This window comes from Phaseolus vulgaris, chromosome 8 (genome assembly GCF_000499845.2).
Source record: "Phaseolus vulgaris cultivar G19833 chromosome 8, P. vulgaris v2.0, whole genome shotgun sequence".
Taxonomy (NCBI): Eukaryota; Viridiplantae; Streptophyta; class Magnoliopsida; order Fabales; family Fabaceae; genus Phaseolus; species Phaseolus vulgaris.
The window spans coordinates 33597759-33669314 of NC_023752.2; the positions used below are offsets into that span (position 1 = coordinate 33597759).

General features: G+C 47.8%; 3 protein-coding genes across 3 annotated transcripts; all 3 read right to left on the minus strand.

Annotated features, from left to right (window-relative positions):
* Positions 1-34304: 34304 nt before the first annotated feature.
* On the minus strand, positions 34305-34907 carry LOC137824980 (uncharacterized). The gene has a single exon (XM_068630654.1). The coding sequence runs from the start codon at positions 34905-34907 to the stop codon at positions 34305-34307; it is 603 nt and encodes a 200-aa protein (XP_068486755.1).
* A 121-nt stretch (positions 34908-35028) lies between these two features.
* LOC137824981 (vegetative cell wall protein gp1-like) lies at positions 35029-35787 on the minus strand. Its single transcript, XM_068630655.1, has one exon. The coding sequence runs from the start codon at positions 35785-35787 to the stop codon at positions 35029-35031; it is 759 nt and encodes a 252-aa protein (XP_068486756.1).
* A 13574-nt stretch (positions 35788-49361) lies between these two features.
* On the minus strand, positions 49362-51116 carry LOC137825869 (glycosyltransferase family 92 protein RCOM_0530710). The gene has a single exon (XM_068631664.1). It carries the CDS (start codon positions 51106-51108, stop codon positions 49438-49440), a length of 1671 nt encoding a protein of 556 aa, XP_068487765.1. The 5' UTR covers positions 51109-51116; the 3' UTR covers positions 49362-49437.
* Positions 51117-71556: the final 20440 nt, after the last annotated feature.

The window sequence follows — 71556 nt, forward strand, 5'->3', positions numbered from 1 at the left end:
CTTTGGCAAGTAGAGTACTCCGCACGGGGTAGTACTGGCCAAAGCTGAAGGAAGATTGCATAAGGTTTTCTCAGCGATGCAAACAGTGTCAACTGCATGCAGACTGGCACAAGGCACCCCCTGAGGAGTTGAGGTCCATCCATAGCCCGTGGCCATTCCATACATGGGGGATTGACATCTTAGGACCCTTTCCCCTGGCGACAAGGCAGATGAAGTTCCTCATCGTGGCCATCGAGTATTTCACCAAGTGGGTGGAGGCAGAGCCAGTCGCACACATCACCGCACAGAAAGTTGAACACTTCGTCTGGAAGAACATTGTCTACCGCTTCGGAATACCCAAGAGGCTGGTTTCCGACAATGGCACCCAGTTCACAAGTCATCAGCTGAGGAAGATGTGTGAAGAGTTAAAGATACATCAGGTCTTCGCATCAGTGGAGCACCCACAAACCAATGGACAGGTGGAGTCAGCAAACCGAGTGCTGCTCAGGGGGCTGAAGCGAAGACTAGACAAGGCCAAAGGAGGCTGGGCAGAGGAGGTCCCCAGAATTGTATGGTCTTATCACACCACCCCACAGTCCAGCACCCATGAGACACCCTTCAGCCTTGTCTATGGGACAGACGCCATGATTCCTGTGGAGATACAGGAGAGCTCCCCCAGATTCTTGAACTTCGTTGCTGAAGAGTCCAATGAAGAGCGTAAGGTGAATCTGGATCTGCTAGACGAAGTGCGAGAAGAGGCCAGAGTCAGTGCTGAAGCTGTGAAGAGAAGAGTAGAGCGGAGGCACAGCTCTAAAGTGAGGCCCAGGCGCTTCCAGGAAGGTGATCTGGTGATGAGAAAGGCGCATCAGAATGACATGCAGAACAAGTTATCCCCAAAGTGGACAGGCCCGTACAGAGTGGTGGAGACATTAGAGAACGGAGCCTATCGCCTAGAGACTTTGGAAGGAGGAGCAATCCCCAGAACGTGGAACGCCACCCATTTAAAATTTTATTTCAGTTAAAGTTGTACAGTAATGGCGTTCTCGCGCTAAAAGATACATGCTTTGTATGTGGTGGAAACAGTTGAACAGACAAGGGGGCACTCTTTTCCCTAAGGAGGGTTTTTAACGAGGCCACCCAATTAAAGAAAAATTTCCAGCATATCAAGTGTGCTCAAGTATTAAAGTTAAAATCCTCCTTGCCCCAGGTGCAAGTGCAGGTGATTGGTTGGGCCCTACTTGCCCTAGGCGCAAGTACTGGCACCGATCTAAGTCTTCCTCACCCCAGGTGTGAGCGCAAGCAGTTAAAGGTTTGAAAAGCCAGGGGTGCTAGTAAGACCAAGGAAGGGAAAGGAAAGGTTTTGACAAAACGTCCTTACCCACTTGGCATACACCAATATTGGCCCAGTAAGACTCTTAGTCTGAAACCCTTCTCACCCCAGGAGTGAGGCAGGGAATGAGCGACTCAACCCGCCAAAGGGTGATGACCTTGGGGAAAGTAAGAGGGGTTAGCGAGAAACACTTTTCTTTCCCCAAGACGAGGCATCACCTTGAGCGATCGGTGTCAAAGTCCTCTATGCACTTAGTCGTGTGCGAAAGGAAAGGTAAAGCCCAAGATCGCGCTGAACCTAAGCTAGCTAACAGTTAGTCGCGCACATAAAGATAAGTGAAGTTCAAAGAAAATACAAGGGAAGAAACTGATGCAAGAAAAGAAGCATTGAGATATTACATTCATAGCCAAGTCTTATACAATTCCAAAGGACAAAAAAAAACAGAGTGCAAGAGTTCTCACACACACGCTACTAGTTTTCTAGTCTTTGGTGGTTCTGTGGACTAACTTGATCGTCGGAGTGCAAACGGCCGCTAGAGGCGCCGTCTGTGTGTTTTGCAGGTCACGTTCGGAGAAGCAAGAGAAGGTTCTGAGGGTGATTCTGCAGAAGACGCAGTCGCGTAGACAGGGTAGAGAGTGCTACGAAGCGATTCCTCCCCGTTCGAGTTGCCGGCAGGATCAACTGCATGATGGGCCACGTGGCGAGCGATTAAGCATGGCCCAAAAAGCGTCACTTTTCCTGTTTCAGAGAATGTCCCATCAGCCATTAAGAACATTTCAACTGCTCAGGGAATGTCACGTCAATGGTTCAAGGAGTGCCGCGTCAGCAAGAATGGCACGTCATCAGGATGCCACGTGGATGGCGTGGGCGAGGCCTTAGTCTTTTCGATGAAGACAAGTCATCAGCTCAAGACTAGGGGGCTTGTGTACCGTCCCGCCCCCGAGGCGTTGACCAAAGTAAAAATCAACGTCGGGGCCAAGGTCAACATGTGGCGAGACCCTACGAAGGGGTCAAAGAAAGGAAGTCAACGGAATAATTAAGCAAGGCGTCGCCAGGACAAGGCGTCGCCAACGAAGGGCATCGCCTTAACATAGCGTCGCCAAGGTAAGGCGTCGCCTAAACAAGGTGCCGTCAAGATAAGGTGTCGCCAAACAAGCCACCAGTAGCGTCACTCCCCGATACCCATGGGTAGGGAAGATCATGGAGGGAGTGACGCCATGGAGGATTCAGGCCCGCCTAGCATAGAAACAACGATAAAGTGAAGAGAAAGGTGGCTTCAAGGCCATAGTACTAGCACCAGTGGAGAGCAATCTGACTCGCGAAGTGCCCCTGCCACCTCAGCGAGACCCTTGGGATAGATACGACTCATGAGAGGGTCATGCCCAGGGGTAACCACGGGCAGGGTACGAGAGGAAGGTAGATACGCTCTCAGAGCGAGTGACTAGAGGTTTGGCACCCAAAAAGTCACCCGTTGTGCCAGAAGCACTACAAGGAAGGAGGACTCACACGACCAAATACCCCCAAGTTGGGTCACGGCGCTGTGAGGCCCTCCACGTGTAATAATAGCCAAGTCAGAACAGCAACATCCATTTGTCAGGTATAAGGTAATTAAAGCTATTTAAAGGTAATTAAAGTTTACGTTTCGAGCGTTTTAAGGTACTTTAAATGCTTCAGGCGGTTTTAAACGTCTTCAAGGCGCTGAACGTTTGATAATTAAATGCGCTTTAAGACGCTTTAAATGCTAGAGGTGTTTAAATAGAACCTTGAATGTTGGAAACAAGGTTCGAACTTTTGGCAAATTTTCCCAGAATACACTTTAGTTGCTTGCTCGAGTCTTGAGGCTACGCACAAGGAACTAGAGACAGTTTGTTTACCAGAGGGAGAAATAGACACAATACACAGTTCTTTTGACCACCTTCAGAGCACCATCCACGGTGTTCCGATACGGAGGTGCAGAGTTTTGGTGTTTCTTGCTAGCTGACTTGAGCGTCGGAGTGCAAATGGCCGCTAGGGCGCCCATTTGTCCTTCTTTGCAGGTGTTCACAGGTTGCCAGAGGAAGGTGTCCTTAGCTGACGGGCAAGGTTGCGCACAAAGACGTATCCAGGTCAACCAGCCGGAATAGATACCAATCACTAGAGAAGGCAGCGCTAGCAGTAGTATTCTCAGCACGAAGACTCCGCCATTATTTCCACAGTTTCACAGTGGTGGTAATGACAAATCTTCCCATCCAAAAGGTGCTCCAAAAGCCAGATGTAGCAGGGAGGATGGTTTGCTGGGCAGTCGAGTTGTCAGAGTTGGATATCCAATACGAGCCCAGGGGGTCCATCAAAGGGCAAATCTATGCCGACTTCGTGGCGGAACTCTCACCAGGAGGAGATTCTCAAGAAGGAGAAGTAGGGGCGCAGTGGACACTCTCGGTAGATGGCTCTTCCAACCAGCAAGGGAGTGGGGCTGGAATGATCTTGGAAGGACCCAATGGAGTATTGATCGAGCAGGCTTTATGCTTCGCTTTTAAGGCAAGCAACAACCAGGCGGAGTACGAAGCACTGGTTGCTAGGATGCTCTTGGCGAAAGAAATGGGTGCTCAGAGCCTCTTGGCAAAGAGTGACTCGCAATTGGTCACGGGGCAAGTAACGGGAGGATATCAAGCGAAGGATCCACAGATGGCCGCGTACCTAAGGTATGTCGAGATGTTGAAGAGAGCCTTCACCGCGTTTGAGTTGGTGCACGTCCCCAAGGAGCAAAATGCCAGAGCTGACCTGCTTGCCAAGCTGGCCAGCTAAGGCAAGGGGGGAAGGCAGAGGACTGTCATCCAAGAGACCCTCAAAACACCGCGAAAGTTTGTTGCAGACAATAGGGTAGATGTTCTTCATGTCAGCACAGCAAGAGGAGACCCACGTAACCATCGCTCCCTGAGTCAAGACACGGTGAGGGCACCCTGCATAAGTTTTTACGCAGCCTCGCCAGATGAAGAAGGGGGCGTGCAGGTATGCACTTTGGAGGAAGGCGACACTTGGATGACCCCCTACAGGCGATACCTAGCAGATGGAATCCTCCCAGCGGAGCCAGAGGAGGGCAAGAACATCAAGAGAAACGCCGCCAGGTACACCTTAGTAGATGGGATATTGTTCAGGCATGGGTTTACGCACCCTATGATGGAAGAGGGCCAAGCACAACTTCACAAGAAAGACAAAACCCAAGACATGAGCATCCAAAGCCAAACCAAGAGCGTCTAGGGCTAAGGGAGGAGCGTCTAGGCCAAAGGGGAGGAGCGTCTAGCTCAAGGTGGAGAGCGTCTAAGCCAATGAAAGGAGCGTCTAGGACCAAATTGCTAAGCCCATGGCCAAGCGAATCCATGCAGATTTGTTTATGCTACATGAAGGCCCATTAGGGGTAGCTTAGTATTAGTTGTGGTGTAAATAGCATAAACTTGATTCCATGAGACTTGACCTAGATTTGCTAAAGATTATTGATAGTAAAGTTATGCTGCCAACTTTGTGCCAAGCTTTGCTTCTACCTAGTTTCTAGGCTCTAATCTTCACATCCTTCACCTCTCATTGGGCTGGCCGAACCTCCCAACTTCCATACACACCATGCACCTTCAAGATCACCATAGCTCTTAGGAGGATCTTGCTCATACACATCCATGGCTTCCGCACAATCTTTCACATGATTCTAAGAAGAACTTCATGAATTTGCCATCATTTGGTATCAGAGCATAGGTTCTTCAAAGAGGAGTTGTTCTTGGTCTTTTCATTTTTAGTTCTTCTTTATTTCATGTTGTTCATCTTGTTTCCATAATTGTCTTGCTGTTTTTTTAAATTTTAATTTGTTTTGGTGTGCTATTTGGAAGATCTAACCGGTGCACTTTGTTCAATTGATCCTGAACAATTCTTGTGCAAATTGTGATAGGATTCCATACACCTTTGAGTTGCTGTTTTCTTTTAGGTTTTTGAGTCTTTATTGCACTTTTAATTTGGTTCATATTATGCTCTTTGAGTCTTTAATTTCTGTACCGTCCCGTATCCGGGCGTTGACAAAGTCAAGGTCAAAGTCAATGTCAGGGTCAAAGTCAACATAAGGCGTCGCCTAGGTGAGGCAATGCCAAGTGCAAGCATCGCCGAGGCGGGGCGTCGTCGAGAGGAAGCGTCGCCAAGGTCAAATATCACAAAAGCAAGGCAATCACAGTGTTGCTCCCCGATACCCATGGGTAGGAAAGACCATGGAGGTAGCAACGCCGTGGGAAGGCCTCAAACCCCGATAACCCGGGGTAGCAATAAAGAGAAGAGAAAGGTGGCTTCAAGGCCATAGTAATAGCGCCAGTGGAGAGCAACCTGACTCGTGAAGCGCCCATGCCGCCCCAAAGACGCCCTTGGGGTAGATACGACTCATGAGGAGGGTCACGCCCAGGGTAGCCAGGTGCAGGGTACGAGAGGAAGGTAGATACGCTCTCAAAGGGAGTGACTAGATGTTTGGGGGCATGAGTTGGCACCCAAAAAGTCACCCCTTGCGCAGATGCACTCCCAGGTAGGAGGACTCACATGAGGAAATACCCCCAGATGGGGTCACGGTGCTGTGAGGCCCTTCACGTGTACAGCAGCCAAGTCAGAACAGAAACGTCAATTTGTCAGGTACAAGGTAATTAAAGCTATTTAATAAAGTTTACGTTTCGAGCGTTTAAGGTACTATAAATGCTCCCAAACGGTTTAAACGTCTTAAAGGCGCTGAACGTTTTATAATTAAATGCGCTTTAAGGCGCTTTGATTGTTGGAGTAGCTTAAATAGAACCTTGAATATTGGAAACGGGGTTCAGACTTTTGGCAGACTTTCCTAGAACACACTCTAGTTGCTTGCTCGAGTCTTGAGGCTACGCACAAGTGACTTGGGAGAGAGGTTGTTTTCCAGGACGAGAAAATATACACTAGACACAGTTTCTTTTGACCACCTTCAGAGTGCCATTCACAGTGCTCCGATACGGAGGTGTAGAGTTTTGGTGTTTCTTGCTAGCTGACTTGAGCGTCGAAGTGCAAACGGCCGCTAGGGCGCCCTTTTGTCCTTCTTTGCAGGAATCCACGGGTAACCAGTGGGAAGGTGCCCCTAGCTGACGGGTGAGGTTGCGCACAAAGAAGTCTCAGGTCAACCGGCCGGAACATTTGGCGCCCACCGTGGGGCCGATTTAAAACATCAGTCCCATCACAAGCAACGAAGATCTATCAGAGCCACCATAACGTTGGCGGATGTTGGAGGAAACAGTGAAGAATGAGGGCCACCACTAGACAAGGTACCACACGCGCGGCGAGTGAGGAAATGTCCATGCAGCAGGTCATGCAAATGATGCGGGCTGCAGGATGAGATGGCGGAGTCGAGGATGGAACAAGAACGCATCCAGGCGGATCTCGCAGACTTGCGCGCGAGAAACGAAGAGCTCCATCGTGTAAATGAAGAGTTGCGCCGGGGTTTGAACAATGATCCTGCCGGTTGACTTAGCGCAAGAGCGTTGCCTCGTCACGATCTTCCTCACCAGCTTGACACCACGTGCCCTCAAAGTCCGCTCCACAGATAGCCTCTCTGAGAACCTGAAAAACACACAGTGGCGCCTCTGCGGTCGGTGGCGCTCCGGCGCTCAAGTCAGATCACAGAATCACTCGAAAAACAATGTGTGTAAAAACAGCGTGTAAAAAACTCTCCTCTGAATCTCACTCTGATTCTCTTTTATGCCTCTCTCTGTACCTGTGCCTAACAGAATTCTGTTATGCCTCTCTGGCATGTGTCAGAACCCTGTTGTGCTTTTCTGTGGCAACGTACCTCCAGAATCAGTAGAACGTGAGTGTCTGCGCGTGTCTGCGATTGTCTGTACCTTCGGCGGCACGGAGTGCACCTTTGTCTGGACCGCGTCCCTCTCAGATGATGACACGTGGAGGCATACAACTAACCACACACATGTCATTACTTGAAGGCTCTAGCGCTTCTCACTGCGTGTCTAAGTTATCCCCTGGCGGAGTAACTTAGCGCATTCCCTTCATCTGGGTAAATCGCATACTCTCAGGAGAACGCCAGGTGTGGCTGGTCTAAGCACACTCACCAGGCATTGCTCTCTGTGTGAACGATTCCCCCTTCGCGATGTCATGCACGTAATGGGTTGAGGGAGTCACCAATCACTGACCGGTTTACTAGCCCCCCTCAGGCCACTCTCATGCACGATTCTCTGAGACATGTTCATGCGAGGTTCGTGCGTTACGCTCTTGCTGAGAACCTCAGCCCCAGCTTAACTGCGTACAACACGAGCCCCCGATGACCATGCATCCGATGACTGATCGGTGCTCTATTGCTTCTCGCGTTCTGCCCCCAGGTGTTCATCTGGGAACTGATCTGTCGATGACCGCTTGGTTACTGGCCACCGATCACCGTTCTGGGTGATCTATCCCCTGACTTCTCTGCCAACTGGTCTGTCGGTGGCCACTTGACTACTGACCACCGATCACCTCTTTGGATGATCTGCTCCCTGATCTCTCAGTCACCCGGTCCACGTGTCACCCTACGAGTGGTCCACGTGATTGTCTTCTGCTGATGTCATCAACCACCGATGACCGACCGGATCAAACAATAACCAAGGGCAACGTGAACAAGATGAGACCGAGCTTCTCACCCCACCAAGGGAGTTTTCCACACCCTTCTCGTAGGAGATTCTGGATGCAGTGATCCCCAACACGTTCGCGGGGCCCAAGGTGATCTTCACCGAGATGGAAGACCCCGAGGCGCATCTCACTGCATTCCACACGCAGATGGTGTTGGTAGGCGGCTCCGACGCCGCGAGATGCAAGCTCTTTATGAGCACGTTGACGGGGATGGCAATGGATTGGTTCATCAGCCTTCCAAACGGCCATATCACCTCCTTTCGGAAGTTGTCGCAGCTATTTAGGGAGCAATACTTGGCCAACAAGGCCCCACCGCCAGTTTCCTACGACCTGTTTGACGTAAAACAGTATCAAGGGGAGACCTTAAAAGAATACATCAACCGCTTCGGGGCCCAAGTAGTAAAGGTTGGTACTTCAGAGGAGCCCATGATCGTGTACGCATTCAGAAAAGGCGTATGCCCCGGCCCTTTTTGCGAATCCATTATTCGCAACCGCCCTAGGACTTTCGCTGAAATACGGCGTCAGGCGGTGGAACATATCGCCTCTAAAGGAGAGGTGTGTGAGAAGTGCACCAGCGTCGTACCCTCACGCCCGAGAACGCAGACGCGGGCTCAACCCGTCAGGGTCAACGAGACCACGACGGGGAGAAAGAAGCCAGAGGGGAGACGCCCCTATGAGACCAGAAAACCCCAGCCCCGGGGTCCAGCAGGAGGGGATCGCCCGGCCAGAGAGAGGGCAAGGCCGGCGAGGTACAACTTTGTGGTGCAGTTGAAGGACCTGATCACCGTGCCTAATATAGCCGAGAGGTTGAGGCAACCGGCGAAGACCGACAAGGTGTTAAGGCCTCGGAAGGACTCTTGGTGCGAGTTCCACGAGGCTTTCGGTCATCACATCGATAACTGAATGTCGCTGGGTTACCAGCTAGATGAGTTGGTGAGAAGCGGGTTCCTGAAGGATTATGTCGCAGAGCCCGCCACGACCGCGGCCCTACCAGCGCCAGCGGAGGAGAAAGCGCATGAGATGCCGGTCCTCGGCGAAGTCCATACCATTGCTGGTGGCTTTTCCGGTGGAGGACCCACCGCCTCCCAGCGAAAGAAGTACGCGAGGGGGGTCAACTCAATTGAAAAAAAAATCTCAGGCGAATGGGAAGTGGAGGATGTGCGTGGATAAAGCGTGCCCGGAGGACTCGTACCCACTACCCAGCATCAACGTGCTTGTGGACAGTGCCTCCGGTTGCAAAATACTTTAGTTTTTTGGATGCATTCTCGGGATACAACCAGATCAAAATGCACCCGAGAGATGAAAGTAAAACTGCATTCATGACGCAGAGAGACTAGCAGTTACTATTACGAGGTGATGCCCTTTGGGCTAAAAACCGCAGGCGCCACCTACCAAAGGCTGATGGATAAGGTCCTAGCACCCATGTTAGGGAGGAATGTATATGCCTACGTGGATGATATGGTAGTGGCGTCGAAGGATAGGACGCAGCACGTGGCGGACCTAGAGGAGTTGTTTGTCACTATATCCAAGTACTGCCTCAAGCTAAACCCCGAGAAGTGTGTCTTCGGGGTGGAGGCCGGTAAGTTCCTAGGTTTCATGCTCACGGAGAGGGGAATAGAGGCGAACCCCGATAAATGCGCAGCAATCATCGCCATGCGAAGCCCGACATCAGTGAAGGAAGTGCAGCAGCTGATGGGGCGTATGGCGGCACTATCAAGGTTTGTTTCTGCTGGAGGAGAGAAGGGGCACCCGTATTTCCAGTGCCTTAAAAGAAATAGTCGCTTTGCATGGACTGACGAATGCGAAACGGCCTTCATGAAGTTGAAAGAGTATTTGGCGACGCCACCGATCCTTTGCAAACCAGTAGCGGGCGTGCCCCTCCGGCTGTACTTCGCGGTAACAGAGCGAGCAATCAGTTCTGTGCTGGTCCAAGAACATGACCAAGTCCAAAAGCCCATATATTTCGTCAGCAAGGCTTTACAAGGCCCGGAGACGAGATACCAGGCGCTGGAGAAGGCAGCGTTGGCCGTGGTATTTTCGGCCAGGAGGCTCCGCCATTACTTCCACAGCTTTACAGTGGTGGTAATGACGAACCTCCCTATACAAAAAGTATTGCAGAAACCTGATGTAACGGGAAGGATGGTGCGCTGGGCAGTGGAGTTGTCAGAGTTTGATATCCAGTATGAGCCCAGATGATCCATCAAAGGGCAGGTATATGCAGATTTTGTGGCAGAACTCTCGCCCGGGGGTGAACAGGAGGTGGAGGCAGGCTTGCAGTGGTTGCTCTCGGTCGACGGCTCTTCCAACCAGCAAGGAAGTGGTGCAGGGATAGTCTTGGAGGGACCCAATGACGTGCTGATTGAGCAAGCTCTGCGCTTCGCCTTTAAGGCAAGTAATAATCAGGCTGAGTACGAAGCTCTGATTGCAGGGATGCTCCTGGCTAAGGAGATGGGCGCGCAAAACCTCTTGGTGAAAAGCTATTCCCAGTTGATTACGGGACAAGTATCAGGCGAGTTCCAAGCAAAAGACCCGCAGATGGCGGCGTATTTGAAATACGTCCAATTGCTGAAGGGAGCGTTTAGCGCTCTTGATCTAGTACATGTCCCACTAGAACAAAATGCAAGAGTTGACATGCTGGCCAAGCTAGCCAGCTCAGGCAAGGGGGGCAGGCAGAGGACAGCAATCCAAGAGACGCTCAAAGCTCCGAGAAAATTCGTGGAGGACAACAGGGTGAATGTCCTCCATATTAGTACAGCGAGAGGGAGGCCAAGGAGTCATCGTTCTTTGACTCAAGATACAGTGAAGACGCCCCATATTAGCACATACGCGGACACGCCCGAAGGAGGAAGGCACGCGCAGATATGTGCTTTAGCCGTGGGAGACACCTGGATGACGCCATACAGACGGTACCTGGCGGATGGGGCTCTCCCAGTGAAACCTGAAGAGGGCAAGAAGGTTAAGAGGAATGCCGCAAGATACACCCTAGTGGATGGAGTATTGTTCAGGCACGGGTTCACCCACCCTATCCTAACGTGCGTAAGCGGCGACGAGTGCACCAGAATAATGGCGGAGCTCCACGAAGGCATTTGTGGGAGTCACGTAGGGGGAAGGTCCTTAGCCTCTAAGGTGATACGCGCAGGTTTCTACTGGCCAACAGTAAAGCAGGATTGCGTGCGGCACGCCTAGCGTTGCAAGCAATGTAAAAAACACGCTGACTGGCACAAGGCGCCACCAGAAGAGCTGCGATCCATATACAGCCCGTGGCCTTTCCATACGTGGGGGATCGACATCCTAGGTCCATTCCCATTGGCGATAAGGCAGATGAAGTATTTGATTGTTGCCATTGAATACTTCACCAAGTGGATAGAGGCGGAGCCCGTGGCCCAGATTACTGCGCACAAGGTGCAACACTGTGTTTGGAAGAACATTGTGTGTCGCTTCGGCATACCTAGGCGGCTAGTATCCGACAATGGAACCCAGTTCGCCAGCCAGCAGTTGAGAAACCTGTGTGCAGAGGTAGGCATCAAGCAAGTGTTCGCATCAGTCGAACACCCCCAGACTAACGGGCAGGTAGAGTCAGCGAATAGAGTTCTGCTGAGAGGGCTAAAGAGAAGGCTAGAAAAGGCTAAAGGAGCGTGGGCGGAGGAAGTGCCAAGGATCGTATGGGCATACAACACCACGCCCCAATCTTCCACCATGGAGACGCCTTTCAGCTTAGTGTACGGGTCGGACGCGATGATCCTGGTTGAGATTCACGAAAGCTCGCCACGCTTCCAAAATTTCGTGGCTGAGGAATCCAACGAAGAAAGGCGGGTGAATCTGGACCTACTAAACGAAGCCAGGGAGGAAGCCAGAATAAAGGCCGAAGCAGTAAAGAGAAGAGTAGAGCGACAATATAGCTCTAAGGTGAAGCCACGGCAGTTTCAGATTGGCGACCTAGTTATGAGGAAGGCTCACCCATACGAGCTGGAAAATAAATTGTCTCCCAAGTGGACCGGACCCTTCAGAATCACCGAAGCTAAGGGGAACGGTTCATACAACCTAGAGACTTTGGAAGGGGGCCCCATTCCGCGCAGTTGGAATGCGGCCAATTTGAAGTTTGATTTTAGTTGAACTATGTAAGTAAACAACCATGTAACAATCTTATTGTAGGGGACACTCTTTTTCCCTCTCGGGGGTTTTTTAATGAGGTCACCCAAATAAAAGAAAGAGAAGTTCAAGAAAAGCTTTGCCTCAGTTTTTATTTTCTTTCCACTCGAAGTGCAAGGCCAAGGGGTAAAAAGATGAAAGACAAAGGTTCGAAATAGGCGACAGGCGTTGCCAAGCATACGCGTCGCCAAGAGCAGGCGTAGCCAGATGCAGGCGTCGCCAAGAGGAAGCGTCGCCAAGGTAAGGCGTCGCCTAGTAAACATAACAAAGGAAGCGTGTACAGTATGTTAAAAGAAGCGAATGCAGGCGAAGGTGTGCAAAAATGAAGCGGCGTTACAAAAAGCAAAAACATGACACCAGAGAGTTAATATTACAAATAGAGTTCGAGATAAAGATCAATGAGATAAATGAGGCGAATAGGTACATGCCCTATGCTCAAACAAAAAGTACGAAGAGACCACTTTTCAGTGGCCTCCGGAGTCCAGATGGGAAGAGGACGAAGCTCCGTTCTCAGCCCTCAGTGCCTGGGTAAGCTGTGACCTCCATTGCTAGTTTATCTTCGAACCTGCACCAAGGGAAACAGACATGGTAAAGACACCACGAGGCAAAACATGCAAAGATTTAGAAAGGATCGAGAGCGGAAGTTTCTAAGGCAGTCACTCGTACATATATACTTCTCTAAGGTTACGGCGTTGAACTCCAAACTAATCAGAGTGGCGGAGTCAAAACCCCCCGCCTCAGCCAGGATCCAGCAAACCACCTGGTCATTCGGGGTTAGTTTCTTGAAAGGCTTGGACTTCAAGGCTCTCGTCTCCCTCACCCAGTACAGTGGAAAACCATCTAGGGCGGAGGGCACGAGAGCGGAGCAACAGACTTTGAAAAACCTGCCCTTCCACCCTGTGAAGGAGTTTTGGAAAGGAGTCAGGAGAACCCGATCGAGAACGTTGCTGAAGGTCACCCAGAGGTTGTTCCTTTGCCTCTTCACCTCAAAGAAGTGAAGAAAGATATCAACCGAGGGCGCACACCCCAGGAAGCCAAAGAGTATGTCAAAGGCCTTGACGAAAGCCCATCTATTAGGATACAACTGGGCCGGAGCAGCGTTAATCTCCGTCAGTAGTTCCCTCTCAAACCTGGAGAAGGGCAGGCGCACGCCGATGCTCTTAAATACCACCTGGTAGAAGTAGAAGAAGGGGACCCCGTCGTTGGCCCGTTCATCCCCGCACATCGGCTCCCCCAGGGTGCAAGGGAGTACGGCAATGTCGTCGTCATGCCTCCTAGCGAAGGCACGATGATCGTAAGAACACGAATCCCCTTTGTGTTGCCTTATGGCCCTGGTAGAAAGCTGGCATGAGCACTCGTCAAGGAGCTCGCGCGAGGCCCACGCATACAGTTCCTTGGGGTTAACCCTAGAGAGAGGAACGTGGGAAGACATGGCGCTACGAGAGAGGAACAAAGAGTAGGGAGTTCAAAGAAGAATGGCGTGTTAGGAATATGGGAGGTAAAGCGCCAACCAGGAGGAATGTGGAAGGAACTCTGTGTGTAGCGGTGCAAGAAGGGTGCAAAACACAGGGGTGATAGGCGCAGGTTCAAGATTTTGAAGATCTAAATATTGCGGTTAGAGCGCCAAACGACGCAAAAGGGAGCACCGTGCGATCGAGCCACGTGGCAGAGGATGGGAGGATGATCCTGGCACCACTGGTTAACATTCAGAAGACGTCATGTCGACAGAATGCCCGAGGGCATCGCTAGTGCAAGTTATCAGCGGCGTCGCCTCCCCGATACCCACAGGCAGGAAAGACTGCGGAGGGAGGCGAAATCGAAGAAGAAGCCAAAACTAGTCACCAGCGGCGTCGTCTCCCCGATACCCACAGTTAGGAAAGACTGTGGAGGGAGACGAGATCGCCAGAAGCCGAGTGAACCACCAGTAGGGTTGCTCCCCGATACCCATGGGAAGGAATGACCATGGAGGGAACGACCCCATGGGGGGCTCCGAACCTCCCGGTGCTTAGCGTTTCCAGACACCCTGAGGATGATACGATGCTGTTGTAACAGGTCTCTCCTCAGGCGTGGGTGCCAAGCACCCCGAATTTAGGTACGGATCGCTTTGGTGTTTAAGACACCCCATGGACGATACGACACTCTTAGACAGGCCTCTCCATGAGTGTGGGCACTGAAACGCGGTCTGGCCCCAAACGTTAGGACCCAGAGTAGGTCTCGACTTTGGCGTTTGCAGGCAGAGGCCTCATAGACACGAAAGCTGAGCGAGTTTAAAGTACACGTTAGAAGTGAGGCGCCAGATGTATAGGACTGCCCCGCACGGCGAAAGAAACGGGCAGAAATACAGGCGAAGCAATCGGAGTACACAAAATGGAAGCACGAAGGTAAAGGTATCATACAGACAGAACTCAATACCTCAGAAGTGTAAAATTGTCATACAAAGTCACTGGTTCCGACAAAGGTATGAGTAGTTCAAAAGATTTACAAATTTTTCAAAGTTGGCATGAACAAATATAAAGCGCAAAGGGGTAAAAGTGGCGGTTGAGGGCGGCGGTTCAGTCATCCAGCTCGAGGGGCATGACCTTTCCGTCGACGACATGATGGGTGGAATCGCAGTTTGAAACGTTGATCCCCAGGTTTTCACAGGACGCCTGAGTTAGAGCCTCTTGGAAACCCTCCTCAAACGCACCCGCCATCTCCCCCGTCAGCTCTTGGACCTCCCCCTCCAACTCGGTGACTAGAGAGAGAGAGGTTGTTTGCCAGAGGGAGAAAGATACACAACACACAATTTGATTAGACCACCTTCAGAGTGCCAGTCACGGTGCTCCGATACGGAGGTGTAGAGTTTTTGGTGTTTCTTGCTAGCTGACTTGAGCGTCGGAGTGCAAACGGCCGCTAGGTCGCCCTTTTGTCCTTCTTTGCAGGAATCCATAGGTAACCAGTGGGAAGGAGTCCCTAGCTGACGGGTGAGGTTGCGCACAAAGACGTCCCAGGTCAACCGGCCGGAACAATAGGCCTCAAAGTAAAACGAAGGTTATAATTACAAATCAAGGTTCATGACGATTGCAAGTTAAACAAAAGGTAACCATGTACACATCAGTTGTTTTCGTTGAAACAAGGAGAAGTTTGTCCCTCGGAGGCCTCCAAAGGCACAAGCTTGCCATCGACCACTTCGTTGAAGGGGGCTGCACCCAGAGACATCAATGTTGGGGTTTGCACAGGTAGCTTGGACAAGGGCCTCTGCGAACCCATCGGCGAAACGGGTGGCAGCCTCCCCTATCAGCTTCTCCTCCGCAACTTTGAAGTTGGTGGCTTGAGCGGTCATCTCCTGGTCCTTGGAGGCTAGGGTAGAGGTCAACTCTTGGACTTTGGTTTGGAGGGTAGCATTCTCATCAGTTTTGTTCGCAAGAGCAACCTCCATCCTCCCCAGCTTCTGCTCCCGGTCCACACATTAGTCCTCGAGTTTTTTCTGATACGCCTTAGAGGTTTCTGCAACCGTCTTAAGGTCAGCAATCTTTGTACGAAGGGGGACCACTTCATTGAGGAGCCCTGCCTGGGCCTGAGCCACCTCGTGCAACCGTTTGTTGGCCTCCTCCCTCGCTTTCTGCGCCACCCCCAGTGACTCTTTATAAGCACCCTCTTGACGCCCCCAATGAGCAGCCCGCCTCTCCTTCTCCTCTTTTAATTTCTCCTTATCTTCTTTTAGGGAAGAAACTTCCTTCTTCAGTGCTTGAAAGGCGGAATTTTGAGCGGTTTTGGCCCTAGATTGTTTGTGCCAGGTGTAAGCGCAGGACATGAAAAGGCCCATGTAATAATACAGGCTCTCCCTTTGAGGCTCTTCAGTTTGGTTAACAGAAGATCCCATGCTCAGGAACCCCCTTAATGACTCTTGCATGGGGAGTGGAAGCTCTAGGCAGGTGGAAGAACGCCTACGGGTTCGGCTTCAAGCCCTCGCTCTTGATGCACTGACTGAGGGGGGGAAGTGGCACTCGGAGGATCCTCCCTTAAGGACTCAGCCCCATGGGAGGAGGAAGCGGCGGAGGTAACCGTCCGAGGGGCATGCTGCGTTCTCTATCGCTTGAAGACTTGCCCCTCAGCAGAGTCCTCATCGTCAGAAATGATCTCCACCACCCTCTTACCCTTGTCAAGGGGGGCTGCGGAGGTACCCGCCTCGACCAGTGCGAGGGGAACGGCTGTGATAGGAGGTGGCGAACTTGCAGGGGGATGAGGAGAAGTTTGGCTTGGTGGATTTGTTGGCGTTGTTGCGGGATGAGGTTGGGGGTTAGGAGGAGATGAAGGTACGGAAGAAGTTGTGGGCGGAGACGCCAAGACCTCATCCTTGGATTTCAGCACCTGGACCAGTCGCAACCGTCGCTGCCTATCCATCTTAGAATCTACACCGATAAGACAAATATGGCAGAGGTTAGGCACAGGCCAAAGTTAAAATACAAAGAAGCAGACCAATCATGCATCAAACAAGAATCCAACGAAAACAAAGGTCAGAAAGTTATGAGGAAAGGCATTCCTACTTATATATCTTGCTAGAGCGTCGGCATTGAACCCTAGATTTATCAGAGTGGCGGTTTCGAAGCCCTCCACACTGGTCATGATCTGACAGGCCTCCCGATCGTTCGAGGGCAGTTCATCCAGCGATTTAGGCTTCATGGTCTGAACCTCTTTCACCCAGTATAGGGTAAAACCGTCGAGAGCAGAGGGGTCGTAATCAGAGCAGCAAACCTTGAAGAATCTACCCTTCCACCCCTTGAAGGATTGTTGGAAAAGGGATAGGAGGACCCTTCCAGGGATATTGCTAAGGCTCACCCAGAGGCTTTTCCCCTGCTTCTTCACCTCAAAGAAGTGCAGAAAAATATCCACAGAGGGTGTGCACCCAAAGAACCCGCACAAGACACCGAAGGCCTTGACGAAGGCCCAGCCATTGGGTGCAATTGGGCCGGGGCAATATTAATCTCCGTCAACAACTCCCTCTCAAATCGGGAGAACGACAGGCGCATCCCAATACGTTTGAAGACGACTTGGTAGAAGTAGAAGAAGGGGACCCCGTTATTGGCCCGTTCATCCCCGCATACGGGTTCCCCTAGGGTGCAAGGGAACACCGCAATGTCGTCATCATGCCTTTTCCCGAAGGCATGATGGTCGTAAGTAATTGTCTCCCCTACTTGGTCCCTCAAAGCTTTGGTGGATACCAGGCTCGAGCACTCGTCGAGCAATTCGACCGGAGCCCATGAGTATAGGTCTCTATAGTTAACATTGAGGGGAGGGGGATTGGCCGTCATTTTTGTGCGTGCCATCGACGAAGCTGAATAAGGAAGAAGAGACAAGGGTTCAACAAGCAAGGTCAGGGAGAAAGGGGGAGAAAAAAACCCTACGAAAACCCCTACCCACTCGAGAAGTTCAAAGGGGGGGAGGAGATAGAGAAATGAGAAAGGAAATACAAGGAGCATAGCAAAACTAAACAGTCCCAAGCAGTTGTAGCGGTATGAAAGTTGAAGAAGGAGCTAGTGAGGGAGAAAGGTCATACCTTTTTTAGGATCGGGAGATTCGAAGACCAGAAGCACGAGAGAGAAAACAAGGGTTGCAGAGAAAGCTTTGGAAGATGAACAATGGAGGGAATGCGAAGAGAGAATGAAACAGTAGCTTGGAGCGCGCGTTTTTGAAAGATGTAACGTTAACTCGAGGAGCGCGAGAGGCACTAAGTAACGGTCGTGCGATCAAGCCACGTGTCAAGAGATTAGGGCATAACTCAAAACGTCAAGCGCAGAGAACGTCGCATCAAATGTTCAGGAAATGTCAAGCCAAACTGAAACAAAGGAATGTCATGTCAGCAAGAAATGCCACGTGGACGACGGGAGGGCGAGGCCTGCCACGTGGACGATGGAGGCGAGGCCTTAGGCTTTCGCTGAAGCAGGTGTTAGCTCAGGACCGGAGGGAATGTGTACCGTCCCGTTCCCAGGCGTTGACCAAAGGTCGGGGTCAACGCATGGTCGGACCCCTCAAGGGACCCAAGGAAGAGAAGTCAACAGGTTGGCCACTCGAGTCATTGCCTCGCTGAGGCATCGCCCGAAGAAAGGCGTCGCCAATGAGAGGCGTCGCCCAAGAGGGGCCTCGCCTAAAGAGAAGCATCGCCCGAAAAGACACCTCGCCGATTCTACCAGTACACCCAGGTTGAAGCCGTTGGAGGTTTAGGCAAGGAAGCTCAAACGTATGAACAGACGTAAGCATATAGAGATAGAGCGCGAGCGAGGCTATGAGTAAAAGGATCGGGAGAAGAGTACGCGTCGCAACTTGAAAAGAAAGAATGGAGAATAGGAGGAAAGAGCACGTGTTACCTAAAACGTTAAGGTCAAACACAATGGAAGGGAGCGCTGGAGGTAACACACGTAGCATGACAAAGAGAGCGGAAGCAGACGCAAGCATACAAGATAAAAGCGGGTGGCGTTAAACATAAGTCAAAGCGTAAATCAGGATTTACGATTACAGATAAGGTCCGTGATAGTTGCAAACTAGACAAAAAGCAATCATGTAAACGTTCAATGTTCATACGAAAAGCAAAATCCGGCCATTCATCAGTGGCCCCCGGAGTTTGAGCAAGGTGATGATGGAGCCCCGTCCTCAGACCTCAATGCCTGGGCCAACAGCGACCTTTGTTGCCTGTTTATCTTTGAACCTACGCATACAGGGGGTAAGCATGGTAAAGGACGGGCACAAAATAAGGCACTCCAAAATAAAATCATGCAAGAACTCAGCAAAGGCGAGGAATAGGAAGGTCATGAGGGGAATTTTTCGTACATATGTATTTTTCCAGGGCCTCAGCATTGTATTCCAGGCTTATCAAGGCAGCAGCATCAAAGCCTCCTGCACCCGCCAAAATCCGGCAAGCCACCTGATCGCTTCAAAGGCAACCTCTTAAGGGGCTTGGACTTTAGGGCTCTAGGCTCCTTCACCCAATACAGAGGAAAGCCGTCAACAGCGGAGGGTACAAGATCAGAACAACAAACTTTGAAGAACCTACCTTTCCACCCCGTGAAGGAGTGCTGGAAAGGGGTTAAGAGGACCCTACCGGGAACATTGCTAAGAGTCACCCAAAGGTTGTTTCTTTGCCTTTTCACTTCGAAAAAGTGAAGAAAGATGTCAACAGAAGGTGCACGCCCTAGGAAACCAAACAGTATGTCAAAGGCTTTGACGAAGGCCCAAGGCGACATTGATCTCCGTTGGCAGTTCTTTTTCGAACCTAGAGAAAGGTAAGTGCACACCGATGCACTTAAAGACCACCTGATAAAAGTAGAAAAAGGGGACCCCGTTGTTGGCCCGCTCGTCCTCACAAACGGGCTCCCCCAGAGTACAAGGAAGCACTGCAACGTCGTCATCATGCCTTTTCCCGAAGGCACGATGGTTGTAAGTAACCGGCTCCCCTATGTGGTCCCTCACAGCTTTGGTGGACACTAGGCTCGAGCACTCGTCAAGGAGTTCGCCCGAAGCCCACGCATAGAGATCCCTATGGTTAACTGTGGAAGAAGGAGGGTTAGCAAACATATTGGCACGAACCGTCAAGAACCAAAAGATCAAAGAAGACGAACCGTCAAGAACTGATCCTGCCTGTTGACCAGAACGTTGGAACCTGCCTCGTCAAAGGATCGACGTGTGCACCGCTTTCAAACCTCTGTCCTTCTTCAAGATCCACCTCAAGAACCTACAAAAGAACAGAGCGGCGCCGCTGCGGCCGATCGCACTCCAACGCCCAAGTCAGTGACCGAACCACCAAATACTAAGAGCAAGAACACTCAAGAAATCTCAAGGAACCGTGCAATGTTCTCTCTCACAGTAAGCTCTAGAACTCGCAAGCGTAAAGAGTATAATCTGAACGTGCGTACCTCAGAAAGTTCGTTGAGAACTCTTATATACCTGGTCACTTTCTCTCTCCTGGCAGTTACAGACCTGGACACGTGGCTCGCATCCAGTCGTACACGTGCCATCATCTGGAGCCTCCTTGAGTTGGGCGCTGCTTCTGACTCTCTTTTTGGCTAAGTTATTTATGCATGGTACTGCCCAGTGCATAGCTAACTTGGGAGCGCGATCTCTACTGGAATTGGCGAGTGAGGGTGCTCTCGTACACCTTCCCTGTGGTCTCGCCGGCCGCCTTCATAATCTGCACCACCTTCATCTTCGGCGATGTGCTTGCTCTGGCGATCTCCAATCATTTGGTCGCCTGAGTTTACATCTGGCGACTTCATCTTTAACCCGGTGATCGCCGGTTCTGGTATGCTGGAGATCGGAACACGCCAACTTAATAACTGGCGACTTCCCGAGCCCCCCCGACTTCCTTCACTTCTGCGAATCTGGCGCCTTGTCAACACGCCTACACTGTAGCTTGGTGCCACGTCATCACCTCCGACTACCAGGGCGATACAAGAACCAAAAGATCAAAGAAGACGAACTGTCAATGAGGGAACTAAAAGATCAAAGAAGAAAGGTCCAACGGTAGTACAGAAGGGAAGAGTCGACGAGGAAAGAACGCAGGGAGAACTCTTGGAAGAAAGACGAACAGTACGGAGAAGATACGAAAAGATAGAAACAATGAGTTCAAGTGCGGGATTTCAAAGACTCAAACGTTACAGTTGAGGCGCCAAAGGACGCAAAAAGAGCACCGTGCGATTGGGCCACGTGTCACGAGATTAAGGCACGACCTGAAGAGTCACTCTTCTTGCTCAGAGAATATCACATCGTTAGAATCCTCGAGGGTGCGTTGCGCCGGCGGTGCAGAAGGCGTCACGTCAACCGGTCAGGAAGTGACGCGTCATCAAAATACCCTAAGGACAATGGGGGCGAGGCCTTAACCTTAGTCTTTTCGCTGAAACCAGTGTCAGCTAAAGACTGGGGGCTTGTGTACCGTCCTGTTCCCGGGCGTTGACCAAAGGTCAGGGTCAACGCATGGTGGGACCCAAGGAAGAGAAGTCAACAGGTTGGCCGCTCGAGTCACTGCCTCGCTGAGGCATCGCCCAAAGAAAGGCGTCGCCAAAGAGAGGTGTCGCCCAAGGGGGGCCTCGCCTAAAAAGAAACATCGCCGAACGAAGACATCGCCCGATAGGCCTCGAGCCTCGACCATACGGAACAACGGTAAGGAGAAGAGAAAGGTGGCTTCAAGGCCATAAGTCTAGCACCAGAAGGGGATATCCTGACTCGTGAAGTACCCCTGCCACCACTGGGAGACCCTGGAACAGATACGGGCCATGAGAGGGCCATAACCAGGGGAGAACCACGTGCATGGTACGAGGGAAAGGTAGATCCACCCTGAGGGTAAGCAGCTAATGATTGGGGCGCGTGAGTTGACGCCCAGAAAGTCAACCCACGTGCCATAAGCACTTCGCAGGAAAGAGGGCTCACACTAGAGAATAACCCTAAGATGGGTTGCGACGTTGTGGGACCCTCTACTCAGAACAACGGTCAAGTCAGAAGGGCACGTGGCAAGGCACACGTGCTCATTAAAGGTTTCAGTGAAAGTTTGCCAAGGTACGCGTTAATTCAGTTAAGATTCGAATGTTCCAAGGAATGTTTTTATGCGCTTTGACGTGCTTTAAAGATGAGAAGGGTATAAAAAGGGACCTTGGGAGCATTTGAAAAGGATAAGATTTTTTAACCTAATACACACGGATACACAGAGCAAACCCTAGTTGTCTTTGCGGCGCACTTACAGTGAGCACAAGGCAATTAGGGCAACACAGTTCTAGTTACACAGTTTTAGTCATTCAGTACAATTTCTTCGACCACCTCTCAAGGGTGTGTCCCCTATTGATGTTTCTCGCTAGCTGACTTGATCATCGGAGTGCAAACGGCCGCGAGGGCGCCCCTTTGTTCACTTCTTTCAGGTACTCACAGACGGAGCAAGACGAAGGTGCCCTAGCTCGCAGGGACAAGGCACGCGCAAAGACGATCCCGGTCAACCGGCGGGAACAAATACAAAGTCGAGGCCCTCGCGACGTTCTATTCACTGCCCTTACTTGTTCTTGCTTTGTGTATGACTTATCTGCTTTCGTTGTATAGTACTTAACTTGTGCCTAACCCCTACTGCATTTATCTTCTTGGTGCAGGTTCAAAGATGGACAAGCAACGAAGGTTGAGGCTTGCTCAAATTCTGAAGTGCAAGGGCGGGGCTTCTTCACAAGGGGTTGGAGATTCCACACCTCCAACTTCTGCGACCGCCCCTGCTTCTCCCAACTCTGGCCCTCAACACCTTCCAACGCCATCAACTCCACCAACACAGCTTTCTCCTGATCAACCTCCAAACTCACCCTCTCCCATCGCGGCCATGCCCCTTGCGCTGGTCGAAACTACTACTTCATCAGCCCCCCTTGATAAAGGGAAAAGGGTAGTGGAGGTGACTTCCGATGATGATGAAGACTCTGCTGATGGGCAAGTCTTCAAGCAACAAAGGACAACTCAGCATGCCCCTCAGACAGTCGCCTCTGCCACTTCATCCTCACATGGGGCCGAATCCTTGAGGGAGGACCCTCCAAGTGCCAGTTCCCCCCCTCAACCTATGGCCCTGGAGGGTGGGATTGAAGTTGAGCCCACAACAGTTCCACCACCTGCCCTAGAACTCCCCCTCCCAATGCAAGATTCGTTGAGGGGTTTCCTGGGTAGGATGTCCCCGCGCGGCCAGGCTGAAGGGACCCAGAAGGAAAGCATTTACTATTACATGGGCGCCTTCATGTCTTGTGCCCACTCCTGGCATGCGCAAGCCAAGGCTAAAGCTGTCGAAGCCTCTGCTTTCCAAACGCTGGAGAAAGAGGTCGCCTCTCTGAAAGAGGAGAAGGAGAGGTTGGCCACTCACTGGGGGCGCCAAGAGGATGCTTACAAAACGTCTTTGAGGGTGGCGCAGAAGGCCAAGGAGGAGGCCAATAAGCGGCTGCATGAGGTTTCGCAAGCCCATGTTGAACTCCTTTATCAGGTGGTGCCCCTCCGAGTAAAGGTCGCTAATCTGGAAGCAGAGGCGAAGACCTCAAAGGCGCGGCAAAAGAAACTCGAGGACCAGTGTGTGGATCGGGAGCAGACACTGGGGAAAACTGAGGTCGCGCTTGAGGCAAAGACTAGTGAATGCTCCCAGCTAGCCGCCGAGAACGCCACCCTCCAAGCCAAAGTCCAAGAGTTTATGGCTGCTTTGGCCTCCAAAGAACAAGAGATGACCACTCAGGCTGCTGAGGAAAAGATGAACAAGGAGGCTGCCATTGGGTTCGTCGATGGGTTCGCAAAGGCTCTTGTCCAAACGGCCTGTGCCAACCCCGGCATCGACGTCTCCGGGTGCAGCCCTTCGAATGAAGTGGTCGATGGCAAGATTGTGCCTTTGGAGGCCTCTAAGGAATAGCTTATCCCTACCTTTTTGTAACCGCTGCAAATACTTCCTTTATAAACTTGTATTTAGCGACTTTTAAACTTATCTGTAATCCTGACTCGTGACCCTGTTTAAATGCTATCCGCTTTCAACTCCACTTATGTATTTTAGATACAAGTGATTACTCTGGCTCCATACTCTTGTGTATCTTTCTCTGCTTTACTACCTTGCCTTTAGCTCTTTAGGTAGCGCGTAACTTTCTCTTTTACTCTCCCTTCTTAAGACGTGACGCATACCCTTCTCTTGGTCTTTCACTTAGACTCCACTTGGCTTTCGTATCTGCGAGGGATCTTTCTTATGAAGGCGTCACCTGCCTCGGCATTGCCCAAAGGCAAAAGAGGATTTAATTTCGCGTATTTTTCCTTGTATCTACGGCTTTTGATAGCTCGTGCTTTTATGCTTCTTTTTCTTCTTGCTCATCGGTTTTTACTTGCCTTCTGAACTCGCAAAAGTCTTCAACTTGCTTTGTACTTACTTGTTTGAGCCCTCTGGCACTCACTGCCAAAGGCATTGTTGGCTTTTCCATCACTTCAAGATGGAAAATAGGGGGTCTCATCTCTTCTCTGGCCTCGACATCGCTCAAAGGCGAATGAGGACTTGATCTCTTTTATGGCCTCGACATCGCTCGAGGGCGTGGGGGGCTTATCTTACCTGTACTGTGTGTCCACGCTCGAGGAGAGACCTGCTCTGGGCGTCCTCAGCGTGTCTAGACACTTGGGACGAAAGTCGCGCTTCGGTGCCATGCCCATGGAGAGGCCTATACGATAGTGTTGTATCGTCCATGGGGTGTCTCAAACACCAAGGCAACTTAGCCCTTATCTCTTCGCATTTGGTGCCCACGCCTGAGGAGGGGCCTGTAACAGCAGCGCCGTATCGTCCTCTGGGTGTCTGAAAACACCAAGTGACCTGGTTCTCCACTTACCTTCTGATGCTCACACTCGAAGGAAACGCCTCCCGACACTTCCTTACGAGGTGTCTAAACATCAGACACAGGAGCTAGCTATTCATACCTGAGGAGGGGGCGTCCCGAAGGAATCCCTTAACCCCTGCTCAGGGACTAGGCACCCGGATTTCAACTTAACATTTGACACCGGGGCTAGTTATTCATACCTGAGGAGGGGGCGTCCCGAAGGAATCCCTTAACCCCTGCTCAGGGACTAGGCACCCGGGTTTTAATTTATACTGAGCGTACCTGTCTTCTTGATCTATGGGTATGAGCATGCGCTCCAGCTACTTGCTCTGAATTTTGACGTTTGTTTTCTCATCTGGCGATGTCTCAACTTGGTGAAGCCTACGCCTGGCGATGCCTACTCTTGGCGACGCCTCCACTTGGGCGACGCCTCATCTTGACGATGCCTTGTCTGGGCGACGCCTTATCATGGCGATGCCTACCTCAGGCGACGCCTTATCTTGGCGATGCCTACCTCAGGCGACGCCTTATCTTGGCGATGCCTACCTCAGGCGACGCCTTGAGTCTTTGTCTTTCGTTTCTTAATCTTTGCTCTTACATCGTGTGGAAGGGAAAAACTGAACAAAGCTTTACTTGAACTATCTTTTTTACTTGGGTGACCTCACTAAAAAACCCCTTAGAGGGAAAAAGAGCGTCCCCTTTACAACTGTGTATTTCATACTGACTTGTAACTAAAGAGAGTTCTAAACTACACTCGCTTCCCTAGGCATTGCCCTTTGTCCTAGAGGGGCGCTCCCATACCCTAAACACCCCCCTCTTCGTCTTTAAACTATTCTCATAGCATCTTCGGGCTTCTTCCTTATCGGACTTGATCACAATCACCTTGCCGCTCAGATCTGGCAACTTCATCTTCATATGGCGAGTGGAGGACACTGCCCTTGGCCTATTCAGTGCTGGCCTGGCCAACAAGATGTTGTAGGCTGAATTGGCGTTTACAACTAAGTACCGAATGCTCTCGGTACGTGACGCCGCTCCATCGGTAAACGTTGTCCTCAGTTCTAGATAGCCACGCACCTCAACTGGGTTGTCTACGAATCCTTACAGGCATCCAGTGTAGGGTCTCAATAAGTCAGGGACAACTGTAGCTTGTTGAAGGTCGACCAGAACATGACATCAGCGGAGCTGCCCTGGTCGATGAGAACTTTATGTACTTTACTTCCAGTTGTGACGACCGAAATGACCACGGGGTCATTGTCATGTGGGACGACATCCCGTAGGTCAACCCTTGTGAAAACGAGGTCTGACTCCCATGGGTCATCCGAAAATTCCTCAGCGTCCAAACTCACTAACCTCACATATCTCTTACGCTGGGAGGCAGTAGGCCCTCCTCCAGAAAAGCCAACCAGAAATGGTGTGCACTTCTCCATGGATCGGCATCTCGTGTGCTTGATTCTCCTCAGGCACTGTTGGGGTTGTGGTCTCAACAGACCCAGCAAGGTAATCTTTTAGGAACCCGTTCTTCACGAGCTCATCCAACTGATAGCCCAGCGCCAAGCAGTTGTTGATATGGTGCCCAAACGCCTCATGGAACTTGAACCACGACTCTTTGTGAGGTCCTAGCACCTTATTAGACTTCGTTGGTGGCTTCAGCCTGTCAGCTATGTTAGGCACAACGATGAGGTCCTTTAGCTCCACCACAAAATTGTGCCTCAACAGTCTATTCCCTTCCCTTGCTGGCCTGTTCCCTTCCACTCGACCCCTGGGCTGGGGCCTCCTTCCCTCGTAGGGGCGCTTCCTTTCCTTATCTCTTCTCCCCGTCGTGGCCTCGTTGACCCTAACGGGTTGCGCACGCGTATGTGCTCTCGGGCGTGTGGGCGCGACAGTTGTGCGCTTCTCGTATACCTCACCCTCAGAGGCAATGTGTTCTACCGCACGACGCCTTATTTCAGCAAAAAGTCTTGGGGCGATTGCGGATGATTGACTCGGAGAAAGGCCCAGGGCACACCCCCTTTCTGAACGCATACACGATCATTGGCTCCTCTATGGTGCCAACCTTCACCACCTGTGCCCCAAAACGGTTAATGTACTCCTTCAAGGTCTCACCTTGATATTGCTTCACGTCAAAAAGGTCGTACGAGACGGGCGGTAGAGGTTGAGGTCGAGGAAGGATCAGGGAAGCTTGTTCCAGGCTTTCGAAGCAGAGGATGAAGTCGTCAGATAGTCATTCCCTAGCTAGCCAGAGGTTGAGGTCGAGGAACAGCTTACCCGAGCATGCACGATGAAGTAAGTGAAGTAAATCATGATGGCGGCCGGCGAGACCACAAGGAAGGTGTGTATGAAGACACCCGTACTCGCCACGCAGAAGAGATCACGCTCCAAGACAGTTATGCGCTGAGTTGCTTCCTGCATAAGTAACTTAGCCAAAGGCCTGAAGAGTAAGAGGTGACGCCCAAGTCAAGGATGCTCCAGATGGTGACACGTGTACAGCTAAATGCGAGCCACGTGTCCAGATGTGTAACTGTCAGGAGAGAGAAAATGCACAGGTATATAAGAGATTCTAACGAACTTCTGAGGTACGCGCGTTTTAGAATACTTCTTTTACGCTTGCGAGAACTTGAGTACGCTGAGAGAGAATTTTGCACGGTTCCTGAAAGTTCTTAGTTTTCTCTTAGTATTTTTTGGTGGTTCAGTCGCTGACTTGGGCGTCGGAGCGTGATCGGCCGCAGCTGCGCCATTCTGTCTTTTGCAGGTTCTTGAGGTGAATCAAAGCGAAGGACGGAAGCTAACACGGCGCAAAGTCGATCCAGATTCAACGAGGCAAGGCTCTTGCGTCTTGGTCAACAGGCAGGATCATCAGGCGCCCACCGTGGGACCGTGTAAAACCTGTCCCCATCCACAGTGTGAGTTCTTGGAGTTTCTGCAGTTTCTGTGTGGTTGTGTGCTGGTGCAACAATTTTCCGCCGTTCATTCAGGTTTTGTTCGGTAGATTCGTGTTTTCCACCATTCGTTCGAAGTTTTGTTCGGTGAAGTGAAGTCTTTCGCCGTTTACGCGAGTTTTAATCGGTGAGATCGAAGCTTCGCCGTTCGTTCGGATTTTCGACCGGTGAATCAGAGGTTTTGGTGGAGAAGCGGTGGTTTGTGGTGAAGTTGCGAGTTTCCGCGAAGGTTTTTGCTGATTGAGTTTGTGTTCTTGAAGTTCTGTGGAGTTTACGAAGTTCTGACCGATTGATTGCTGGATCGATCGTTGCTGAAGGAGGTTTTGTTCGTCGCTCGTTGTGATCTCTTAAGTTTTCATGAGAAAGATGAGAAGCAACCGTTCAAGTCCAGTTGTGCCAGTTGCTGCTGAAGGTGCCATGACTATGGCGCAGATGGTGGAGATCATGCGTGCGCTGCAGGCAAATGTGGAAGCCTCGCGCATAGAGCAGGCAAAGATGCATGAGGACCTAGTCGCCTCTCAGGCCAGGAATGAAGAGCTCAGCAAAGTGACTGAGGAATTGCGCCAAGCTCTTCAGGAGCAGAGAGGGCGCCCATTCGCTGAAGAGGTCGCACCGTCGTCGCCGCCTCGCGTTTTCCCCATGCCATTTGCTCAGGCGATCACAGACACGCCTATCCCTGCGAGTGTGGTACCCGTGAAGGCTACTTTCACCGGCGTGGAGAATCCCGAGGCGCATCTCACCACGTTCCACACGCAGATGATGCTGTCAGGAGGCTCGGATGTTGTGTATTGCAAGATGTTTGTGAGCACGCTCCAGGGAACAGCGCTGGAATGGTGTGTGAGCCTGCCTACAGGTCACATAACCAATTTCCAGCAGTTTTCGAAGCTTTTCCTCGAGCAATACATAGTGAACAGGGCGCCGCCTAGGGTGTCTTATGATCTGTTCGACATAAGGCAATACCAGGGAGAGTCCCTCAGGGACTACTTGAATCGCTTTGGAGCGCAGATGGTCCGCTCGCCAGCCAAGGACGAAGAGATGCTGGTATACGCCTTCAAAAAGGGCGTGCTGTCGGGACCTTTCTGCGAGGCACTAATTAGGGCTCACCCCGCCACGTTTGCTGAGGTTAGGCGACTTGCGGTGGCCCACATCGCCGATGAGAGTGAGGTCGCCGAGAAGAGAGGGAGCGTGGCCCCTGCCAGGCCACGTGCCCAGACCAGGTTCCAGCCACAGAGGGTGCTGGAGACAGCGGCGGCCAAGAGGGATCAAAGGACCCACCATTCTTATGATCCAAGAGGGCGCCCCAGGGAGTACAATCGCCCGCCAAAGCATAAGTTTGTCATGGGGTTGGCGGACTTGATCGCCATCCCCAATATAGCAGCCAGGCTCAAGGCACCCGAGAAAGTGGGCGACAAGGTGTTGGGACCAAAGCCGGACGCCTGGTGCGAATTCCACCAGGGTTTTGGTCACACCGTGGACTCATGTTTTGCATTGGGATACCAGCTCGACGACCTGGTCAAGAGCGGTTTCCTGAATGATTACCTGCTGGACAGAAGGACGGGGAGCCCGTCGAGCTCCCAGCCGGCGGGTGGCGAGGCTCAGCAGCATGAGATGCCCACTCATGGACAGATCCACACCATCATAGGAGGTTTCTCGGGTGGTGGATGCACCGTGTCACAGAGGAAGAAGTATGCGAGGTCTGTGATGACGGTGGACATGTTCGAGGACCACTCGCCAGATGTGGACATCACGTTCACAAGGGAAGATCTCAGGGACGTTGTCCCTCATGACAACGATCCAATAGTCATCTCGCTTGTTACGGCGGGAAGGAAGGTCCATAGGGTTCTGGTGGACCAAGGAAGCTCCGCAGATGTGATGTTCTGACCGACTTTCACACAGCTGCAGTTGCCCCTTGACCAGCTGAGGCCCTATGGAGGGTGCTTGTATGGGTTCGCCGGCGATCAGGTGGAGGTCAGGGGGTACATAGAGTTAAGAACTACATTCACGGATGAGGCGGGCTCGAGGACGGAGAAAATCAAGTACCTCGTCGTGAATGCTCCCTCAGCATATAACATTCTGTTGGGAAGACCAACACTCAACAGAATAGGTGTTGTGCCTTCAACCAGGCACATGAAGGTGAAGTTGTCATCGATGGAAGGGGTGGTAATCACCATTAAATCTGACTAGAAGGAAGCGAAGAAATGCTATGAAAATAGCCTCAAGAATAAGAGGTCAGTAAGTTACATCACAACGACGCCGCCTCCCGGCGTGAAGCCCAGGCCAACAGCGTGGCGAGTTGTTAATGCGGCGATGGAGGTGGCTGCCGGAGGCGATGTCCCCATGCTGGATGTTGAGGCTGAGGGAGAGAACGCCGATCGGGAAGAAGAGGCGAGGAACCGCCCAGAGGAAGCGAGGGAGCTGGGAATCGCCAGGGCGGTGATCGCCTGGGAAGCTAGACCCAAACCCGTAGAGGAATGGCTCGAAAGGGAGATCGGGGGAAAGGTCTTCAAGCTGGGAAGATCCTTGGAGGCTGAGCTCCAAGACCAGATCGCCGAGGTGATAGAGCGGCATCTAGATGCTTTTGCATGGTCTGCTTCGGACATGCCAGGTTTCTTGTGCCACCATCTAGCAATGGACAACCAGGTCAGACCAGTGCGACAGAGGAGAAGGAAGTTCAACGAAGAGAGGAGGCAGGCAATCAGGGATGAAACACAGAAGCTCCTCGCCGCAGGCCATATCAGGGAAGTGCAGTACCCTGAGTGGTTGGCCAATGTCGTGCTGGTGAAGAAAAGCAATGGGAAGTGGCGCATGTGCGTCGATTTCACTGACCTGAACAAGGCTTGCCCAAAGGATTCGTATCCTCTGCCAAGCATAGACGCCCTGGTCGACAGTGCTGCAGGGTGCAAGTTGCCGAGTTTCCTGGACGCCTTCTCGGGGTACAACCAGATAAAGATGCATCCCATGGATGAAGAGAAGACCGCCTTCATGACCGAGAGATCGTGCTACTGCTACAAGGTGATGCCCTTTGGGCTGAAGAACGCGGGGCCACGTACCAAAGGTTGATGGATAGGGTACTTGCACCAATGCTGGGGAGGAATGTGCAAGCGTACGTGGATGATATGGTCGTGACCTCACCGGAGAAGAGCAAGCACGTTGCGGACTTGGAGCAGTTGTTCACCACAATCGCCAAGTTCAGGTTAAAGCTGAACCCCGAGAAGTGCATTTTTGGCGTGGAGGCGGGGAAGTTCTTGGGATTCCTCTTGACTGAAAGAGGAATAGAGGCCAATCCTGATAAGTGTGCTGCCATCTTGGCGATGAGGAGCCCGGCTACCGTGAAGGAGGTGCAGCAACTTACAGGTCGGATGGCCGCCCTGTCCCGTTTCGTATCGGCTAGCGGAGAGAAAGGCCATCCGTACTTTCAGTGTTTAAGGCGGAACAACAAGTTTTCCTGGACGAAGGAGTGTGAAGAGGCCTTCGTCAAGCTTAAAGAGTACTTGGCGAGCCCGCCGGTTTTGTGCAAACCGTTGGTGGGAACCCCTCTCAAGTTGTATTTTGCTGTAATTGAGAGGGCGGTGAGTGCGGTGCTCGCCCAAGACCAGGACCAGGCTCAGAAGCCTATTTACTTCGTCAGCAAGGTGCTGCAGGGCCCGGAGGTGAGGTATCAGGCCTTGGAGAAAGCCGCGCTGGCTGTGGTATTTTCGGCGAGGAGGTTGCGCCACTATTTTCACAGTTTTACAATACTGGTGATGACCGACTTGCCCATCCAGAAGGTTCTGAAGAAGCCTGATGTAGCTGGGAGGATGGTGAAGTGGGCGGTGGAGCTGTCGGAGTTCGATATCAAGTATGAGCCCCGAGGTCCGATCAAGGGGCAGATTTTCGCGGATTTTGTGGTCGAGCTCTCGTCAGAAGCAGCGCGAGTTGAGGGGGATGATTTCTGTTGGGTGCTCTCGGTGGACGGATCGTCGAACCAACAGGGTAGCGGTGCTGGAGTCATCCTGGAAGGGCCCAACGGTGTGCTGATTGAACAGTCCCTGAGGTTTGCCTTCAAAGCCAGCAACAATCAAGCAGAATATGAGGCGTTGATCTCCGGAATCTTGCTGGCCAAGGAGATGGGAGCTAGGGTGCTGATGGCTAAGAGTGACTCGCTATTGGTCATGGGACAAGTAACAGGCGAGTTCCAGGCCAAGGATCCACAAATGGCGGCTTACCTGGAATATGTGCAGGAGTTGAAGAGTTCCTAAGTCTCCTTTGAAGTGGTGCATGTGCCCAGAGAGCAGAATGCCCGAGCTGACTTGCTAGCTAAGCTCGCCAGTTCGGGCAAGGGGGGTAGGCAGAGGACGGTGATCCAAGAAACTCTGAAGACGCCTAGGGCATTTGTGGCAGACCACCTGGTTCTTCAAATAAGCAAATCGATGGAGAAAGCGGCGAGGAGTCACAGGTCTTTGACTCAGGAAACCTTGAGATCGCCGAGAATAAGAGCATGTCGGGGGGAGAGGGTAAACATGACGCAGGTCTGCGCTACGCATGAGCCAGACACGTGGATAACACAATACCAGCGATGCCTGGCAGATGGCCTTCTCCCGCTGGATCCGACGGAGGCTAGGAAGATAAAGAAAAACTCCAGCAAGTTCACAATGATTGATGGCAAGTTGTATAGGTTTGGGTTCACACACCCACTCCTGGAATGTGTGCACGGAGAGAAATGTACAAGAATCATGGCCGAGCTCCATGAAGGGATATGCGGAAGTCACGTCGGGGGTCGAGCTCTGGCCGCGAGAACCCTCCGTGCAGGTTACTACTGGCCAACAATGAGGGAGGACTGCAAGAAGTATGCACAGTGTTGCAAGCAATGTCAGCAGCACGCCGATTGGCACAGAGCGCCTCCCGAAGAGTTGAAGTCGATTTACAGCCCCTGGCCGTTTCATACGTGGAGGATCGACATTCTGGGACCTTTCCCATTGGCGATCAGGCAGATGAAGTACTTGGTGGTGGCAATTGAATATTTCACCAAGTGGATCGAAGCAGAACCAATAGCCCAGATCACCGCACACAAGATCGAGAGCTTTGTGTGGAAGAACATCGTGTGCCGGTTTGGTGTGCCTAAGCGCCTGGTGTCAGACAACGGAACTCAGTTTGCAAGTCACCTGTTGAAGAAGCTGTGCGAAGTGGTGGGAATTCAACAGGTATTTGCATCCGTCGAGCACCCTCAGACAAATGGCCAAGTAGAGTCCGCCAATCGGGTATTGCTAAGAGGCTTGAAGAGAAAGCTGGAGAAAGCCAAGGGATCGTGGGCTGAGGAGGTACCCCGTATAGTTTGGGCGTACCACACCACCGAGCAGTCAGGAACCCAAGAGACCCCGTTTAGCCTGGTCTATGGATGCGACGCAATGATTCCAGTGGAAATCCAGGAGAGCTCGCCGAGATTCCAGAACTTTGTAGCGGAAGACTCGAATGAGGAAAGAAGGTTGAATCTGGATTTGCTGGATGAGGTCAGGGAGGAGGCGAGAGTAAAAGCCGAGCCAGTGAAAAGAAGGATTGAACGAAGGTATAACTCGAAGGTGATGCCAAGGCAGTTTAAAGAAGGCGACCTGGTGATGAGGAAGGCCCACCAGTACGAGATGGAGAACAAGTTGTCGCCTAAGTGGACGGGAACGTTCAGAATCACCGAGGCGCTCGGGAACGGTGCTTACCGCTTAGAAACTTTGGAAGGAGGGGCGATTCCTCGCACTTGGAACGCCACGCACCTCAAGTTATATTACAGTTGAAGCTTTGTAAGTAAAAACAAACGCGAAGAGTTTTTGCAAGCTTTCTGTTAAAACAGTTTGAAGGGGGCACTCTTTTTTCCCTAAGGAGGGTTTTTAATGAGGCCACCCAATAAAGAAGAGTTTTCAAAGTTTGAAGTGCTTTAGATTGCATGCTTGTTGTTACGAAAGTTTTAGAAAAAGACCTTGTCACTCCTATGTGATTCAAGGCAAGTTTGAAGATATGCTGCATGCTTTCTAAAAGGTTTTTAAGTCCCCATCGCTTTTCGGCGATTGGCGGCATCAGTTAAAGTTAAAAGTCCTCATCGTCTTTCGGCGATCGGAGGCACCAGCAACGTTTAAAAGACCTATACGCCCTCGCGCGTCTTGAGGCGAGAAAGAGATAAAGTCCTCAGTGCATCCAAGGGGGAGGAGATGTACACCCTGGGCAAGTTGAGGCACCAGATAAAGACCTCCTCAACTTTGTGCGAGTGCAAGCGAGAACAAGTTAAAAGTCCTCAGTGCATCCAGGGAAGAGGAGATGTAATCCCTGGGCAAAGTAGAGGCATCAGATCAAGTCCTTCTCGCCGTCGAGCGAGTTCAGGCAAGATAAAGACCTTCTCGTCGTCGAGCGAGTTCAGGCAAGGTAAAGACCTTCTCGCCGTCGAGCGAGTTCAGGCAAGATAAAGATCTTCTCGCCGTCGAGCGAGTTCAGGCAAGATAAAATCCTTCTCGTCTCGAACGAGTTCAGGTACGGTGTAGAGGGTGGAAGAAGTTTAAAGGATGGCTAAGGTAGGTTCGAAGAGAACGCCTAGCTATCCGGCTTATTGTTCTGAAACTCAGGGAGGTAGAGAAGGATCCGAAAGGCGCCTCTACCCCCAGATGAGGGAACAATGGCCAAGTTATGAAGGCAAAAGGAGGCTTACATCGCCGGGACCCGATGGCGGTCAGAGGAGATTCAAGCAATGGCAAGAGTAAGGGCCCATTCTGATGGAGCAGATCAGTTGATAGTTTGATCGAGTTTGAAGCAGTAAGTAAACGATAGAATCGCTAAGTTAATTTGTTTAAGCGGTCTCTACAAGGAGAAGCAAAGCAAACAGAAAGACCACATGTGGAAGCGGAAAAATTTATAATAAAGCTGTGCCAGTTCGAATACAGAGAAAAGAAAATTACAAGCAAAGATCGTGCAAAAGAAGATAGGCAAATAAGTGATGGAGGGAAGTGGCTAATCTTCAGAAGGAACGATCTTCCCATCCACCACTTCGTTACAAATCGACACCATGGAGAGGTCGAGCTCGGGGTACTGGCAGGCGACTTGCTCCAGGGCGGCGTCGAACCCAGCGGCGAGGACTTGGGCAGAGCTTAGTTCGAGCTCTTCATTTTGTTGTTTGAGCCCCTCGGTTTGCTGTTCCAGCTCGTCAGCTCGTTTCTTCAGTTCTTCAGTTTTCCCACGAGCTTGAACGAGGTCTTCAGCAACCTTTTTGCTTTCCTCCCGCGCTTGGGCCAGCTCTGCAACAGTTCTCTTGTTCTCCTCTCTAGCTTCGGCGAGCTTAGCCACGGCGTCATCCCTCTCCTTTTTGACCTTTCCAAGGAGAACTTCCCGATCAACCGACCTCTTTTCAAGGTTCTCTACCTTGGCTGCATCCGCTTTTATTGATGCCTCCAAGTCAGCCACCTTGAGCCGGTAGGGAACCAGCTTACTCTCCAGCTCGATCTTCTCTTGAGCTAGGAGGTGCAGTTTCTGGCGTAGATCGGAGGTCTCCTTGCGTGCAACCCTCAGCTCGGCACTCATGGCGTCCTCCACCCTTGAGTGGTCAATCTCCGCCATCATCAGGTTACAAGACAATTACAAGACAGCTTTTCCGCCTCGATCCTTATCAGGCGATTCTCCTCTTGGAGTGTGGAGATATCGTCTTGAAGTTTTTTGTTGGAGCTCTCCACAGCTTTTGTTATGATAGAGGGGAGGTCTCTGCCATCACTTTGAGTTTAGCCGTGAAGGGCCCCCAGATTCCTTTGACCGCGACGGGAAGGCTTGCAGCCGCTGTTGGTGGAGGTGCTGAAGGAGCCTGGTGCTGACTCTCACCACCACCCTCTTGAATTGGTTGATGAAGTTGGGTTTCCTGGCATGGTGGTGAAGAGGGGGACTCGGTTATGAGTATGGGTGAGTTGTGAGCGCCTTCATCCCCACCTGGTGCAGCTTCAGCGATTGAGGCAGTTGAAGGAGGACCCTCTCCAGCAGATACGAATGGCGTGGAGGCGCTAGGAGGGTTCTCCATGAAGTTGGGCTCGTTGCCTTCAACCGCAGGAAGCGCAGCTGCCAAGGGCATTGCTTGGACCGGCGGTGTTGGAGCTGGGGGAGAGGGCGGTGTTGGAGCTGGGTGAGAGGGCGGCATTGGTCTTGGGAGAGCAGGTGGTGAAGAAGGTGCCACCCTTCTCCTTTTGGTAATGAGGTCGTCCTCAGTCGCCTCATCATCCTCATCCTCGTCTTCTTGAACCACTTGAGGAGTTTTCCTCTTTGGTTTCTTTAAGACGAGCTTCTTTCGTTGAGGGGCGGGCAGTGCCTCTAGAGGAGCTGGGCCTTGAGGGGGCGATCTGCCCTGGGCAGCAGCGATCTCCACCACCGAGTTTGGCACGGTTTGAGAACCCGACGCCAATTTGTGGGTTCGGGCGAGCGCCCTCAGTTCAGCCAATTTGCCTTTGCCCAACATGAGATCTGCACAGTGCAAAAATATACAAGTAAGCGCGAAGGCAAAAGTAAAATATACGAGTACGGGTGCGAACGATACAAACAAATGGTGCAGGAAATAAAAACCAAGTCTTGATCATTTTGGCGCACTTGGACGAACTTTCCCTTCCAATCTTTGTAAGATTGCTGGAAGATAGAGAGGATCGATCTCCCAGCAATTTCGTTTAAGCTCACCCAGGGGCGGTCTCCAGGATTCTTAGCCTCGAACAAGAAAAGGAAGACGTCTACCGAGGCCAGTAGTCCCAAATGCGCACACATGATTTGGAATGCCCGCACGAATGCCCAGCTGTTGGGATGGAGCTGGGCAGCAGCGATGTTGAGCTCAGTTAATAATTCCCATTCGAAACGAGTGAAAGGAAGCCTGAGTTTCACCTTCTTGAAAAGGGTGGTATAAACGAAGCAGAACAACTCGTCGTTGTTCCCCTTGTCATCTGCGCAGATTGGCACGTCGGGAGGGCAAGGCAGCACTGTTAGTCTATCGTCATGCTCCTTGTGGAACGAAAGGTTGGGTTCGTACCCTTTCTTCAACCGTAGCACCGCCAACGCAGAGTTGACTGAAGAAGTCTCCTTCAGCAAAGTTGGGGTGGCCCATGGGTAGAGTTTCTTGTAGTCTGGAGTGGGAATGGGGGCTCCTCCAACGACTGGTGGAGTTGCCTGAGCAAGGTTGGGACGAGAGGTTGCAGGCCTCTAAGCCTGGGAAGAGGGAGCACCAGATGCTCGCGGTAGGTTATGCGCTTGGGATGGAGGGTTTCGTGATGAAGGAGGAGGATTCGCGGTGGTTTTTGTACGAGCCATCGCGGGAACTGCAAAGGAAAAAGAAAAAAGAAAGATGAACGAAGGTTGTAGAGATCGACTCGATTGTGGACGAAGGATGAAAAACGAACGAACGAGAGTTCGTTGTGATGAAAGTAATGGAAGACGAAGCCCTAAGTTACGAAAAGGGAGGAGAAGAAGAAACAACCCACAGCGTATGCACCAGACAGATAAAGGATGATGCGAATCGGTTAAAATGCAGCAAGTATCAACAGAAGAAGTAAAAGAGGTACCTTTCGATGATCAGATGAGCGTTGAAGGGAGTTGGAGATTGAGGGAGCTGAGAAGCGCTGTGGGTTTTGCAGAGAAAACTCAGAGCGTTTTGAGAAGGCAGAGAGATGATGAAACAGTAAAAATGAAAGGGTTTAAGGGTTTTTCAAACGTTTTTGGAAGCGCAAACGACAGCTAAAGACGACCGTTGATGAAGCCACGTGTCGAGCGATTGGAAAAAGGTGTTTGGTGGAGCGTCAGAGAAGCAGAGGGTACGAGCGTTTGGAATTCTGTGCCAGCACCACGCAGATCGGCAGTGACGTGACCTCTTAGTCTTTTCGCTGGACAAGTCTTCGCTTAAGACTCGGGGGCTTGTGTACCGCCCAGGTGGTCGGAAGTGATGACGTGGCAGCAAGCTATTATATAGGCGTGTTAAACGGGGCACCTGGCTGGCAGAAGGGAAGGAAGTCGGGGGGCTCGTGTAGTCGCCAGTTATTAAGTTGGCGTGCTCCGATCTCTAGCATACCTAAACCGGCGGTCACCGGGTTTGAGATGAAGTCGCCGGATGCGAACCCAGGCGACCAAGTGATTAGAGATCGCCGAAAGAAGGACATCGCCGAAGGATCAGGGAAGCTTGGTCCAGGCTTTCGAAGCAGAGGATGAAGTCGTCAGATAGTCATTCCCTAGGTAGCCAGAGGTTGAGGTCGAGGAACAGCTTACCCGAGCATGCACGATGAAGTAAGTGAAGTAGATCATGATGGCGGCCGGCGAGACCACAGGGAAGGTGTGTATGAAGACACCCGTACTCGCCACGCAGAAGAGATCACGCTCCAAGACAGTTATGCGCTGAGTTGCTTCTTGCATAAGTAACTTAGCCAAAGGCCTGAAGAGTAAGAGGTGACGCCCAAGTCAAGGATGCTCCAGATGGTGACACGTGTACAGCTGGATGCGAGCCACGTGTCCAGATGTGTAACTGTCAGGAGAGAGAAAGTGCACAGGTATATAAGAGATTCTAACGAACTTCTGAGGTACGCGCGTTTTAGAATACTTCTTTTACGCTTGCGAGAACTTGAGTACGCTGAGAGAGAATTTTGCACGGTTCCTGAAAGTTCTTAGTTTTCTCTTAGTATTTTTTGGTGGTTCAGTCGCTGACTTGGGCGTCGGAGCGTGATCGGCCGCAGCGGCGCCGTTCTGTCTTTTGCAGGTTCTTGAGGTGAATCAAAGCGAAGGACGGAAGCTAACACGGCGCAAAGTCGATCCAGATTCGACGAGGCAAGGCTCTTGCGTCTTGGTCAACAGGCAGGATCAAGATGCGCCTCAGGGTCCTCCATCCCTGTGAAAATCACCTTGGGCCCCGTGAATGTGTTGGGGATCACCGTCTCCAGAATCGTCTATGAGAACGGTGTCGAGAATTCTCTCTGTGGAGTGACAAGCTCAGGCTCGTCTATGTCGCACCATCCGCGACGCAACTTTTCATTTGCACGGTGGAGCTCTTCATTTCTCGTCTGAGATGCCGCGAGCTCTGCTTGCATGCCCTCTTGCTCCACTTTTGACGCTGCCATTGCTTCTTGCAATCCCTGCATCATACCCATGAGTTGTTGCATGGTCATCTCTTCACTCCTAGCACGTGCGGGTCTCATTTTTCGGTTTATGGAAACCTTCCCAATTGTCGTGCAACTTGAGAACTGGAATTGGTGAACTGTACTTGTGATGGGACTCATGTTTTAAATCGGCCCCACGGTGGGCGCCAAATGTTTCGGTCGGTTGACCAGGATCGTCTCTGTGCGTGACTTGTCCTTGCGAGCTAGGACACCTTCGTTCTGCTCTGTCCGTGAATACCTGAAAAGAAGTGGACAAAGGGGCGCCCTCGCAGCCGTTTGCACTCCGACGATCAAGTCAGCTAGCGAGAAACATCAAAGGGACACACCTCCGTATCGGAACACCGTGAATGGATGCTCTAAAGGTGGTCAAATAACTGAATACTGAATGCTTTCTTCCCTAATTGCTTGTGCGTACAGTGGGTGCGCGAGCAAAGCAACTAGGTTTTGTGTGTGTGTAAACTGTGAGAATTAGGTCCAAAACTCGGATCCCTGTCTCAAACGTCTAAAACCCCTTTTAAACACATCCCGCATTTAAAGCGTCTTAAAGCGCATTTAAAGCGTATAAAAACGTTCAATGCATTTAAAACCTTTAAAGCATTTAACGTGCTTTAAAGCGTTCGAAACGTAAACTAAATTAACGCGTACCTTAGCAAACTTTCGGGGAAACTGATATACCTTGATGTTTCAATGTTTTCTGCTATGTGTTCTTCTGACTTGATCACTACTCTTCGTGGAGGGCCTTACAACATCGTAACCCAACTTAGGGATAATCCATCGTCTAAGTCCTCCTTCTTTGAGTGCAACTGCGCAAGGGGTGACTTTCTGGGTGCCAACTCATGCGCCCCAACCTCTAGTCACTCACCCTAGGAGTGTATCTACCTTCCTCTCGTACCATGCACGTGGTTCTCCCCTAGGCGTGGCCCTCTCATGGGTCGTATCTGTCCCAGGGTCTCCCAGCGGTGGCGTGGGTACTTCACGAGTCAGATTACCCCTTACTGGTACTAGAACTGTGGCCTTGAAGCCACCTTTCTCTTCTCTTTATTACTGTTCTGAGGTACTGAGGCCTCTCGCAGTGTCGCCCCCTCCACGGTCTTTCCTACCCATGGGTATCGGGGGTGACATTGTCGACGCCTTGTCTTGGCAACGCCCAATCTTGGCGACGCCTCATCTTGGCGACGCCTCATCTAGGCGACGCCTACACCTGGCAACGCCTCACCTTGGCGACGCCTTCAGTGGTCAACCTGTTGACTTTCCTCTCTTGGACCCCCTTGAGGGGTCCTAACACACGTTGACTTTGACTTTGGTCAACGCTCGGGGACGAGACGGTACAGATAAATATTGTAGTTGTCATGAAATATTAATTACGTGAATTTGTTATATAATATTAGATTTTCTTTTATGAGTGTGTAAGAAAATTATTTTAATTAATAAGGACGATATAAAAGTTTGTATGAATGCCAGTATAAATATGGGTCCCGATTTTTGGACAACTCTAAATGAGTTGCTCCACCATACAACTGCCAACGTGGCAAAACAAATATTATTTTATTTGAATTGTGGGGTCCAAGCAAAATCTGAAATTTAGTGTTTAGGGTGCGGTAGAATGTGAAATTAGGTTTTAAGAAAGGGGTTGAAATTAGGTTTTAAGAAAGGGGTTGAAATTAGGTTTCTTCTTCTCCACCACATCGTCTTCTCCACCACATCGTCTTCTCCACAAAATCGTCTTCTCCACCACATCGTCTTCTCCGCAAGCTATTTGTTCCAAGTTCTCCGCAACCTTTATGTGCAGCGGCGTTCGTGGTCGTCGTAGGTGCATCTATTTTCAGGGTGGCTTGGCGGTGGTGTCGTCTTCGATATCCTCCTTCCACGGTGGTTGGGCGGCGGTGTCATCTTGGACATCCTGTTTTCACGGTGGTTGGGTGGCGTTCTCCTCTTGCACATCCTGTTTTGAAAGGTAATACATTTATTTTTTTCATTTGTTTATTAAGTGAAACCTTGTTGTTGTGTGATTTTTGTTGTTGGGTCATTCCTGTTATTTGTCCTGTGGTGACCCTTGTATGAGCCAAAACAGATTTTTTTCGTATAGACTGTTAAGATAAATGTACATTCGTATTTGATGTTGGGTTTACTTTGTGGGTCTTTGTGGGTTTGTATTTCACTATTATTGTAGTATTGTTTTCATAGTAGCATGTTAGGATACACAAAGAAAAGGGATTGGTGGAGCAACTCATTTAGAGTTGTCCAAAAATCGGGACCCATTTTTCTGGAGTATGACTTGATTTTTTGTGGAAAATATTTTGTTGTTGGAAATATGTGTCTTACTGTAAAAATAATGCAGAGTGTTTGTTTGGAATGTTAGGTTGATGAGGTACCAAAATTTTTAAGAAAATTTTGTAATGTTGACATGGATAAGAAAGTTAAAAAGAGAGTGTTAGTGTTAGTGTTAGTGTTAGTGTTAGTGTTGATGTTGGTTGGGGAGGGCACTAGGTGGGGAGAAAGTGGGTTAAATCGGTTTTTTTATATAGGCCATCAAAGTAGGATAGTGTCAAGTAACCACAATGTTCACTGAATTTAGAGGGTTGCAGTATGTTGTGTCCCTAATAGGAGTATGTGGTGACCCACATGAGACTTCTTGCACAAACTTAACTGGGGAACTTTTTCTTGAAATTTCAATGGGGAGAAAGTGGATTAAATGAGTTATTTAGAGGCTATGAGAGTAGGAACCTGTGAATTAACCCCAAAATTTAGTAAAGTTAGAGACTAACAGTACATGGTGACCCTTCAGGGAATATGTGGTGACCCACTTCTTACTTCCTGCACAAACCCAATGAAACTTGTTATGGAAATATGAAGTGAGTGTTCATGTTTAGGGTTTGGGATGGGCATGATGTGGGGATAAAGTGTGTTAGATCAAGACTTTAGAGGGCATGAGTGTAAGGCAGTGACAAGTGAGCAGAAATCTAGTAAACTTAGAGGGTTGCAGTATGTGGTGACCCCAGTAGGAGTATGTGGTGACCCACATCACAGTTCCTGCACAAACCTAGCAGGGGAACTTTTTCTTGAAATGTCAATTGTGTTCATGTTGGTTAGGGAGGAACACGAGGTGGGGAGAAAGTGGATTAAATGAGTTATTTAGAGGCTGTGAGAGTAGGACCCTGTGAATTAACCCCAAAATTTAGTAAAGTTAGAGACTGACAGTATGTGGTGACCCTTCAGGGAATATGTGGTGACCCACTTCTTGCTTCCTGCACAAACCCAGTGAAACTTGTTCTGGAAATGGGAAGTGACTAAGTGTTGGTTGTAGTGGGCGATGAAGTGTGAATTGTTTCATTTTTAAAGATTGATGTTCTTTCATTGTTGTTTGGTTTTAAATAACGTATTCAATGTTGACGAACATGTGCAGACGTCTTACGTTAATGATAAAGACGATCCCAATGAGCAAGGCATACCTGAAGAGCAAGGTGTACACGAAGAGCAAGGCCTATCTGATGAGCAAGGTGTACCCAAAGAGCAACATGTACCCGAACAGGAAGACGTACCCGAAGAGTAAGACGTACCCCAAGAGCAAGACATACTCGAAGACCAAGATGGGGGAGAAGAAAAAAGTAACATATTCACCCGAGTGAAGCATAGAGCAAGGAAACATGTGAAGTCGGCTGTGATGAAATCACCATGGACTAGGTATGGAAGGGGAAAAAATGATTTTGTTAGTCATAATTGAAAGGGATCGTACATGACGTGTTTAGTACTTAAGTATGTTTATTACGAAGTAGTTGTTAAGAATGATATATGTTTATTTCATTGGGTGTAATGTGGTTAGAGAATTTAAGACATGTATTTAGCAACAACGTTGTAATTTTAGTAACTCTAATTTGGTTGGACTTTTTGAAGCTTTATTTAATTTTAATTGTCTTCCATTTATGTGGTTGAAGTGAACATATTTTTTAAATTTGAATGTATGGCAGTGTCAACACACATAAACTAAGTTCATAGAAGCTAAGAAGGACAAGTAACCAAAAAATTCACTTAACACATGTAATAAGCATTGTTCAAACATGTGCTTATAAATTATAAATACAATTTTGTATCCTTAATTACACAATAATAGTCTTCATTGTGCATGTAGCCATGTTTGTAAGATGTGGAAGTTTAAACCATCCTTGAACGTCAGATTCTATCTTCCTCCCTCTTATTCAATAACTCCAATTGTTTTGCATCTGAATATATTTTGAATATTGAAATGTGAATTATAATATTGGATATAGGACATTGTTTTTTAAGTATAGACAATTTTTGAAACTGTACCTAGAGTCGGTGGATCGCGTATTACTGGATGAGAACAACGAACTTCCTCATCAGATGGTGGACATATGTCAAATTTGAAAACCTATAGGCATGAATCAGATGGTGTACATATGTTAAATTTTAAAACCTATAGGCATGAATATTGTAACGAAAGGCACAGTTGTCTGTACTATAGTTATAATGAAAGCCACATACCTTAACAATGTTGTTTATGGTTATATATTAAGGTAGAATGTTCTTTGATTCGAACTAAATATGACTACCTATAACAATATTAATGATTTCATGAAATATGAAATGGACTTATTTGAAAAAAAAGTTTTATGGAAGATAAATACATTCTTTAGCACAAAGACTGATCCTACTGCAATTTGTGATCCAAATTCCGGATCTTTTAACTCCTTTGCATGTACACTTGCTCTAACTGTTCCTGTTGGATCCTGTAATAAAGATGTGTATAATAGTAATTTTTTTGTTGCATAAACTGAAAGGATCGAAAGAGTACATAAGGATGTAATCTTGACGAATGTGAACAATGTATTCAGGATGGAGTTTATGAATGACACATGTACAATTTTGTTATGTAATATTGAACAATTGTTGTACATGTTCAGCCACCCACATGCAATGACTAGTTGTATATGTTTGAATGAAAGTTTTTTTACCATATTCAAAATATTTTGTAAGATTACAGTGTACATGGTTATCCCGAAAATGCGGATAATTTATTCTAAATCGATCAATTATGTGAGTAGTATTAGCAGTCATGCATTTTCCCTCAATGGTTGCATTTTAGCTTCTACTAAAAAATTGGATTGGTCCAAAATGGTAAACTGCTCAAGGGGTCCACTTTAGGTTCTACTACAAAAATTGGATTGAGCGAAAACGGGGCAGTGCTGAAGGGGTTCATTTTAGCTTGCACGAAAATAATTTAGATTGACTGAAAATAGGCCAGTGCTGAAGGGGTCCATTTTAGCTTGCACAAAAAATTTTGGATTGAGCGAAAACGAGGCAGTGCTGAAGGGGTCCATTTTAGCTTGCACGAAAATAATTTGGATTGATCAAAAATAGGACAATGCTGAAAGGGTCCATTTTAGCTTGCACGAAATTTTTTGGATTGAGTGAAAACGGGGCAGTGCTGAAGGGGTCCATTTTAGCTTGCACGAAATTTTTTGGATTGAGCGAAAATAGTCCAATGCTGAAGGGGTCCATTTTAGCTTACACGAATTTTTTTGGATTGAGCGAAAATAGGTCAGTGCTGAAGGGGTCCATTTTAGCTTGCACGAAAATTTTTGGATTGAGCGAAAAAGGGGCAGTGCTGAAGGGGTCCATTTTAGCTTGCACAAAAATAATTTAGATTGATCTAAAATAGGGCAGTGCTAAAGGGGTCCATTTTAGCTTGCACGAAAATTTTTGGTTTGAGCAAAAATAGTCCAGTGCTGAAGGAGTCAATTTTAGCTTGCACGAAAATTTTTGGATTGAGCGAAAACGGGGCAGTGCTGAAGGGGTTGATTTTAGCTTACACGAAATTTTTTGGATTGAGCGAAAATAGGTCAGTGCTGAAGGGGTCCATTTGAGCTTGCACGAAAATTTTGGATTGAGCGAAAAAGGGGCAGTGCTGAATGGGTCCATTTTAGCTTGCACAAAAATAATTTAGATTGATCTAAAATAGGGCAGTGCTAAAGGGGTCCATTTTAGCTTGCACGAAAATTTTTGGATTGAGCGAAAACGGGGCAGTGCTGAAGGGGTCAATTTTAGCTTGCACGAAAATAGTTTCGATTGATCGAAAATAGGGCAGTGCTGAAGGGGTCCATTTTAGCTTGCACGAAAATTTTTGGATTGAGCGAAAACGGGGCAGTGTTGAAGGGGTCCATTTGAGCTTGCACGAAAATTTTGGATTGAGCGAAAAAGGGGCAGTGCTGAATGGGTCCATTTTAGCTTGCAAAAAAATAATTTAGATTGATCTAAAATAGGGCAGTGCTAAAGGGGTCCATTTTAGCTTGCACGAAAATTTTTGGATTGAGCGAAAACGGGGCAGTGCTGAAGGGGTCAATTTTAGCTTGCACGAAAATAGTTTCGATTGATCGAAAATAGGGCAGTGCTGAAGGGGTCCATTTTAGCTTGCACGAAAATTTTTGGATTGAGTGAAAACGGGGCAGTGTTGAAGGGGTCCATTTTAGCTTGCACGAAAATAATTTGAATTGATCGAAAATAGGACAGTGCTAAAAGGGTCCATTTTAGCTTGCACGAAAATAATTTGGATTGAACGAAAATAGGACAGTGCTAAAGGGGTCCATTTTTGCTTGCACGAATTTTTTTGAATTGAGCGAAAATAGTCCAGTGCTGAAGGGGTCCATTTTAGCTTACACGAAATTTTTTGGATTGAGCGAAAATAGGCCAGTGCTGAAGGGGAGTCCATTTGAGCTTGCACGAAAATTTTTGGATGGAATGTTGCTTAGGCATAGTATCATGAAATTTTGTCTTCCACGCTTTGATCGTAGTTGTTTATGTTTTACCCAAATACTTGGTAAAAAAGTTGCCAAATTTTGAACTTTAACTTAATATTGTTAACTTTAAACTTATTTTAGTGTAGCAAAATGCACAAATGTAAATACTTAAAACTTTTTTTTGACTAAGTCCAACGAACTAAGAACGAAGTCATACTTAACCACGAACGACCGTTAAATTAACATTCCACAGTATGTGGCACATGCTAATGGATCCTTTGGGTTTGAATACAAATAAAATCATTTCTAGAAAAACCTCTCATCATAATTACAAATGATGGAAACTAATTTTAAGTGTAATTAGAAGGTTTGTTGCATCATATGGTACAACAATATCCGTCTTCAATTCTCAGCATTATAAAGTTCGCACATTGTTCAACTCAATGGAAGTGTATGTAATCCATTATGTTTCTACAGTTATGAATGCTCCTAGGATACACTAAAACATGTAATGAATAACTACACAATTGCAGAACAAACAGCTTCACATGCAACGCACTCTCAACCACCATCATTCTAATGTTCCACGAAAGTTGAACTCCCTCAACACATTTTCTCTTTCTGCATTATGTGCATCAAGGACCCAATTACAAACCATTTCTTGACGGAATGCTTGAAGCTCGTCCTGAAATTAATTTTGAAAATCAATTTTCAGTGCAGAATAAAACTTATAACTTGTACTCTACTAGTGAAGGGAACAAATACGTACGTTATTGTATTCAGGCATCGTCTTCCCGTCATAGTCAGCCATACCATTCCACAGCTCAATATATTTCAAAACCAATACTTAACAATTATAACTACATAAAGAAAAGCACATAAAAATATTTACATATGAATATGCATAAAAATAACAAAAAGTTTTCATTTCAATACTAACCCGTTTGGCTGTATAGGAAGTTTTTGTTTGACTACCTTGATGGGGGGACTATCCACCCCAACCAACACACACTTCACATTTCCAGAATAAATTTGCATTGGTGTGTACAGGAAGTCTAATGTGGGTCACCACATGTTACTACTTGGGTCACCACATACTGCAATCCTCTAAGTTGAGTGAATTTGTCATCAGTGGACACTGCTCTTCACTCATGGACTCTCAAAACCTGATCTAACTCACTTTCTGCCCGCATCATGCCCACCCCAACCAACATGGACTTCACATTTCCAGAATAAGTTTGCACTGGGTCTGTACAGGAAGTCTAATGTGGGTCACCAGATGTTCCTACTTGGGTCATCACATACTGCAATCCTCTAAGTTGAGTGAATAATTGCTCACTTGACACTGCCTTGCACTCATGCCCTCTAAAGACCTGATCTAACACACTTTCTTCCCACGTAATGCCCACCCCAACCAACACGCACTTCATATTTCCAGAACAAGTTTGCACTGGGTGTGTACAAGAAGTCTAATGCGGGTCACCACATCTTCCTACTTGGGTCACCACATACTGCAATCCTCTAAGTTGAGTGAATTTTTGATCACTGGATGCTACCCTACACTCATGGACTCTCAAAACCTGATATAACACACTTTCTGCCCACATCATGCCCAACCCAACCAACACTAACACGCTCTGCACATTTACATAATAAGTTTGCACAGGGACTATGCAGGAACTATAATGTGGTCACCACATATTCCTACTAAGATCACCACATACAACAATGCCCTAAGTTGAGTGAATTTGTGATCTCTGGACACTACCTTACACTCATGGACTCTAAAATCTGATCTAACGCATTTTCTGTCAACATCACGCCCAACCAAACCAACACCAACACGCACTTCACATTTCCAGAATAAGTTTGCAAAGGGACTGTGCAGGAAGTCTAATGTGGTCACCACATATTCCTACTAGGGTCACCACATACAACAAACCCATTGAGTGAATTTGTGATCACTGGATACTGCCCTACACTCATGCTGCATACTGTGATTTCGGTATATAGATGGATAAAAACAACTCTACATACATGGATAACAACAGCTCAACAAAAAGGATATGGTGCAAACTATGTTTCTTCATATTTATTGGGTTTATTGAACGGTTATCCAACTGTATATAACTAGGGCCAAAATCACAGGAAAAAAAGTATTGTTGGAAATCATTAACCGTAAAATTGGAAACAAAAAGATCTTATTGTAGTATGACATTTTACCCCATGGGCATGTTTGGTTGCACTCTGCTGCCCTGCTTCACAGAAATAACATGTTTTATACATACAGAGATGCAAAGTCACACATTCATATTTTTACAAACATGCTATACAAAATTAAGAGCATCTCATGGTAATTTCTTAAATATAGATTACAAATTCATATTCTCATTCCCTTTTGTCAACCACACTCTGTTTTTCAGCATTTTATAACAATGATTGGTTAAAAAGTATTTACTGCTTAGAACTGTCTATGTCACATCTAGGTAACAAACAATTACAATGGCATTGGACTCAAGCTTCAAAGCTTAATGTAATGTTTATTTTGCATCAGAGTATTGACAACATGATGCCAGCTTCCACAGATTTTGGAGTTGCAATCACTTAATGACTTGGGGTTTTCTGAAACATATGTGAGATGTTTGCAGGTATGGTATTAAATTATACCTGAAAGTGTATGCCAAATGTTGAGTACTATAAAGAAAACCTTTGATTTGTTATGCTTTGTATTTTCTCAACCAATATATTACATGCTACAATGCGTGACAAATTTCGGAGGTTGTCAACAGCATGAAAGACCTAATACATATATGTGCACAACACAGAGTTGGGGTAATAAGTAATTTGCGTGTAGTTTTTATGATGAGGTTACCCTATCGTGTTCTATTTTCAATTAATCTAGTTGTATGAAACTGTTTTAATTTGGGCTTGTGGAATTATATTCTTACATTGGCCATTAGTCTTGCCTGCAAAGTGTTTCAAACAATTATCCTCTACTAACAACAACCTCAAAGCTCAACATGCAATAGATGCAGGAAATGGAGCACATGTCAAATGTTCATGGTCTCCCAACTTATACAATCACACTCAATAAGCTGATGGACTCTAAAAATCTTATCTAACGCACTTTTTGCCCACATCATGCCCACCCCAACCACATATTCCTACTAAACCCTAAACCAACAATTACCAAACTCGTTTGTTTAACGATTAGAACATACAATTTATATGCTCTAACTTCATCACTGTGAAAAAATTTATCAATTTTATATCAATGTGTCTAGTAATAACAACAATACCAACAGTTCAACATTCAAGGAAGAAAAGCTTCAAACTTCCTTCAACACGAAACTCAAACTAAAATTGAATCAAAAGAGGCTCTACAACAACATCAAAATCACACAACAATGTTTCACTTCATAATAAATTGAATCAAAAATATATTATCTTTATCACCTAACCACCATGAAAAGAGATGGAGGGTGTCCACCGAGCAAACACCGGTCGACGACGGCAACGAAGAACAAGACCACGGAACCACGACACAGGAAACCAATACAACAACAAACTGCAAGAGGGAACGATGCACTGGAGAACCACGAGACCTTTGCGAAGAAGAAATTCAAAGAGGGAACGGTGCACTGGTGAACCACGGGACAAAAAGAAGAAGAAATTGAAAGAGGGAGAGTTCAGCCACCAAAAGAAGAAGAAATTGAAAGAGGGAGAGTATCGTAACCCTAATGGAAATTTGAACCAAAGATTAAACCTTTTCAAAAAAAAAATTGTGGACCCCACAACAACAATTTAATATTTATTTTTTTACCACATGTGCAGTTGTACACTGGAGCAATGAGATAAGCGGTTGTTCAACCAACATTTTCCTATTAATATATAGTACTCGAGAGGAAAGAGGTGCAGCTTTAGAAATGGAAAGAAGTAGGCAAACTCATTATCATTGGTCACTTGCAACAACAACTTTGGAAGATGATAATTTGTTTTTGTTTCAGTATTTATTTAAAAATAGTAATGGTTATTTGAAGTAAAACAGGAAAAGCAATATTTAAAATGGTTAAGAGGCTATAATTTTGCTATATCTATGTGGAAATAAAAGAAGAAATTAGTAAAGTAATTATGTGTTATCTAGGAAGGGTTTAGGGTATTAATCGGTGGAAGAGGAAGTTAATATAAAGTTATGAAAAACAAAGAAAAGGAAAATGGAGAAAGAAATTTATAGTCCTAAAGAAATGGCTGTATGATGATTTTGTCCTTTGGTCTTCGCCTCTTTCTGATATGATGGTGAAACTCAGGTTGCCAAGGCAGAAGATGGGTGCGGTGATCTAAGAAATGCCTGAAGACCCAATTCCTCAAACCGAAATCCTTAACCTCACAAAACCGGTTGGCCCAGTCAGCAGGTTCAACCGCTTTGGTCCCTAAACCGGGTGCTCTATCCCTAGACCCAGCATTTTGCTTTTCCTTCCAATCTGCAACATAAGTTGCCACCCTCCTATAGAACTTCTGCTTAAACACTTTCCACACTTGGTACTTGTAATGGTTAATCACAATCTTACTTTTGTCCGCATCCACAGCCACAAATGGCGCACTTAGATGGAAGTGGTGCACTACATTGATCAAACTCTGGTTCAGTGCCTCGGGTCTCACTATGCTCTTGTGCCTCTCACTTCCACTTAATCGACATGTGTACCCCATCGCTACGCCTTCTTTTGGTACTTCTCGCCGCCCCGAAGGCCCAAAACTATAACACAGTGTCCTAATCTCACCAACGTTCTCTCCGGGCTTTGCATGCTGCCAAATCACATCGGACAAGCCCCCTTTCATCCTTATATGGAAGAACTCATCCACGTCAATAAACGCAACCCACTTGCACGAGGACCGTGCCCGCAGGGCACAATGCGCAAACCCAGCTTCTTGTGTCTTCACCCAAGGCCACAGGTGTTGCGATATGTTGTAACCAACTCTTTGTAGGAAATAAATCACGTTTTCTATATCATCATCGCTGTTGTTGTCGTAGACATACCAACGTTGGACTCCGATTTTCGCATGGTACATTACCCACTCTTTCAAGAACCGAGCTTGGTTGCGGAGCATGGTGCATATACAAATCTCATAAGCCTTTTTCTTCGGCGTATTGTGTCGTGCACAAAGCCCAGGACGAGCTATGGAAGGAAATATTACTGTGTCTCTCGTCTGAATCGTCACTTTGATGGAGTGGGCCTGGCCTATTAAGATGCTTTTTGGTGTTCTGCACCTTATGATCTCCTGTGCACCTGATATGACCTCAGTTTTAAGAAAGAATTTGGGTTTGGTGAAATCCCAGCCGTAGATACACTGGAATCTGGAGGGTTCTATGAGTCTCTCGGGTCGAAGATTGAGGCCCTTGACGAAGACGAGGGTGGTGTTGTCGCGGTCGAAGAGGGCTTCGTACACGAGTGGGGTCCAGTGGTGAGTGGATGAATCTTTGGTGGGAAGGACGCCGTCTGATTTTATGAAAATCGAGACCGTGTTGCCACGCGGAGGGAGCGCGCACCGCACGATCTGCTCGTGGAGGCGTGCAATGTGGAGCTGAATGGGCGGCTGAGTGAGCCTGGAAGTTGAGTCGGCGGAGAAGTAGAGGCAGAGAAGGTCGTGTTTGCTGTGGAAGCGGAAAGAGGGAGGGTAGTTTAGGAAAATGAGAACCTGGTCGGGAAGCATGACGGTTTCGCGGATGGTGATTGTGGCGTGAGAGGTGGTGGGTGGAGTTTCCCATCTGAACAGGAGCGGTGATTGTGAGTCGTTGAGGGGGTAGAAGAAGAGGGTGGTGAAGAAGATGGAAGAGACGAGCAGGAGTAGGGTAGACCAGAAGAGCGCCCTCCATGAAACGATGCCGTTGCGCTTCCTACGTTCTTTCATGGCGGGAGAGTCCCCAATGCTCTTTGTGTTGTTCCTTCATGTCATTCATTTTTTACCAACGAAGAAGGATTTCTGTTTTTCTTTGTCTCCAGGAACAAGAGAAGACGAAGAAGGAGAGTAAATAGCGGGCATTGAGAGGAAGAAAAAGAGAGACCATATTTCCTCTGCGTTGTGCCGTGTATGTCGGTGTCTTCAAATCCTGCGTTACATGCACATCATCTTCTACTAATTACCCACTTTCAAATGCTTTCTCACTACATCTCTATTCAACACGCCACAAATATTTCCTTTTTCTTTAAATAATTGTTAAATTATCAAAAATTTACGTTCAAGCTCTAAAAACGATTCACTTCAATTTCCTAATACAAATCAATTTTATACAATCTTCTAACTTCATAAATCATATATTTAATAACTCAAAATCTAAATATTAATATATTATTATTTTAATATCTAATACACAATTTATATTGTATAGCCTTTATGACAGATATATTCTCATAAAGTATGTAGTATTATCTTTTTCTTATGAGAACAAAACATACTCAAAAATAAATTATTTTATATGAATATTTTTGTTTCTTTAAGATATTCATTAAAATATTAGCTAACTATTCAAAAATGCATAAATTTTAATAAATACTTAAAACTAAAAATTCCCTTCACGATTTATAATGATATTATATATTGCAAGTTAACTAAAATTAATATAAAATAAAATAAATTATTAAATTAAAATCGATAGACACTAGCTTAATGGATTAATGAATATTCTTTTATCATCCTTTTCTATCATAGAGCTTTCTTGATGTAATTTGATCCTGCCGACAACTCGAGCGTGGAGGAATTGCCTTGTCGCTTGCTTGACCAGCCTCTGGCAACTATGCTATCTGCAGCAACACTCTTAGAACCTCCTCCTTGGGAACTCCGAACGCAACCTGCAAACACACAGACGGCGCCTCTAGCGGCCGTTTGCACTCTGACGCTCAAGTTAGACCACAGAATCACTAGAAAATAATGTGTGTAAAAAACAGTGTGTATTTCTCTCTGATCCTCTTTTTATCCCCCTCTGTGTCTGTGCCTAACAGAATTCTGCTACGCTGTCCTCTGCGCGTGTCAGAATTCTGTTATGCTTTTGTACGAAAACGTACCACAGTCAGGGTCGTGGGTGTTTGGGTTTTCTGCCTGTACCTTTCACGACACGGAGTGCACCTTTATCTGGGTCGCGCCCCTCTCAGACAGTGACTCGTGGAGGCATGCAACTCGCATCTAACCGTTCACGTGCCTCCACCTGAAGGGCTCTAGCGCATCTCTTGTGCGCCTAAGTTATTCCCTTGCGGAGTAACTTAGCGCGTTTCTTCCATCTGGGTGAAATCGCACATTCCCAGGAGAACGCCAGGTGTGGCTGGACTAGGCACACTCACCAAGCATTGCTCTCTGCATACACGATTTCCCCTTCACGATGCCATGCACGTAATGGGTTGAGAGAGTAACCAATCACTGACCGGTTTACTGACTCCCTCAGGCCACTCTCGTGCACGACTATACCGACGAGGAGCTCTTCTTTCTCTGAGGTATGATCATGCGAGGTCCATGCGTAACGCTCTCGCTAGGAATCTCAGTCCCAATTTAACTGCGTGTAACACGAAACCCCGATGACTGATCGGTGCTCTATTGCTTCTCGCGTTCTCCCCCGGGTGTTTATCTTGGAACTGATCTGTCGGTGGCCACTCGGTTACTGACCACCGATCTCCATACCGGGGAATCTCCTCCATGACTACTCTGCCACCTGATCCACGTGTCACCTGTTTATCTTGGAACTGATCTGTCGGTGGTCACTCGGTTACTGACCACCGATAACCATACCGGGTGATCTCCTCCCCGATTTCTCTGCCACCCGATCCACGTGTCACCGTGCGAGTGGTCCACGTGGTTATCTGTTGCTGACGTCATCGACTACCGATGACCGACCGGATCACAAGCCCCCCAGTCACGAGCTGTGAACTCGTTCTCAGCGAAGAGACTAAGTGGTCGCGCTCTCGGTCCACGCGGCAAGTGGGGCCGCATCACGTGCCACCTCACGTGTTGCCCTTTAACGTTACAACTTCCTTTCTTAATCTTAAGACACGTGGCCGCATCAACGGCCAGCGTGGAGTGCCGCTAGCGCTTCCCTTATTCAAATAGGCGCGCGTTTTCACTATTTCATCATCTTCTTCAATACTCTCAGGCTCACGTCGAATTCCCTCTCTGCGCGCCCATCTCCCTTCAAGCTTTCTACCTCCCAACCTTTCGCGATCACTCAAAGGTATGGTTTTTCTTCTTCCTTGGTCTATTTAGGCTCTTTTCACCGATTGCATTCGTCCCTTTCATTATCATGCATTCATCTTCTCTGTTTTTCCTCTTCTCGACCCGCGCTAGGGTTTTCGCGCCCCTCACTCTACTTTCTGCTTCTCCCTCTTCCTCTTTTTTGCCTGGACATCTCTTTCTTCTTCCCTTCCTCTGTTTTTCACCGAACCATTCATCATTTCTTCTTCTTCCATTCCTCTGACCCTTCATTTTTCTCCATTGCAGTTATCTCGCAATGGCTCGCTTACAACAAACCGCTCGAATCGTCGCTTCGTCTTCTGGTGCACAGCCTTCAGCAAGTGCACCGGCGCCGCCACCACCCGATGCAACCTCCTACCATGACAACGCTAGGGTCTACGACTGGGCTCCCTTGGCGTTGCTGGCCGAAACCTCCACCCTACTACCGCAGGGTCACCTCAAATCCCTTCTGAGCAACGACCCAGATGAGCCTTCTTGCGCCGTCGATAGGGAAAACGATTTTAATATCTGTATACGCATTCCTCCTCGAGGGATGCCCATCTGCGCGGATGACAGGGCCACCAATGGGGTGCCCTTCACCTTCGTCTACTCCGCCATCTTCAAGAGGTTGAAGTTGCACCTGCCCTTCACCTTTTTCGAGAAGGAGGTGATGATGGAGCTGAACGTCGCACCCTGCCAACTCCATCCAAATGCCTGGCTTTCATCCAGGCATTTGAGATTCTCTGCAATTACTTCGGGCTTAACGCCTCCGTGGATGTGTTTCTCTACTTCTTCGAGGCGAAGAACCCTGGGGACAGGTCCTGGGTTAGTCTGAATGGGGTTGCTGGACGGGTGCTTTTGGGCCTGTATCAGCAATCCTTCAAAGATTGGAAAGGCAAGTTCTACATGATATCTGCCACCCCACAAAGTCCAACATTGCTCGAGGGGTACCCCCTCTACTGGGTTCCTGGGGTTGAGTTTAAGAAACCCCGGGATCTCGAAGCCATGGCCCCCTACGAGCGCGAGCTATGTGGGTTGTTCCTGGGGGCCAAGTACAACTCTGCTCTTCTCATCAAACATGAGTTTGATGTGTTGGCTTTGAAAAAATACATAGGTAGGCTCTTTTTCTTTCACCTCTTAGGATACTTGCACATTCTCATGCATGCTTGCATACATTTTGACTCACTTGCATAACTATGCCATCTAACTCTTCTTTTTCCCTCCGATGTAGATACGTTGTCAGGGAAGGAAAGGAGGAAAGCTTTGCTGGAGCTTGCTAGACTGAAAGGGGCCAAAGGGACTAGCTCCTCTTCTTCCACCACCGATCCTATCGCCGCTCCTCCTCTCTCGGTCGCGCCAGCTGAAGGCCCCGAGCCAGGAAGGAAGAGAAGAAAGCTGGTGAAGGCCTTTCCTTCATCTGCTGCTCCTGCTCCCTCAACCGAAGAGGAGAGCTCTGGCTCTCCTCTCGTACACCGCAAGAGGAAACTTCCAACGGTTGGGGGGGCTTCATCTCTTCAGCCTGGGGAGATTGAGGTAGTGGAGATAGAGGAAGGTTCGCCCTCGCCTCCTTCTATTCAACCTGCCCTAGTGCCAACATGCTTTCCCTCTCCTAAACAACTGCCATCCCCAGCTGCTCGATCACCATCTCCTTCCCCAGCAGGCCAACCACTTGGTCAATCCACTCCACCTGCTGGGGGCGATTCTGCTCGCTCGGGGGATCTCCCGGGACCTCTCGTGACGCCACCACCACCGCCAACCTCCGCCGCTACCGCTGAAGGCAGCGGGGCCAGCTCTCGACCAAGCGGCTCTGGAGCAAGCAATGAGAATTTCAGCCGAGTCATTGCTTTGGTCCGACAGCTCATTCGCAGCCGGGAGCTTATCGAATGGAACAGAGAGGAGGTGGACATGCACCTGGCTAAGCAGATAGTGTTGTCCCTGGAGTTTTCCACCCAGCACCGCAAGCAGCTAATCCTGGAGAAAAGGATCAAGGAGCTTGAGCATGACAAGGAGTCATTGCAAAGTGACTTTGAGGCTGCCCAAGGATCCGTAGAGCTGATGAGGGGTATGGTGGAAAAAGCCAGGGGAGAGTACCTAGCGCAGGTCCAAGAGACCATCAAGACTGAGATCTTGATGGGGCAAGCCATCAATGTCTTGGACTGCGAGGTGGTGGAGTTGCGGGGCAAGGTGACCCACCTGGAGGCCAAGACTTCCTCCCTACGCCAACTGAACTCACAACTGGCGGGGGATTTCGAGTCTGCCAAAGAAACGACCACTACTGGGGAGAAGAAGCTTGAGGAGGCGGTGAGCAAGCTGTCTGAGGCAAAGGGCCAATTGGAAGAAGCTGCTTCTTCCATTGCTTCCCTTACCACCGAGAAGAATGCTGCGGAGGCCTCCAAGCAAAAGCTCGAAGTGGAGAATGTTGACCTTATGGGCGTGGGCGCTGAAGCCCTTGCTGATGGGTTCGAGCTGGCACTCGAGCAGATCAAATGCATTCTTCCGGATCTGGACCTCTCCCAGTTCAGCATTTATCACGAAGTGGTAGATGGAAAACTCATCCCTCCTCCTTGAGCTCTTTCTCTCTCTTTTTTTTGTAATTTTACACTTCTACACAATTTGTTGTACTTGAACTTGTATAAACTCTGTCGCTTAATATATAATAGTTTCAGACGCATATCTTTCTCTTCGCATTTTCTTAAGCTTTGTCTTTCTCTTTGCACACGATTAACTGTTAACCAGCTTAGGCTTAGCGCGATCTGCCTTCTTTGATCTTGGCCTCTACTTTGATCACGACTAGTTACTCCCTTAGCTTTGTATTTAACAGTTCTTATGCATAGCTTTGTACTGGATGACTGACTAGGCGTAGTCTGTCTGCCTCAGCTTGTTGTGTAAGAATTTGTTTGGAAAAGACTGATCAGTCATCGTTCTTCAAGCAGCGTACCCACCAACAACTCATCAGTCATCGTTCTTCGGGCAGCGTACCCACCGACAACTCATCAGTCATCGTTCTTCGTACTTCACTTTGCTTCTCTATCGCTCTAGCGCTAAGTGCATAGAGGACATCGATCGTCAAAGGTGATACCTTGTTTGGCGAAACTTGCTCAACTGCGTGAACTCAGCGATACTTGAACTTGACCCTCCATGTACCGCTTTTAACTCGAGCAAGTTGTGTAACCTTATAACAAACTTGGCAAACTGTTAACTCAAAGTAAACTTGAGCAACTATCAATTCTTTGGCGATGACGTTCAATAAAACTTGTGAACTTAAGGCAACAAACCTTAACATAAAATCACTTACTAGGCAGCAGGTTTTGACTCAAACTAGTATTAAAATATAGTTTACCTGATCTGCCAAGTGAAATCCCCCCTACTTCTGTCATCGCCCGGAACTCTTCTGATCTGGTGCTCGCCGCACAACCCCTTCACTGTCTCAACTTTTACGCCATAAGGTTCTGGCGATGTTACCTTTCTTCTTTTCCTGACCTGATCATTGTTCCCTCATCTGGGGATAGAGGCGCCTTTCGGATCCTTCTCTACCTCCCTGAGTTTCAGAACAATGATCTGGTCTTACTGGGTCAACATTGATGTTTCACTTAAAGGGGGAAAGGCATTTTCCTTCCCTTCCCACCATTTAAGGCCACAAACACCCCTGACTTTTCAGCTCATCTTGCCTGAACTCACTCGGTGAGAAGGGCTTTATCTTGCCTGAACTCACTCTAAGGTGAGAAGGACTTTATCTTGCCTGAACTCACTCTAAGGTGAGAAGGACTTTATCTTGCCTGAACTCACTCTAAGGTGAGAAGGACTTTATCTGGTGCCTCAACTTGCCCAGGGTGTACATCTCCAGCCCCCCTGGATGCACTGAGGACTTTTAATCTTGCCTCTATCTGCTGGTGCAGAGAGGTCTTTTAATCTGTTCTCGTCTGCACTCGCACAAAGACGAGGAGGACTTTATCTCTTTCTCGCCTCAAGACGCGCGAGGGCGTTGAGGTCTTTAATCATTGTTGGTGCCTCCGATCGTCGAAAGACGACGAGGTCTTTAAGACTTTTAACTGATGCCACCGATCGCCGAAAAACGATGGGGACTTTAAAACTTTTAACTGATGCCGCCGATCGCCGAAAAACGATGGGGACTTAAAAACTTTTAACTGAGAGCATGCAATACGATTTTACTGTTGCCCTAGATCACATACGAGTAATAAGGCCTTTTTCCTAAAACTCTCAAAGCCATAAGCATGCAAACATAGAAGCTTTAAACTTTGAAAAACTCTTCTTTATTGGGTGACCTCATTAAAAACCCTCCTTAGGGAAAAAAGAGTGCCCCCTTGAAATTGTTTAAACAGAAACTATTCATATCTCTTCATATTCGTCTTTACTTACAAGGCTTTAACTGTAATACGACTTGAGATGTGTGGCGTTTGAAGTGCGAGGAATCGCCCCTCCTTCTAACGTCTCCAAGCGGTAGGCGCCATTCCCGAGCGCCTCGGTTATTCTGAACGATCCCGTCCACTTGGGCGATAACTTGTTCTGCATCTCATACTGATGGGCCTTCCTCATCACCAGATCGCCGCTTCTGAACTGCCTTGACGTTACCTTAGAGTTGTACCTTCGCTCAACTCTTCTCTTTACCGCTTCGGCTTTCACTCTCGCCTCCTCCCTGACCTCATCCAGCAAATCCAGATTCATTCTTCTTTCTTCGTTCGAGTCTTCCGCCACGAAGTTCTGGAATCTCGGCGAGCTTTCCTGGATTTCGACTGGAATCATCGCATCACATCCATAAACCAAACTAAAGGGGGTCTCGTGGGTTCCTGACTGCTCAGTGGTATGGTATGCCCAAACTATGCGGGGTACCTCTTCAGCCCACGATCGCTTAGCTTTCTCTAATCTTCTCTTTAATCCTCTCAGCAACACCCGATTGGCAGACTCCACTTGGCCATTCGTCTGTGGGTGCTCGACAGATGCAAACACCTGTTGTATCCCCACCTCTTCGCACAGCTTTTTCAAGAGGTGACTTGCAAACTGAGTCCCATTGTCTAACACCAGGCGTTTAGGCACACCAAACCGGCACACTATGTTCTTCCATACAAAGCTCTCGATCTTGTGTGCGGTGATCTGGGCCACTGGCTCCGCTTCGATCCACTTGGTGAAGTATTCAATCGCCACCACCAAGTACTTCATCTGCCTGATCGCCAATGGGAAGGGTCCCAGAATGTCAATTCCCCAAGTATGGAACGGCCAGGGGTTGTAAATCGACTTCAGCTCTTTTGGGGGTGCCTTGTGCCAATCGGCGTGCTGCTGGCATTGCTTGCAACGCTGGGCGTATCTCTTGCAATCTTCTCTCATCGTGGGCCAGTAATAGCCTGCACGGATAGTCCTTGTCGCCAGCGATCGACCTCCAATGTGGCTCCCGCAAATTCCCTCATGGAGCTCAGCCATAACCCTCGTGCACTTCTCTCCGTGTATGCATACAAGAAGGGGGTGCGTGAATCCAAACCTGTACAGCTCGCCGTCAATAAGGGTAAACTTGCTGGAGCTCTTCTTTATTTTTCTGGCCTCAGCTGAGTCCACTGGAAGCACACCATCCGCTAAATAACGTTGGTAAGGCGTTATCCACGTGTCTGGCTCGTGGACAGCGCAAATCTGCATCGACCTTGCCCCTTCTTCTGCTGGGCGCGCTCTGACCCTCGGCGCCCTCAGAGTTTCCTGTGTTAGGGACCTATGACTTCTCACCGGTCTTCCCATTGATCTACAAACATGGAGAACTTGGTGGTCTGCCACGAATGCTCGAGGTGCTTTCAAAGTTTCTTGAATGACAGTCCTCTGCCTACCCCCCTTGCCCGAACTGGCGAGCTTGGCTAGCAAGTCAGCTCGGACATTTTGTTCTCTTGGCACGTGCACCACTTCAAATGAAGCGAAAGATCTTCTTAGCTCTTGCACGTACTCCAAGTAGGCTGCCATCTGCGGGTCCTTGGCTTGGATCTCGCCAGTTACTTGTCCCGTGACCAACAGCGAGTTGCTCTTGGCCATCAGCACTTTCGCCCCCATTTCCTTAGCCAGCAGGATTCCAGTGATCAAAGCCTCATACTCTGCTTGGTTGTTGCTTGCTTTGAAAGCAAACCTCAATGACTGCTCTATCAACACTCCGTTGGGCCCTTCCAAGATGACCCCAGCCCCGCTGCCCAGCTGGTTGGACGACCCATCAACAGAGAGTACCCAGCGAAAATCACCCTCGGCGTTTTATGCCACTTCGGAGGACAAGTCGACCACGAAATCGGCGAAGACTTGCCCTTTGATCGATCCCCGGGGTTCATACTTGATGTCGAACTCCGAAAGCTCGACCGCCCACTTCACCATCCTTCCAGCCACATCGGGCTTCTTCAAAACCTTCTGGATCGGCAGATCAGTCATCACCAGTATCGTGAAGCTCTGGATGTAATGGCGCAATCTCCTCGCCAAGAATACAACCGCTAATGCTGCCTTTTCTAGGGCCTGGTACCTTACCTCCGGGCCTTGCAGCACCTTGCTAACGAAATATATAGGCCTTTGGGTCTGGTCCTGATCCTGCACTAGCACTGCGCTGATCGCCCTCTCAGTTATGGCAAAGTACAGCCTGAGGGGTGTTATGTCTTGGGGCTTGCACAGAACTGGAGGGCTCGCCAAATATTCCTTGAGCTTTATGAAGGCCTCCTCACACTCCTTTGTCCAAACAAATCTGTTGTTTCTCTTCAAACATTGGAAGTATGGGTGGCCCTTCTCTCCGCTTGCCAATACGAATCGAGACAGGGCGGCCATCCGCCCCGTGAGTTGCTGCACCTTCTTCACATTGGCGGGGCTCCTCATTGCCAAAATGGCGGCGCACTTCTCGGGGTTAGCCTCAATTCCCCTCTCTGACAGAAGAAACCCCAGAAATTTCCCTGCTTCTACACCAAAAACGCACTTTTCAGGATTCAGTTTTAGCTTGTACCTGGCTATTGTGGTGAACAACTCTTCCAAGTCTGCGACATGCTTGTCTTTCTCCAGGGACGTCACGACCATGTCGTCGACGTATGCCTGCACATTCCTTCCGAGCATGGGCACGAGCACCTTGTCCATCAGCCTTTGGTACGTGGCCCCTGCATTCTTCAACCCGAAGGGCATCACCTTGTAGCAATAACATGACCTTTCCGTCATGAAGGCGGTCTTCTCTTCGTCCATGGGGTGCATTTTGATTTGGTTGTACCCCGAGAAGGCATCCAGGAAACTGAGCAGCTTGCACCCTGATGCACTGTCTACTAGGGCGTCAATGCTTGGCAAAGGGTAAAAGTCCTTCGGGCAGGCCTTGTTCAAGTCTGTAAAGTCAACGCACATCCGCCACTTTCCGCTGCTCTTCTTGACCAGGACGACGTTAGCGAGCCATTCTGGATATTGGATTTCCCTGATGTGGCCCGCTGCAAGTAGTTTCCGTGTCTCTTCTTTGATCGCCTGTCTCTTCTCCTCATTGAATTTTCTTCTTCTTTGGCGGATGGGCCTGACTTGGGGGTCCATTGCCAAACGATGGCACAAGAAATCGGGGTCGATCCCCGGCATATCTGAAGCAGCCCACGCAAACGCATCCAAGTGTCTACTTATTACCTCGGCGATCTGGTCTTGCGTCTTGCTATCCGGGGTTCTTCCCAGCTTAAACACCTTACCACTGATCTCCTTCTCGAGCCATTCCTCCACTGGCTGAGGTTGCCTCTCGCTGGCGATCAGCGCCCTCGCAATACCGGTTTCTCTGGCGGTCTCCGAGCAGTTTCTCTCCGACCTTGCCTCTACATTCCCCATCGGCACATCGCCCTCGGTGACCACCTCTAACGCCGCATCCGAAGCTCGTCGGGGTTCGCGCTCCGGCTCCACGCTAGGGGGAGGCGTTGTGGTTACGTGGCACACAGACCTCTTCTTGAGGCTATTTTCGTAACACTTCTTTGCCTCCTTCTGGTCGGAGCAAATAGTGATGATCATACCCTCCATAGATGGCAACTTGACCTTCATGTGCCTTGTCGAAGGCACAGCTCCTGTTCTGTTGAGCGTTGGCCTCCCCAGCAGTATGTTGTATGCTGATGGGGCGTTTACAACAAGGTACCTGACCTTCTCCATTCGTGAGGCCAAACCGTCAGTGAAGGTCGTCCTCAGCTCGATATACCCCCTCACCTCCACTTGGTCGCCGGCAAAACCGTACAAGCAGCCCCCATATGGTCTTAGCTGATCAGGGGACAGTTGCAACTTCTCAAAGGTTGGCCAAAACATCACATCTGCTGAGCTTCCTTGGTCGACCAGCACCCGGTGGACGGTCCTTCCCGCCGTGACAAGCGAGATTACAATAGGGTCGTTGTCGTGAGGCACCACGTCCCTGCGGTCCTCCTTGGTGAACGTGATGTCCACGTCGGGCGAGTGATCTTCAAAGACTTCTACTGATATTGTCGACCTCGCATACTTCTTTCGTTGCGACGATGTGCACCCCCCGCCGGAGAATCCGCCAGCTATGGTGTGGATCTCGCCGAGAATAGGCACCTCGTGCTGTTGCCCTCCGCTACTCGCCGGTTGAGACCCTGATGCTTGGTCCGCTTGCTTCTCTAGCAAGTAATCTTTCAGGAAACCACATTTGACCAGCTCGGCGAGATGGTGCCCCAGAGCCAAACACGAATTGATAGAGCGGCCAAAACTCTTGTGGAACTCGCACCATGCGTCTGGTTTTGCCCCCAAGATCTTCTTCGCCATTTTCTCAGGCACTTTGAACCTGGCAGCTATGTTTGGGATGGCGATCAAATCAGCCAAACCCATCACAAACTCATACCTGGGGGGGCGATTACTCTCCCTGGGGCGCCCTGGTCCCTTGCTTTTATTTTTCTTAGGGTCGTAAGGATGACGCGTCCTTTGATCCCTCTTTCCCGCCGCCGCCTCCATTACCCTCTGAGGCTGTACCCTTGCTTGGGTGCGCGGTTTAGCCGGGGCCACATTTCCTCTCTTCTCGGTGACCTCGCTCTCGGCGGCGATATGAGCCACAGCACGTCGCCGGATTTCGGCGAACGTGGCGGGGTGGCTCCTGATGAGCGACTCACTAAAAGGCCCAGGAAACACGCCCTTTTTGAAGGCGTGCACGAACATCTCTTCGTCCTTTCCTGGCAAACGGACTATCCGAGCTCTGAATCTGTTCAGGAAATCCTTCAAGGACTCCCCTTGGTACTGCCTTATATCAAACAAGTCGTAAGACACCAAAGGTGGCGCCTTGTTCACTATGTACTACTCAACAAACATCTTGGAAAACTGTTGGAACGTGGTAATGTGGCCAGTGGGTATACTGACGAACCAGTCCAACGCCGTTCCGCTCAAAGTGCTCATGAACACCTTACAATACACCGCGTCTGAGCCCCCTGAGAGCATCATCTGAGTATGAAACGCCGTGAGATGGGCTTCAGGGTCCTCCACCCCAGTGAAAGACGCTTTCACTGCCACAGTGCTAGCCGATACCACCGAGTCCATGATCTCTTGGGAAAATGGCATAGGAAAGCTGCGTGGTGGGGATGGGGGTGCAGACCTGTCCCCTGCCGCACGCTCCTCCCGCTCCTGAAGGGCTTTGCGCAGCTCTTCGTTGATCCTGTTGAGCTCCGCGTTCCTTGCTTGCGAGGCCACCAGCGCCTCGTGCATCCTTTCCTGCTCAGAACATGAGGCAGCCACGTTCTCCTGCAGCGTCCTCATCATGTCCATCACTTGCGTCATGGACACAGCATCTTCGTCTGTTGATGGCGCAACTGAACTGGAGCGCGTTGTCCTCATTTTCTCAGCAAAAACTCAGCAAAGACTTTGAGAAACTCTAGAAACTTTGGTGTGGGTGGGACCTCGATTCAAACGGGCCCCACGGTGGGCGCCAAATGATCCTGCCGACAACTCGAGCGTGGAGGAATTGCCTTGTCGCTTGCTTGACCCGCCTCTGGCAACTATGCTATCTGCAGGAACACTCTTAGAACCTCCTCCTTGGGAACTCCGAACGCAACCTGCAAACACACAGACGGCGCCTCTAGCGGCCGTTTGCACTCCGACGCTCAAGTTAGACCACAGAATCACTAGAAAATAATGTGTGTAAAAAACAGTGTGTATTTCTCTCTGATCCTCTTTTTATCCCCCTCTGTGTCTGTGCCTAACAGAATTCTGCTACGCTGTCCTCTGCGCGTGTCAGAATTCTGTTATGCTTTTGTACGAAAACGTACCACAGTCAGGGTCGTGGGTGTCTGGGTTTTCTGCCTGTACCTTTCACGACACGGAGTGCACCTTTATCTGGGTCGCGCCCCTCTCAGACAGTGACTCGTGGAGGCATGCAACTCGCATCTAACCGTTCACGTGCCTCCACCTGAAGGGCTCTAGCGCATCTCTTGTGCGCCTAAGTTATTCCCTTGCGGAGTAACTTAGCGCGTTTCTTCCATCAAGGTGAAATCGCACATTTCCAGGAGAACGCCAGGTGTGGCTGGACTAGGCACACTCACCAAGCATTGCTCTCTGAATACACGATTTCCCCTTCACGATGCCATGCACGTAATGGGTTGAGAAAGTAACCAATCACTGACCGGTTTACTGACTCCCTCAGGCCACTCTCGTGCACGACTATACCGACGAGGAGCTCTTCTTTCTCTGAGGTATGATCATGCGAGGTCCATGCGTAACGCTCTCGCTGGGAATCTCAGTCCCAGTTTAACTGTGTGTAACACGAAACCCCGATGACCATGCACCCGATGACTGATCGGTGCTCTATTGCTTCTCGCGTCCCCCGGGTGTTTATCTTGGAACTGATCTGTCGGTGGCCACTCGGTTACTGACCACCGATCTCCATACCGGGGAATCTCCTCCATGACTACTCTGCCACCTGATCCACGTGTCACCTGTTTATCTTGGAACTGATCTTTCGGTGGTCACTCGGTTACTGACCACCGATAACCATATCGGGTGATCTCCTCCCCGATTTCTCTGCCACCCGATCCACGTGTCACCGTGCGAGTGGTCCACGTGGTTATCTGCTACTGACGTCATCGACTACCGATGACCGACCGGATCACAATTCAAGAAGATGGATGGGAGACTTCATGGAGTGGCAGCGGAATGGTTGAAGATTTACATCGAATTTGAGAATTTGCTAAGGTTTGAGAGAGATTTAGGTGCTAGGAGGTAGAAAACGGTGAGACCAACTTTCTATGATTTTCATTAGGTCTAGAAGACTCTCTAGCAAAGGAAGATTTGGGAGAGAATAAATTTAAATTCTGAATACTTCATTCAATTGATACAAATCTGAATACATGGTGTGCATTTGAGCTATTTATAGATGAAGAGGATGAAGGTAGCTTGATCCTTAAGCTACCATAACTCTACTTAAGCAAGCTTAACTATGGTGAGGTTTAGTGGTTTAAGGAGGTGTCGTGTAGGTCCTCTTAAGCTTCTCTAGAGACCCTTGCTTGTATGACAAGTGAGGATTTCTAAAGTGTTTTTGAATTATATACAAAGTACTTTTAAAACTAATTCAATATTATACTATTTATACAAACAATTCTTCTGTCTTTATTCTTATATATAGTGGCTTGGATGATTCTCCATTAGACTCCCCCATTCAAAAAGATTTGTCCTCAAATCCGATTGAAGTGTCACCTTATTTTTAAAAATTGAAGTCAATATCCATCTGGTCTATGGATCCACCTAAAAAACAAAAAAAACAAAGTAAGAATACAGAATAAGAAAATATATATAATATTTTCCAAAATTTATGTTGTATTAGTTGTTTTTGTCTAGAAAACTTTGTAACAATAGAAGAAAAATGGAAGTGAGATATACCTTTTGACCAAGATAGAGTAAGTAGACACTACATTTTGGAGGTTTAGAATGGTATTCTTCTATTGTTAGTGGAGGTGTTTCTATGATTTTTTTTTCTTTTTCTATTTTTGTCTTTAGTTTATATCATCCTCACGAACCTCTTCAAGTGTAAGAGTACATAAAGTGTATTTATGACCTTCGAAATGAAAAGTCATTTTATTATAATGAACTTCATGTAAGTACATATAATGTGTCCAATGTCTATAGGAATAATATCATATAAAATGTTTCCTTGATATTTTTCTATGTGAATTGGCACACTTGCTACACTTGCTTGATACTTCACAACTATACGATCATGTTTAATAATCCAATCTAATCTTTATGGTGAAGGATGTAATTGCTTGGCAGACTTTCTGATTTTTCTTACTTAAAACTTTTCATTTCCGCCCATTTCTCTCTTTTCCAATTTCAAGATTCAGCATTGCCATTGGTTTTATCTTAGTTGTTTAGTTCATATATAAAAATTATATAATTATATTATAAACATATATTATAATTGAATAATATACTTAAAATTAGAAAAATCATTATTTCACCCTTTTCTTCTTTTGTTTATTCCCGGTTTTTTTATTTTATTCTTAAACTTTTCATTTCCGCCATTTTCTCTCTTTGCCTATTTCAAGATTCACAAAAATTCCTAATTCAGATAACCTATTTTGGTAAGTTAGAAAAATTCTAATACTTAAAGGAGGAGGAGCAAGCGATGCACTGGAGGAAGAACAAGCAGCGATGGTGGCTTAGGACGTGGTGGTGGCATTTAGAGGGGAGCGGGTGATAGACTTGGTCGTAGTGCTGGTGGAGGTATTGGAGGAGGAGCAAGTGGCGGTGTAGAGTAGGAGGCGGTGCGAGCGGAGGAGGTGGGTTTGGCGGTGGTTATGGGGATAGAGGTGGTGTAGGTGGAGGAGGAGGGTTTGGAGTGAAAGTGGAGCTAGAGTTGTGGAGGAGGCGGCGAATTGGTGGTGGCGGTGGCTATGGAGTTATTGTTTCGTTCCTTCATATTTAAATTGTTTCAAATTTAATTTTTTCTGGATATTTTACTCCATTCTTAATTTTACCTCCCTTTTCTTTCTCCTTTCATAATAAAACTAATATTAATAAACAAGTTGTAGTAATAGGTTTATTTATTTATTTATTTTATTAAATTAATCGTGGAAAGTTCTTGTAAAAGTTATGAGCCATTACTAAAGTATGCTATGTTAATTCTCGTCAGAATAATTATTCATTGAATTGTTAGAATTATGCAGTTTAATAATTATGCATATATTATGGGTTAATAGCTTTGGAAATGAATAAAATTTGTATTTGTAATAGATTAGAGGGCTCGGTGCTCAGGTGATCGGACATCGGCACCTGTGTGAAGCAGGTCAGTTCGGTGGTCTGGTCGAGATAATGGGTTATGTAAGTGGGTTCTAAGGATGCGTGTGTTGAAACTTGTATATACGTAAGGTCTGATTAGCAAAAGTGTATGTGGTGTGTATAATACATTTGGGTCTAGCACAAGTAAATACCCACTAAAGACGCCTAGGTCCAAGAGCGCTAGGGTTTTCAGGGGTAAGTTGCATGCATGATACGTAAAGGCTAGAACGCATACAGTGACAGAAGGGCCCTATAATGCTGGTACATGAGTTGGTACCCTGACGGCCATGCTATTAAGATTATGCACTCCAAGGAGGAAGATTTTGTGCGATTGTTACACTAAGATTGTGTGACATCGTAACAAAATGTCTTCCCATCAAACCTACTTTCACTCAAGACAAGGTTCTCGTGAGAGGGGGGTTGTTACAATGAGGTAGCCTGAAAGTAGTCTATAAAAGGTGTATTGGCTAGACCTCGAACATCGGCATCAGACATCGACACTTGTGGAGCAGGTCGGCTCGGTGGACTAGACGTGATGGTGGGCCACGTAAGCAGGGCCCCAGGGATCATGAATGTTGAAGCTTATATACCAAGAAAAACCTAATTCATGGGATGGTCCAGGCACGTGGTTGTGTAATGGTTCGTTTAACTTCCTTTAATTCTCCAATTAGAAAGGTTTTTTGAGGAGAATGAGGCTTAAAGGATTCACCACTTGAAAGATGATCCATCACAACAAACAAACACAAAACACAATGAACAAACAATTAGAGAAAACAAGTTAGAGGTAACAATTTGCTCACGACAAAATGAAGAAAAGGAATTAATCAATCAAAGCAAATTTTTCTTTCCTTAGCCAAAGTCTTTCTTGTGGATTGGATAACTCTCAAGTGAAAGATGTCAAAGCAAACCTCACTTGGTCAAAGTAATATCACCACAAAACTTTAGGAAAGAAGAAAAGACAAACAAAAAAAGTTTAAAACAAGAAAAGGCTAAACCAAAGTTGGAAAAGAAATATGACAAAACTTTGAATAAAAGACAATCAAGAAAAGCACAAAAGAAGACTCAAAGAACCTTACTAAACTCTTAACTATGAAACATTTTTTTTTAACTAGAAATTTGTTAAAGCAAAATGATACAAAATTTCACAAAGTATAAAACAATTTGTCAATGAAGTTGAATCCATAAATGTGAAAAAATGAATTTCTAAACCAAATGAGAAGCAAGATGCCTTTAGAAACAATTGCTTGCTATTTTTGAAAATCACTTAGAACAAAACGTTACTGTTTTAGAATTGACTCAAGAGAACAGTACTGTTTTGCTTCTTTGTAATAGAATAGCTTGTTTTCTTTTTATCCTAATTGCATCATACAAAGTGTCATGAACATTCAATTTTCCAGAAAAAATTTTGGTGGATTCAAGATAATTGAACACTTGCAATCATATGTTTGGAACTTAAAATCAACTTTTACTCAAACAAGCTTCTAATTAAAGTGTAAAGTTCATAATTAAAAGCAAGCTAGAAGAATCAAATTAAGAACACCTAGAACACTAACGAACAAATGACTCAAAGTAAAACACAAGATCAAAGAAAGGCATAACAAGGAACATATTCAAAATGAAAAATGGAATGAATATTGTACCGCCCGGGTAGTCGGAAGTGATGACGTGGCAGCAAGCTATTATGTAGGCGTGTTGAGCAGGGCTCCTGGCTGGCAGAAGGGAAGGAAGTCGGGGGGCTCGTGTAGTCGCCAATCCTTAAGTTGGCGTGCTCCGATCTCTAGCATACCTAAACCGGCGGTCACCAGGTTTGTGATGAAGTCGCCGGATGCGAACCTAGACGACCAGGTGATCAGAGATCGCCGAAAGGAGGACATCGCCGAAGGATCAGGGAGGTTTGTTCCAGGCTTTCGAAGCAGAGGATGAAGTCGTCAGATGGTCATTCCCTAGCTAGCCAGAGGTTGAGGTCGAGGAACAGCTTACCCGGGCATGCACGATGAAGCAAGTAGATCATGAAGGCGGCCGACGAGACCACAGGGAAGGTGTGTATGAAGGCACCCGTACTCGCCACGCAGAAGAGATCACGCTCCAAGGCAGTTATGCGCTGAGTTGATTCTTGCATAAGTAACTTAGCTGAAAGCCTGAAGAGTAAGAAGTGACGCCCAAGTCAAGGATGCTCCAGATGGTGACATGTGTACAGCTGGATACGAGCCACGTGTCCAGATGTGTAACTGTCAGGAGAGAGAAGATGCACAGGTATATAAGGGATCCTAACGAACTTTTAGAATACTTCTTTTACGCTTGCGAGAACTTGAGTATGCTGAGAGAGAATTTTGCACGGTTCCAGAAGTTCTTAGTTTTCTCTTAGTATTTTGGTGGTTAAGTCGCTGACTTGGGCGATCGGCCGCAGCGGCGCCGTTCTGTCTTTTGCAGGTTCTTGAGGTGAATCGAGGCGAAGGACGGAAGCGAACACGGCGCAAAGTCGATCCAGACTTGACGAGGCAAGACTCTTGCGTCTTGGTCAACAGGCAGGATCAAATATAACAAAGGCTTAAAAAAATAATTCTGCAATGAATTAAAGTGCTGAAAATTAAAAACAAGAATGTAATGACAAGAAAGTAAAAGTACTTGAATTTAAAGAACAAGAATGTAAAGGTACTTGAAAGTAAAGGTACTTAAATTTAAATTGCTTGAATTAAAAGTTCCACATCAACTAAAAAAGATGAACACAATCATAGCTCATGATACCACATGATGTGAGTTGATTTTGAGTTGATTCATTAGGTGAGTTTTAGAATTAGGATCGGTAATTCTTATGCAATTATGGTGAGAAGTCTAAGAAAAATCTCCACTGGATATTAACTTAACAAGTGTTAAGTAGATCTGAAGGTTCATTTCCAAAAATCAAAGGAAAAACACAAGTATATGTGATAAATGAATCTAAATATGGTGCGGAATCATGAACACAAGAACAAGACAATTTAACCAATTAAAAACAACAAACAAAGTGATTAAACCGCAATTAGAATAAAGAAACAAGACAACTAAACCGATTGAATTCAAGAACACAATAACAAAACATATTTAGAGATTGACATGGAATGGAAATGGAATTGAAGATGAATGATAGGAAAACTTATGTGGTTGAAGCAAGGGAAGATGGTTCACGCCACTTGAAGGTGAATAGACTTCAAGATAAGTGATGTTGCCGCCACTTGAGAGCTCCTAAAGTACTCACAAGATAAGACTAGGTTAGGAGAACAATTCTCACAACTCTCACACAAATTGTGTATAGTAAATTTACTTCAATTTCAATGTATTTTTACATGAACCAAGCACCTCTATTTATAGCATTAGATGGTCGGATTTCAAAAGGAAAAATAGGTGGGAAATTCAAATGAAAAGCCTTTGAAATTGGCGCCTAAGTGAGTCACATGGAAGGTGTGACTTTGCTACTTCTTCTCATAAGCTCTAAACTCCTATCCACACCTCCCTTTATGTTCTATTTAAAAACTACTTTAATGAAATTACAAAAAAGACATCAATTGAAGCTCATCTAATAATGCTTGTGCCCTTGCTCTTAGTAATCTTCTGAGGCATGATGGATGATGAAATCATGTGTTGGGCTTGGGCCTCAGTTTGGGCTTGGGCTTCAATGTTAAGAACATTAATAGGAAGAACTTCAAGTGTTTTGGTCCTTGACCATTCCTCCTATTGATGACATCTTCTTTTGCTTGTTGAGATGACCCTTTAAGGATGGCATCCATGGTCATCTTTTTATGGATTTGGGTCGTATCACATGTGGACCTTCATGCCTTCCTTGCCTATACTTAGATGGTGATGTAACCCAAAATACATAAAGATGACCAAGGATGCTATACTTGAAGGGTCATCTCAACAAGGAAATAAGGACTTCATCAATAGAAAAAATGGACAAGGCCCAAAGCATTTAAAGTTCTTCTTATTAGTCTTCTCAAAAGATGAGGCCCAAGCCCAATTAATATCTTTTGTAATATTTTTAGAATAGTTTCAAGATAGAACATTAAAAGGGAAGTAGTAGGAAAAGTCACTTTTCTAGAATAAGGAAGTGACTTGAAAAGGGGTGGCATTTACCTTGTCTTTTCATATGCCTTGCCTTTTCATTTACAAGTGACTCTTCATGTATTTTTACCTTTTCATCACCGGTCCTCTATGTCTATATAAAGAGGAGCCTTGCTTTTGTAAACACAAGTTGAATATTGAAATTGAAAGTGATGTTACTCTCTAGAATTTGAGTGGTTTCTTTGTGAGACTTGCTCTCCTTCTCTTTGTCTCATCTTGTGGGTATTGGGAATCCTCAAGTGGCGATACTCTCACTCATCTTGGAGCCTTCCACCATCCAAGTTGATGGAGAAGGGCCTTCATGATTGGAGTTTTTGTTGGTGAATCGGTGGAAGCACAATGGAGGATGACGAATCAGTGGCAGTATTCCAATCTTTTTTAAGCTTCTTAGCCATGGCTCTAGTGATTGGCCCAATTTGACATGTTGGTGGGCTTTCAATTGAGTTGGTGCTTGGGCCTCTTCCATCATCCCCTCCCTCTTGAAAGGGATTTGTCCTCAAATCCAATGCTTTGTCTTCTTCATTAGTACCTACAAAAGGAGACAAATCAATGACATTAAAAGTATCATGTACTCCATATTCCGCAGGTAAATCAAGTTTATATGCATTGTTATTGATTTTCTTGAGGACTTAGAAAGGTCCATCACCTCGAGGACTAAGTTTATACTTTCTCTTAGTTGGGAATCTATCCTTCCTAAGATGAAGCCAAACTAGGTCTCCTTCCTAAAAAATGATTTCTCTCTTCCCCTTATTGTTATATTTGACATATTTCTCAATTTGTTGTTGTATTTGTTCTTTAACCTTCTCATGCATTTTCTTAACA

Excerpts from the sequence above, each read along its gene's own strand:
- LOC137824980 (XM_068630654.1), bottom strand. The coding sequence starts at position 34,907 with ATGGCGGAGATTGACCACTCAAGGGTGGAGGACGCCATGAGTGCCGAG.
- LOC137824981 (XM_068630655.1), bottom strand. The coding sequence starts at position 35,787 with ATGTTGGGCAAAGGCAAATTGGCTGAACTGAGGGCGCTCGCCCGAACC.
- LOC137825869 (XM_068631664.1), bottom strand. The coding sequence starts at position 51,108 with ATGAAAGAACGTAGGAAGCGCAACGGCATCGTTTCATGGAGGGCGCTC.